We start from the raw sequence: 55,490 nt of genomic DNA on the forward strand, positions 1-55,490 counted from the left end.
AGCTGATCAAGTTGTGTTTTTGTCAACCACATGGGGACAATTCCAGTTATCTTTGTGGGAGAAAGTTCCAATGTAACCCCACACTCGTTTCTTATTACACTATTATTTTAGCAAACTGCTTTGGGCTAAGGCCAACCTTTACCTCGTGGTATTATTTTATAACAGCTTCATTATGAGTTCGTGAGACAGCCACGGGTTTTCAACAGGCGTGTCAGTTGCTGTCGTCCGATCACTAGACCCCTTAAACAATAACATATACTTGTCGGAAAGTATCAAAAAATTGCGTTTGTGCCGGTCAGCGAGGAAATCATTTACACGTGCATGAGGGTATGTCGTCCACGGACTGCGTGTACGGGTTAAAGTGTTCCAATAAAAAGCAATACATTTGGTACAACGTAGAAAAGTCTTTATGAGAAATCTGCTGACCTGTGTCAACGTTTTGATCTCGGTCAGGTACAAATATTTTATGATATGGACGCGCGACTTGTTCCTATTAAAGTGAAGTAAATTTTCCTATGATGGTTCCTCATGACCGTGTAACCGCATAGAAACTTTAGACGCTCCCATACGCGGTCAAATATTTTCTTACTGTGGGTCTGTTCGCCGTTCACCCATGCACTATCTTGAAACGCGACAAACACGCCTCGTCTTGTACATATTTTCCACGAAACTGCAGAACTCTGGTTTTCTGTCGAGTCTGTCATAAACGCGAGAAATGACATGCTATCAGTGGTGATAATGAAATTTCGCGGACAAGCTTGCGTCTTTGTCACAGAGTGATGAACCTGCCATCAAGTTATTTTCAACGATCTATAATGCTTCCGCTATTGACGACATTGACTCAGACATGAGTAATCTTGTCATGTACGACCGCAAGTCAACCCTGCGAGAGTTTTGAAAGTCGCTAAAAGAACGCATGAGTCGCCTACGTAACACATCGAAAAGTGATCGGGAACAACAGTAATTTGTCATATATCCTGGCGTTGACACGCACGGGCTTGCAAAAACCTATTGTAAATAGTTCACTGTCGACCATTCCTAGGATGAGTTCCGGTATGTTTGCGTGAGTCACGTGGGACGGATATATTTTCCTTAGAATCTACTTCATTGGATCTTGCAGTTCTAGGGGAAGATGTATCGGGCGTGTCTCGACGCGAGAACGTCTTGCACGAACGTATCTCATATAAATCTCATTCATTGGGTCTTGCAAAAAGTAACAAATCAATAACGTACAGCGCGCTTCTTGCCGTGGATAATCGAATGAACTGCAGACCTTTATTCCAAACAAATATATTGACCGTGACATAAGGATTAAGCCAATCAAATTTATTGATGCAGTTAATTTGGAGAGGAAAGTTTACATTACGAAACTTAGGTCAGCCCAGATATTGTTTGTAGTTTTCAGGTTGATCTTTATCATCATTCGCGAAATGAAGCGCATACTAAAGCGCTCTTTCAAAGTATGATTGTCTTAATTTTTCACTCTGACTACTGTTTTCTGCGCAATACACGCCTGTGATTTAATATAATTTGATTCGCGGAAAGATTTTCACGAGGGGATATGCGGTAGAGATTTTACGCATCTTCATATAGTCAATTCGAATCCCGCTTTGGTGAATTTGGCTAAAATATCAATAATCCTTGCAAAAGCTTTGTCAATTTCATCATTAAAGGACTCTGTCTTTGCGGTTGAAAATCACACCAATGTTAATACAAGGGCTTCTAAGTTTTAAACACATCACGACTGTCACGGTTAAGCGGCATAATAAAATGAATATGAAGAATAATCTCCATTTTAGCCGCAGGGATGCCCGTGAGATGTAATGTTATTAAACTCCGGAACGCATGTAAGAAGGAAGTTGACTTCGTCTTTAACTGGATTTTGATACTTATCTGATAATCTTGTAAATCAACAAGACGTTAATGTAGCTTGAACTCGGGAACATGCAGTCGTCGTGTTTTTGCTCCAGTATTAGTGACGATAACGGCTAAGATACAGCGTCGACGCTCTCATTCATCGTCGACTGGTGTGCAATGGTTGTGTGTATAATACAGTTTCAATATTAATGTTTTGCTTGTTCACCAAGCGAGGGTTGATAGAAATCATGATCGTGTACGTGTATGTTGGAGTGAACATTGAGGAGGACGTGTACTTGTATGTATTTGTCATGTACTTATCTCCTCGGCAGAGTTTGTTAAAATCTCAAAAACGTGTGAATTAGTATGATAATTGCAGTTTGTTTGGTTACTGATCCAGGTTAAAATCTTTCACTCCACAGAACTATCCTCTGGCAAAGATACAGTGTGATTTGAAAACAAAGCCATCGGCAGTCCAAGGCTCTGATCAGTAAAAAAGAATCCGAAATTTTGTTCTAATGCTTTTACTCCTTCACTAGAGACCCGTAGATAACCAAATATGGCACAATTAGATGCAAAACATGTTTTTACATACTAGAAGCAAACTCGATAAAATTTCAAAATCGCAAAGAATTTGAATGTCATTGCCTGTCCCAAGCCCGGATGTAAAAGGAGGAGGGTTGGGCGTGGGGTTAGCAACCCGACCCTGTAAAACCTAACTAGCTACTAAAACGCCAATAGAAGAAAAACCAGAAACTGAAAGCCTGAGGAAGGAAGGATCTTCTTCTGTAAGACTAATGACGCTGTGTGGTGAAAACCGATATCACCAGACCATGTGACAGAAATTCAGATTGACCACGTCTGCATAGCCAAGACCTTCAGAAGATCACTGTCAGATGTGAGGGAGAAGAGGGTACAGATGTGGCATCTGACCACCACTTAGTTGTCGCAAGGTTAAAACTTAAGCTGAAGAAGAACTGGGTGGGTACAAAAGAGAAGAAAACAAAGTTATAACATCAGCGTGTTGAAAGATGCAAAACCTTAAGGAGAATACAGACTGACGCTTAACAACAAGTGCCAAGTGCTACAAGAGCTTCTTGAAGATGAGCAAATCAATGGGAACAACAGATGGCAGAAATGTTAAGGAGGTAGTAAAATCAGCATGCCAAGAAGTACTAGGTCCCATGAAGCACCAGCAGAAAGAATGGATTTCAGCCGAAACATTGTGCACAATCCAGAAGCGGAAACAGAAGAAAGCAGCAGTAAATAGCAGTAGGAGAAGAATTACAAAGTAAAGGTACAAAAAGAATACATCGACTCCCACAGAAATGTGAAAAGGAGCATCAAGATAGACAAGAGAAACTACTTTGAAAGACTGGCAGCAGAGGCAGAAGAAGCCATCGGAAGTGGAAACATGAATAAGCTGTACGACGTCACCAAGAAGCTGTCCGGCAAGTACAGCAAAACAGAGAGACCCGTAAATGACAAGCAGGGAAAGACCATAGCAAGTACAGAACACCAAATGACTAGATGGGCAGAACATTTTGAAGAACTGTTGAACAGGCCAGCACCACTAAAGTCCCCAGAAATCCACCCAGCCAACGCACATCTCCTCTGAAGCTGTGACAATCCCACCAGAGACGAAATCAGGAAAGCCATCACCCATCTAAAAACGGAAAGGCAGCTGGACCTAATGACATCCCAGCCGAAGACCTCAGAGCAGACGTAGAGGCTTCAGTAGAAATGCGATACCCATTCTTTCAGAAGATCTGTGAGGAAGAACAAATACCGACTGACTGGAAGGAGGGATACCCCCAACAAGACCCTAAAGATAGGCAATCTCAGCAATTACTCCAAGTATAGAGGAATCACACTCCTGTACGTACCAGGGAAAGTCTTCAACGGGGTCCTCTTAGAGAGGATGAAGGAGGCCATCAACCCACAGGCTGCTGGCAAAACAGATCGTGTACGGACCAAATAGCTACTCTTCGCATCATAGTCGAGCAATCGTTGGAGTGGAATTCTTCGCTCTACATCAGCCTTATCGATTATGAGAAAGCATTCGACAGCGTAGACTGAGAGATACTACGGAAACATTTTCGCCACTACGGCATCCCAAACAAGCTGTAGGTCCTGATTACGAACGCTTATAACGGAATGCTCTTCAGACTCATTCATGCAAGACAGCACACAGACAGCTTCCTAGTGCGGACTGGTGTGAGGCAAGGCTACTTGCTCTCGCCGTTTCTTTTCCTTCTCGCCATCGACTGGATTATGAAGACGTCCACCAATGGGTGGAGAAATGGGATTCAGTGGGCATTGTGGAGTCAGCTTGAGGACCTGGACTTTGCCGATGACCTATCGCTCTTGTCCCACAGTCATCAGCAAATGCAGGACAAGACCGACGTACTGTTAACCACATCAGCTCAGGTTGGCCTCAACATCCACAAAGACAAGACGAAGATCCTCAAAATCAAATATGCCAGCAACAACTCAGTCACACAAGATAGAAGTCACCTGGAAGAGGTGGATTCCTTCACGTACCTGGGCAGCATTATCAACAACAGGATGGACTAGATGAAGACGTCAAGGCAAGGATCGGAAAGGCGAGAGCAGCTTTCACACAGCTCAAGAACATCTGATTGTTGTAGGGTTTAATACCATTTTCAGCACACGATAGACTATACATTGCGGCCAGTATTAATGGTGGAGGAAGAACCCGGGAAAACACCGGAAAGAACCACCGACCCACGAGAAGCTACTGACAAGCTTTCTCACATACCAACATTAGCCGAATCCGAGACTTGAACATATGGAGCTCCAAGAAATTTCCTTGACTACCAAGATCATATTGTTCAACTTCAGCGTGAAGTCAATCGTACTGTATGGAGAAGAGACCTAGAGAACCACCAAGTCGACTGTAAAGAGAGTTCAGACCTACATCAACCGCTTCCATAGAAATATTCCCCAGATCTGCTGCCCAGACACCATCAGCAACACCAGCCTAAGGCAGAGAACCTCCCAGCTTCCGGTACAGGACAAGATCAAAAAGAGAAGGTGGGATTGGATAGGACACCCCTACGTAAGCTGCCAACCAACATAACCAGGCAGGCATTGATGTGGAACCCTCAAGGCAAGCGGAGAATGGGCCGACCATGAAACACCTGGCAACGTGACCTTCACATGGACATCACTAAGCATGGTCACACCTGGTGTCAGCTCATGGGGATGACACAGGAATGAAAATGAAATGTATACATTTATACATTTTATGGCGTAGCTAGGTTATTTGGGCTCCTACGCTAGCTCCTATGCAAAGCTTAGGCCTACCGATGGGCCACTGTCAGATCTAATGAGAAAAATCAGAATTCTGGGCCCCTATGCTTTGCATACTCTTGCTATACGGTAGCTACTCCCCTTTAGACATTGATATTTGTGAAATGTGAAGCCGTTTACATCGATCAGACAAAAAAGGGAACTAAGAAAGATTATGACAGTACACGGACAGTAAAAGGAGAGATCTTCCAAGAAATTCCTTTAGTCCCTTTTAGTGTGGACAGTTCTGTTTCCTCCAAATTCATTCGAGTTATCAATATACTACATTTATGGATCTAGGCCACTCGCAAATGACATCAAAACTTTAGAGCGGTATTTACTAACATGTCCATTATTAATGATATAAGATTCTGGTATATTATATATTCTTATGTTACGTGTTTAGGCTCTAATAAACAGAAACAAAAGAAACAGTGAAAACAACAGCAATAATAATAATAATGAGGACTTTGTATAGCGTCTAATCTTTAGAAGCTCTAAGCGCTTTACAACATTAGACAACACCTATAAGATAAAAAAAATATAATAATATTATTACAAAAACAAACACCATGAAATTAGAAAACATTAGAAAAACAAACACATGCTGAGAATATTTCAGGTAGGAAACATTATTAGGTCTTTAAGTTTGTTCTTGCAGTCGAAATAAGTGAGTTTTGAGAGCCCTCTTGAATGTGATCACTGTGTCTTTGTGTCTAAGTTCGGTGGGCAATTCATTCCACGTTGCTGGGCCTTGGTATGCAAAAGAACGCTGTCCATATGACTTTGTTTTCATAGTGGGAATAATGAGTATACGATTGTCAGAAGAGGAGCGTAAGTATCTTGATGGTGTGTACACATGGGTGAGATCGGATAGTTATGTTGGACTAGAGTCCGACAGTGAAACGTAGCAGAGAGAACAAAATTTGTGTTTGATTCTGGATGGAATGGATAGCCTGTGTAGGGTAAAGAGCAGCGGGGAGGTGTGCTCTGATCGTGGTACTCTAAGTATGATCCGAGCAGCCGTGTTTTGAACGTTTTGAAGTTTCTTGAGTAGATATAGAGATGAACCAGACATAACTGAGTTACAATAGTCCAGTCTTCAAAGTACAAATGAACACGCAAGTGTTTTAGTGGCATCAACTGACAGATATTTGCGAATTGAGCTGATGCTTCTCAGCTCAAGATATGCAGCCTTGCATATGTTCATGACATGTTGGTGCAATGTGAGAGTACTGTCCAGAGTAACACCTAGGTTTCGTACTGATTGTGTGAATTTAATGTTGGCGTTGCTGATAAAGCTTTGCAAAATTTAACAAATAAGATATTTCACTGAAAAATTGTGCAAAAATGAAAAAAAAAAAAAAAAAAATTACGGTTTTAAGAATCAAATCTAAAAATAATCCAAGAATAATCCACGAATTAAATTTTAGCAGTCCTAATAATGAAATGTTCTAATTAATTCAAGTTCGAGTCCCGACGAAAAGTTCAAGATGAAAGACGATGACGTATACTGTATCCTTTGTAGTGTTGTAAAGTCTACAGTTCAGTGTTATTCACAAACAATAATCCGGTGTTTGAATTTTCCAATCAAATGTAATGAAACGTCTTTGTCCAAGAATTGTGTATGAGCAATCATATATTTCCAGGAAAATAAATGAATCCTTTAGAGTCCAAATAATTAAAAAAAAACATTAACATGAAATTCCCAGATCGACACAACAAAATGAACACTTTTAAGTACCTGTGTTTAGAAGCCCAACTGAGAGATATCTATATAAACAAAGATTATACAGTAACTTGAAATGCATAACAGATTCCTGGAAGAAAGTCAACTTTCCAGAATCTACGAGAAGTATTTACGTCTAAAAGCACGTAGCCCCAGTATGACCTTGACAAAAACTAATCATTTTACTCCGAGAATAAGATAAAAATAAAATGTTGGTTACTTGTCTCAGTGATTTCTGAAATCAAGTTCGGGAATTAGGTCAGCTTTATGTGTTTACAACTGAAGAGTCAAGGTGAAACTATTTTCTGAAAAATTATCGAGTTCCTCGTAAACAAAACTGCATTATTTTGACATGTAATGATTTTAAAACTAAAAAGATTTTAAAACTTACAAACAATTCTTTTAAATCAAATATAAATTAAATCAAATATACTTAACAATATGCATGCAGGTTGATAATTTCCATATCCCACATTAACGCATAAATGGATTAATTTATCTCAAAGTATCGCTCATGCTCTCTGTCTCTACATATTTATGAAGTCAGCAAGCAATAGTTTTTCAGGGCCGGATCAGGACAAGTGTTGGAGGGTCCAAAATTTCAAAAGGGCACTGATTTTCCTCGAAAGTCACCAAAGGAAAAGTCTATGTGTCTATTTACTAAAAGTGTTTATACTACCCAATAAACGTGAGCAAGAATAAAACGAAGGTCAAATTTCAAGTGACAAGTGTCGCCGGGAGGAGGATCAGGAAACCCAGACACGACCACGCCCCACCCGATCCGGCTCTGGATATTTGATAAATCTTGTAATCATGAAATTGTGATTTTGCAATATATGAATTTATAACCTCCCAACACCTTGACAAAACATGTTCACTGAGAAAATAACACCACCACCAACAATCACGACAATAACGGCAAGTGTAAGTCAGAAACAAATTATCTAATCGATTGAAATGTACCTTCATAGAAAATTAAACACTCATTTTAACTGAGCTGGTACAGCGTAGGCCTCGCAATTTAAGGGGCTCAGATTCGATACCCAGCCAGGACAACTGAGGTCGGTCCTTATCTAATCATTGGGTCACACTTTCGGTGCTTGTAAGATCGTATATCGCGATCAACCTCAATTTTTAATGGAAGAATGGCATCTCCGTACGTTTTTTTTTTTCCTCTAAGATACACTGCGCTGATACCAGGCTACCAAGCAATTACTGCAGTTCAATGAGAGCTTGCCATCGTGGAGAAAAAATACGCGGATTCCATTATATTGATAAAGATTTAGGCTGAAGGTTATCTTCAAGCTTACAAGCACTGGAAATTTGACGCATTTTTCTTATATATATATATATATATATATATATATATATATATATATATATATATATATATATATATATATATATATATATATATATCTGAAAAATGTATTGTAATCAAATCTGAGAGGAAAGAAAGATTTATGTTGATATGCGAATAGTTGAAGTCATTATGTAACTGTAACTAAGAAAACAAATACTTCAGCTCGCGAAGTCAGCTGACTGTGTGGGCGAGTTGTCAGATTATATCACTTCTGCTTTTGTTTTTGACTAAATGTGTGTTTCTGATCTTTTATAACTTTGGCTGATGTTCTCCCCTTGTAAAATCATGACTGTGCCATGATTAACAAAATAAGAAGCATTTGAATATTTTGATTTGAATTGTATCTTTAGTATATAACTTTCATTATGTAATCGGTTTGGGAAGCTAAAAATATCATAAAAAAATGATATATCGTTTAACGTTTTAAAGGATAGGTCAAATAAAGGTGCCGGTATAGTTACTTTTGCGGAACTTCTAAGGGAAACATTTAGTAATATTCTGAGAACCATATTTAATTTGCGTCAACACCATCTATTTTCTGTCAACATTGACAAGTTTTATATATATTTAAAATAGCCAGGATTATACATGTTTAAAAAAATTAAGCAGGCCACAAATATTTGTCCTGGTTTATTATTGCCCATGGGACCTACAACAGCTTGTAATATTCATCAATTTCTTTCAATGATACATTTTCAATTCTGCTCGTTACGCTTCATTATCTGGTTATTTCTTTGTTGTTTTGTGTCTCTTTTTAAAAAAGCATTTATCAAGATTTTGCTAATTTTCATATTACCATTTCACAAGTACATTTTATTTAATCGCTCTCATGCATCATAATCCTTAAGAAATAAATGTACCGGGATAAAATTAAACTACGTCGAAGTAAGTTGATTCACTGGTACCGTCGAAATAAACTGCCCTAACCGTACTGCCCTTGACTGCGTGGAGAGTTGAAATTGTGTACTTGTGCTTTTGTATTTGAGTAAGTATTCTCACCTTAATTATCTCCTCAGTATTATTGAACTGATTTTTTATAATACATATAAATCATATACTTTTGGAATATAGATAAAATTCCTCAGAAAAATTATTCGGCTTCAAATCCGGGAAAGCCGCGCACGTGTATTGTACTCGTTGGGCCTAATTATGCTCGTTTCTTGAATTTGAAATACCAAATATTCGTTAGCGCGTTTACTTAGAGTCCCCACGAACCTTTTGGATTTGCTGAGGGAAGTGTTTAGAGGAGACAGGTTCTTCTACAAAAATGTAAAAAGAGTGTCTTAATCAGGAGAAGAAATAACCGGTTATGGGTGGGTGGGTGTACACACAGGTTGTCGTAATTATTTAATTTATTCTGCATTATACCACTCAAGACATAGATTATACGATTAAAATGGAAGTAAAACACTATCCATGATGCAAATATGAGTGCACAGAAACTTCATTTTCCATTAATGAGGCATATTCATTTAGGATGTTTGTCATTTCGTAGTCTGATTGTTTTGTAACCAGGTCGTTTCGTAACAGGGTTGTTTCGTAGTAACCGGGTTGTTTCGTAACCTGCATGTGCTTCTAGTTAAGGCCTGAACTTGATATACACAAGTTGTTAGAAAAGTAATTTTGCACAATCCAATAATTAATAAACATTGCATCTGAAAACAATAAATAATATAAAATTAAAAGAGATTCTAATTTCAAAACGTTTTTCTTTAATTTTAAAACATTAAATGGATGTAAACAATTTTTATTTTGTCTAAATATATTGTGCTTGTTGGAGTATGCTATTACATTGATAGTTTGTGACTGGTCTGATTCCAAGTCAGTAAAGCCTGTAACTGGTTAGGTTCTTGTTCTGTTTGGCGGGATTGCAGGGCTTTCCTTATAAGCAGGGAGCTGGGTAATTTACCTGACTACTTTTCTTTATACCTGGCTACTTCAAAAAAAAAAGTATCACCATTTTGAGAGGTCCCTTAAACCCACCGCCTGCTTGGCTATTCACCCTCACCTTTAACGGAAGGCCCTGGGATTGGACTCAGCCAGAGATGGGATCCAGGTCTGATAGGTGATACACACCTAAGCATTTGGTACGATGCCAGATGATATTTACACTTGTCTTTACTGCTTGTCTGTATATTTGCCTTGTAGTACTACTGTTGCATCTGTGATGTTGCCAGTATGTACAAACATCACATTGGGTTGTTGTCGTATGGTTTAACACCATTTTATAGCACAAGATAGACTATACATGGCGGCCAGTATTAATGGTGGAGGAAGAACCCGGGAAAACCACGGAAACAACCACCGACCCACAAGAAGCTACTGGCAAGCTTTCCCACATACCAACATAGGTCAAACCCGTGAGTCAAACCTACACAGACAGATGTGAGATGGCAGTGATCCGTAACAGTGAGCACTTTAGACCACTCTGATTTTTGTAGTTACAGGTTTGCATTCAGTGCAGAAATCTGTCATGGGTATGATGCCAGACATTATCATCAAATAATGGTGTAGTGATTTGATGTATTTTAATGTTATGAAGTGTTAATGTTTAGACTCTCATAAACAGTAACAAGAAAAGAGGGAAGACAACAAGCTTGTAAAATTTAGCAAATAATTTATTTCCCTAGGAAAACAAGGTAAAAATGAGGAAAAGAACTTAGGGCTTAAGAATCAAATCCAAAAATAATCCAAGAATGAATAATTAGAAGTCCCAGTAATAAAATGTTCTAATGAATTTGAGTTTTAGAACCTACAAAAATCCCAAATGGAAGGCAATGACGTATAATGGAGCCAGTATAGTATTGACTTGTCAACGGTTCTTTGTAGAAACACAGAAAATAATATTCTGGTGTTTTAATTGTGAATAAAATTTTAATAAATGTCTTTTACCATGAATTCTGTATGAGCACTCAAAATTCCCAGGGAAAAGAATGAATAATTCCATAAAATAGAACTTCAAATCAAAACTGGTCATGACAAAACACCTTCCAGTGTCAAAGGTAAAAAGCCCAACTAACTTCTATAGGAAAAGGTTATACACTAACTTACGGCACAAAACAGATTCCTGTATGAGGGTCACATGATCATTTTCTAGAACAAGATCGAAGCTTCAAATGCTGAAAATCGTGTACTCCCAGTCAGCCTAAAATTCACTCTATCAATCCCACAGCAAAACTAAGTACAAAAAGGTTGTTTGGTCCAATTCTTACTAAATCTGAACCTAGGCCAGCATTAGGATACAAAGTTCTAATATTAGGTGTTTGCGAAAATCATTCAGGTCAAACCAATTTCAGGAAAATGTCAAATTCAGTAAATAAAATTACAATAGCAGGTAATGGAATAATAAAAAAGATTAAAACTAACAAACAATTAAATTAAATAAAATTTACATAACAGAAGAAATGATCAACATATTATAAGTATCAGTTTGTTTTGTTATTTTGTTTTTTAAGTTGTATGTGTATATATAGCCTAAATGCTACTCAAAAGTAATTAAAGTGAAGCCACAATATTTATTAAATAAACCACATTCGTTAATCTCATTCACATGTTCTGAAGCCAAAGCCTTATTAGTTTGCATTTTCATTAAACTAATTTCAATAATCTCACACATGAAGGCCGGAATTTTTTAAGAGAATATCAGAATACCTTTTTATAATTTAATTTCACTTGTTCTTTAGTAATGTTATAAGTAGAACACATACTACTATAATCTTCACTCAATTATTATTATAATTACTTCTTTATAAGTTTAATTAAAAGTTAATTTCATTTATTCTTTTTCTCTAATTATCATATTTTGTTATTTAAATCTGGCAGATTGCTTTGTAAATACATTTCTTGCTGCCTAATATAATCTTTATAGACCTTCTAGTTGAACATTATTTAGCCTTTGCTGTATCAGATCACCAAAACGACGTTTCAGATGCATGATTTCCAAGTTTACAGTTGCAGAACATGATATTTTGTTACCCCCTACTGAAATGTGGCTTAACTTTTAGAAAAATAATACCTTTAAAGCAGTCTTTGTAGGGTGGGCAGTTCTGCTTATGTAAAAAGTGTTGTACATTGACAAATAAGTGACACTACTTAACCAGTTAAACACAAGGCATGAAATGTTATACACAGAAAGTCAATTTTAAAACTTCATTTTGCAATCCAGTTTTCTATTTCATTAGATATAGTTGAGCACCCTAGTTCAGCAGTCACCAGGTTACAATGGCCATACTAATTTGCCCCTGGCAAATTTCCCATATAAATGTCATGTAATTAGCAGTCACCTGTGTTCGTGGTTAGTAGCCATGTGTTTCTTAACCAAGCAGTATGTGAGAAAGCTTGCCAGTATCTTCTCGTGGGTCAGTGGTTCTTTCCGGGGTTTTCCCAGATTTTTCCTCCACCATTAATGCTGTCCGCCATGTATAGCCTATCATGTGCTGAAAAATGGCGTTAACCCAACAACAACAACCTAGCAGTATTTTAACCATGCCTACCACTTTCACTGCAGCGGATTCGGCAGTGATGGCTCCAAGTATGCAAATTAAACTTCTTTTGTTTGATGAGCAAGGCATGGAATATATATAAAGGGATATTACTTGAATCCATTGCTTCTTTGTCCTAATCTTGAATGTTTTCCCATAAAAAGCCAATGGTCTTTTGATCTCGGTGGGTTTGAGCAACTGCTCAATCTGTTGGTTTTTGAAATGTAAACACCTGTTTTCATGCCTAATTACGTTAGCAGGCCTAAAATAAATTCTGGCCTGTTTCCCAGTCGTAGGTAAAATTTGGATGTGCCTGAAAGGAACAGCTAAAAATCAATCAAAACTTTGACGCATAATAATAGGAGAATCAGTGATGTTATGTAAAGGAGGGATCAGACTGAGGATACAGTAATCTTGTGTAGAATGTTTATTTTATTATATTATTTTGCTTTTTATTCACTAAATGTATCTTAAGAACATGCTGCTATTGCTAATAACAATACAGGCAAAATAATAATAATGATATAACAAATGCTAATAACAATACAGGCAAAATAATAATAATGATATAACAAATGCTAATAACAATATAGGCAAAATAATAATAATGATATAACAAATGCTAATAACAATACAGGCAAAATAATAATAATGATATAACTAATGCTAAGAACAATACAGGCAAAATAATAATAATGATATAACAAATGCTAATAACAATACAGGCAAAATAATAATAATGATATAACAAATGCTAATAACAATACAGGCAAAATAATAATAATGATATAACAAATGCTAATAACAATACAGGCAAAATAATAATAATGATATAACAAATGCTAATAACAATACAGGCAAAATAATAATAATGATATAACAAATGCTAATAACAATACAGGCAAAATAATAATAATGATACAACTAATGCTAATAACAATACAGGCAAAATAATAATAATGATATAACAAATGCTAATAACAATACAGGCAAAATAATAATAATGATATAACAAATGCTAATAACAATACAGGCAAAATAATAATAATGATATAACAAATGCTAAGAACAATACAGGCAAAATAATAATAATGATATAACAAATGCTAATAACAATACAGGCAAAATAATAATAATGATATAACAAATGCTAATAACAATACAGGCAAAATAATAATAATGATATAACAAATGCTAATAACAATACAGGCAAAATAATAATAATGATATAACAAATGCTAATAACAATACAGGCAAAATAATAATAATGATATAACTAATGCTAATAACAATACAGGCAAAATAATAATAATGATATAACAAATGCTAATAACAATACAGGCAAAATAATAATAATGATATAACAAATGCTAATAACAATACAGGCAAAATAATAATAATGATATAACAAATGCTAATAACAATACAGGCAAAATAATAATAATGATATAACAAATGCTAATAACAATACAGGCAAAATAATAATAATGATATAACAAATGCTAATAACAATACAGGCAAAATAATAATAATGATATAACAAATGCTAATAACAATATAGGCAAAATAATAATAATGATATAACAAATGCTAATAACAATACAGGCAAAATAATAATAATGATATAACTAATGCTAAGAACAATACAGGCAAAATAATAATAATGATATAACAAATGCTAATAACAATACAGGCAAAATAATAATAATGATATAACAAATGCTAATAACAATACAGGCAAAATAATAATAATGATATAACAAATGCTAATAACAATACAGGCAAAATAATAATAATGATATAACTAATGCTAATAGTGCTAATGTTGTTCAGTGCATAGTACATCCATTTGTGATGAACCATGTTTGATAACTCAACCTGCCTTCAGAGGTCAACTTCCTAAAAAGGCCACTTTTCCCTTTTCCATTGGTGACCTCTGTGGACAGGTTTGAATGCAGTACATTTGATTCACAAGTCCATTCTTAGAGACGTAATGTATCAGCCTTTGTTTCCTTAGAATAACTATATTTAGAATATTGAAAAACTATTTTAAAATGCCATTTTTGTGTCATCCCCAAATTTGGAAAAATAGTTATTTCACTAATCAATGTGCATATACATGTATTGAATTTGATGATTGCTGTGATGACTTTTTTTAACATGGTTAAAAAAGGGATCACCCTTAGAATATACATGTATATATATTTAAACACTATTACAGATTTCAGATGCTTAAATTGATGATCAGTTCATTGTAATTATGTTTTTACCTTCACAAACACTTGCCATTAGATGTTCTAGTCTTGTTGGGGTTTCGACATCGGTGAAATATTGCAGTCTAATAATCTCTTTTTGAGATCTGCATCACAGAACCTAACATATTTGCCAGGAAGCATTCTGGCATGAAACCCTTTCAGTTTTTTAATGCCATTCCACCAATAAATAGATCTACATTTGTTAAAAATAAAAGACCTATCTGCCGCAAGTTGAACAGTTAGTATTTTCAACTTCTTAAAACCCAATTTCAACCAAACTTGAGGCAGAGTATCAAGTCATAAAAGCCTCTCAATGTTTGTACAAATTTTGCCTCTTGGCCATCAGATATGGCCACAGTTGCTAATAATAGAAATACCATTAAACAACGTTTGTTTATAACCATTGAGAGTGTTGCCAGGCGAGACAGAAAAGGAGCATTAGACAACAAAATTTGTCTAAATTTCTCAGAAAGCATCGGGGGGGGGGTGTCTTTCAGATCAGTGCAAAGGATGCTGACCTACCAGCTACAAATAATTACAAAAATGGAAAATCAATGACTTCATTAAGAACAGCTCATCATAATTTGATGCTTATCTGCTATCATATATTGAAATATCGAAAAACCTTGAGTGACTTGTATGCGCCACTGGTTAAAATGTATCAACTGGTAGATATGCATTTGTTTCAAAACTGAGCCAAGTCATGATTAGCTAATTCTGATAGCCTCCAACATAAAGTTTTTCACCCTAAAGAAACATGTAATCAATTGTATTTCAGTAATTTTGTTCAGAGCCTTGGTAACCATGGATTACGTCGATATACACTGCTTTCTGTAAGTCTGATCAGAGTACTATGACATGAACTATTTTGAAGCTGTTGTTTTTTCACCAATTAATATATTTATCTTTTTTTTTAAATGTCACTATAACTTAAATATTTTCAACATTGATCCCCCAAAAGATGTGGAAATCTTTGCAGCATTTAAGAAAGCAAACTGCTTCAAGGTCACCAGATACTCTTACCTACAGATTGTGATGGTGTACACAGAATGTACATTGACCTGAAGGCAAAGCTGAAAACATGCTGTCTTGGATTGAAAGCAGTGTATGCCACAGTTATTCACAATTACACACCAGAATATGCAGAAACTGAAATTAGTGAAAATCATGGTAAATGAAACGCCTCTGCAGAAGAATATCAGTATGGGATCAATATTATTTGTACAAGGGGATGACCATTCATTGTTGCCCGGTGTGTGTGTGAGTGTGTGTGTGTTACATAATAGTTACAAAAATGTCTGTCAGGCAAATAGATTTTCAGTCATTTGCAAGTGATATTTATGAAGTCACTTGCCTGGGCCTGTATCTGAAGATAATGTTGAATGATGCGGTTTGAATGCCTCTCAGAATTATACTTACGACTTTCTTTTGCTGTCAAATATGGCTGCTGTTTCAGACAAGTACATCACATAATATCTCAGACAATTGCAGAATAAAATATTGACAGTGTTTAACATGACATCCTGGTATAATGAAGGCATTTTTGTAATGGACATGTTACTGTGATGTGAAAGTGCAGTCAAATGCGGGTGAGACATACATATATCATCAGAGGCATTGGGAAAAAAAGACAGCATCTTACTGACCCTGCTTTCTTGGCCAACTTCGTGCTTTGAGCTATTTGTCAAATCTCAGCCAATTGAGCAAGTTTTTTTGTGACTTCTCATGTGCTTAGTATTTTCTTGCACATAAAGGCAGATTGTTTTGTTTTTCAGAAAATGGCCTTAGAATCGATACATTTAGGATGACATGGCTTAATGTCATCACCATTTAGGATGACACATAGCATAATGTCATTACCATTTCGGATGACACATAGCATAATGTCATCAACATTTAGGATGACACATGGCATAATGTCATCACCATTTAGGATGACACATAGCATAATGTCATCAACATTTAGGATGACACATGGCATAATATTATCAACATTTAGGACCTCTACACATTAAATATATAGGCTATTCTCATCTCCTTGCATAAGGAATTGGTTGATACTTTTTTTTATTGCCTAACTGCATGCACAGGTTTATCATACTTTATGGATGATTTGTATCAAGTGATTGCTAGGTTTCTATAATGTTTGTGCACAGCTGTTACATTTTCTGCTCAGGTTTCAGCTATTTAAGAAAGGCCTACATCATGTGAGCATAACTTTTCTGTGTGTTTGCCTTCTAATTACTTCTTGGTTGTTGAACATTCATAAGATATTGGGTTCAGTCTGTGCACAAGCAGTACTAGCCAATTCAGTATAATAATTTTATTGTGGGGCTTAATCCATGTATAAGCTGTATGATTGAATTCAATTTAATACCCAATAATACATGTTGATATATTCATCACGACTGCCTTTTCTTTTCAGGGGGACCCATTTAACTCTGCACATTATAAGCTATTTAATTTCTCTTCTGCATGTAGAATGTGACTACACATTTTCTAAGAGGTCCCAGTTATTGTATTACAAGTTCTATTGTGAACTTTTTGTAATGGTTCATCGAGCATTATTTACTAGAGCTAATTTGCTAACCATGACAATTAATTAACATTACTGTTCTGTAATAAGTTTTTGAATCTTTAATTAAGTGATATTCAAGGAAAAACATTCTGTAGATGTCTGTGGAAATTGTCATTTACATTGCTTTTGGGGTTTTACATTTGAATTGCTTTTGGGGTTTTACATTTGACAATGGAAAGTGAGTTTGACCTCTGAGTTGGAAAAAAAAAAAACTCAGTTCATTTGTTGAGTCTTACACTTTTAAATGATGTATGTTGCTCATTTTCCCTATGAACTTTCCAGGGAGTGCAAGTGACCCTTGATTGAAACTTTGACTTGCAGTTTCTGCAAACTAAAGTGCCCCCTCAGTATATAGCACTTCATTATAGATAGTGTGTAATAGGAATGAGTCTCAACACTAAAATGTCACGAGTACCTGATGGAATACTAAAAGTGGTCAAAATCGTTGAATCATTTAAAATACATGGATACATATATAATAAAAGACAATGTCTCTTGAGAAATTACAGTTCACAATATTGCCTTCAATTCCGGAATGATATTTGTGTTTACAGTGACACTTTTTTTTGTCAGTAATGTAGTTGTAATTTAATCTGGAAAAAGTTTCCTTTTCAACCTTTTTATCCCATTGGGACGAGATGACAAATGGTTTTCTTGAGCCCTGATATTGTACCAGGTGTTTGTATGTCTATATACATGTTGCAAGGGACACTTGTCCATCATCGACAAAAGTGTCATTCTCAGTAGGGTATTCTTTATAGTTTTTTTTTTCAATGTACATATATAAAATAGTCTTGGAATGGGAAAATCAGATGTGTTAACATTCAGCAAAACTGTGTATGTACTATATAGGTCACTACGTTTGTCAAGGAAAAATACAACTTTTGTAGCTTCCACAGAACAAGAATCAGAAGAAAACTAGTTCATATCTTCCCATTAAAATGTAATAATGTATGCATATGTTTTAGCTTACTTGTGCATTGTGTATCCATCAGTAATTGCTTATGAACATTCTAGTGGCTTCTCTTCTGATCTGATTTTGATCAGATTTTCTATGGAAGCTGATGATATCAAGAACTCTGAGGAGTTCGCTAATGAGCGACACCCACACGTACTGATGAGGTCATCTTGCATCAGATTGTTTGAGCTTGTATGCACTCTGCAAGCAGATATTTCTGATCAGATTTGGTGTGCAAGATTGTATCGTGGAGATCTTGGATAGCTTTAATTATGAGGTTTGCTGAGCTTGTAAACACACTGGATGATCAGATTTGTCATGTAAGTTTCTATCATCAAGATCCTAGACATGTTTAGCTTTGAGTAACATATCAATGAAGTTTTCTTGAATCTGACTGACTGAACTTGTGAAAAATCTATAGGATATATTTCTGATCAGATTTTAGGAGATTTGGTATATTTGCTTATATGATCACGACCTTGTGTCAGTTCCGTTCGAGTGACATTCATCGATATATTAATGAGACAATCTTACATCTTGTAAACATTATAGAGAACATATTTATAAGCAGATTTGACTACATTTGGTATGTAAGCTTGTTTTAGGCTAAAACGACAAGTAGATGTGTTTCAGATTGCATTGCTTTTAAAATTAGGGTAGGTATGTCGTTTTTTCCAAACATTATTTATATTTCATTTGATTTATTCCCTTAGGAAAAATTGCTAGTGTTGGCGTTGAGAAACAGACGGTCAGCCGACCAGAAACACACATTTTGTTTCGCCCTTTCGACAGCCTTCTAGTCATGAACCCAATTACATAACCACTGAGTCACAGGGTGGGAATTTAAATGGTTTCCACGTTATGGCGAGTGCCTGGCTCATGTGATAAGGACAGACACAGTAATTCATGATAACTGTTGTTGTGGGTGTAATGCCGTTTTTCAGCACATGATGGCTATACATGGCGGCCAGTATAACTGGTGGATGAAGAATCCTGAAAACCCCCAGGAAAAATCACTGTTTCATGAGAAGCTACTAGCAGGCTTTCTCACATACCCACATTGACCGAGCCCAACATTCAAACCCATGTGGACAGCGGTGAGATGGCAGTGAACGGTAAAGGCGATTGCTTAAGACCGCTCTGCCACCCATGCTAACCGCACATATTAACTGTATAATGCCAGATGTAGGTCTCAAGGATAAGGCTTTAAACAGTTTCCAAGTTATTAATCAGTGCCAAGCCCCATGGGGCAGTGAGAGGTCAAGGGGAGATTGCTGGTTGTAAAATTGACCTGTCCTATTAATGCGAAAATATCCTTTGTATTTATGGTTCAGTAAAGAGGATAAATAACATGATCAGACAATATAGCAACAATGTGCTCCAAGCTTTTCTTTCTCTACGGTTTGAATACGGGAGTAAATTTTCATTCACAGGCTGATATATGTAAACTACAGGGTGAGCAATATCAGCCATGTGGGCCTCTTGTTTTCTTCTCTTTTATCCAGAATATATTCTAGCATTCATTTTTTTCTTTTTTGACAACTCCTTGTGAGCAATATCAGGCCACATTTGTCTATTGTTTTCTTTTATTTTACCTAGGATAAATTCTAGCAAGAATCCTTTTGTCTTTGACAACTTGTAAGCAAAAAGAGGCATCTATTATGAATAGATCAATACTATGAATCATACATTGAATGTATGCTTATAGATGCCATGAAAACCACCTCTACTATCTATGAAACAGATTGACCGAATGAGTTACAAATGCATGAAAACAAAGTCGTATGGACAGCGTTCTTTTGCATCCAAAGCCCAGCAATATGGAATGACGTGCCCACTGAACTTAGACACAAAGACACGGTGATCACATTCAAGAGGGCTCTCAAAACTCGCTTATTTCGACTGCAATAGCAAACTTAAAGACTTAATAATGTTTCCTACCTGAAATATTCTCAGCATGGTTTTTATTTTTTAATGTTTTTCTAATTTCATGATGTTTGTTTTTTTAATAATATTATTATATGTTTTTTATCTTATAGGTGTTGTCTAATGTTGTAAAGCGCTTTGAGCTTCTAAAGATTAGGCGCTATACAAAGTCCTCATTATTATTATTATTATTATATAGTGTATTTAATAGGAAGCTAAATGAAAATAACCTTGCAGTGACTTGAACCATTTCTCATTTATTCATTTAGACTGCTCCGGTGGCCTAGTGTTTTAGAGTGCCTGCCTCAGATGTGGGAGGTCGTGGGTTTGAACCCCTGCCGAGTCATACCAAAGACTTATAAAAATGGTACTAACAGCTGCCTCGCTAGGCGCTTGGCATTAAGAGGTTAGTGTTAGGACTGGTCGGCCTGGTGTCATGATAATGTGACTGGGTGGGACATGTGCTACATGTCTGCTGCATAATGCGCAAGTGTTAGACATCACTATAAACTGCCACACTGCAGATATCGTAGCGATGTGACTGAAAAATTGTTAAAACTACGTTAAAAATTCAAATCACACACACACACACATTTATTTATTTATTCTTTATAAGCAATTTATTTGTGAAAAACAAAAACTTAACCACTATCCAAACTTTGCATATATGGTTAAAAAAAACATTGACCAATTGTTCATTGACGTGAATATAAATACACGAATAATGATTGGATATCCTTAAAGATTTCAAGATGTTATCAAACTAGAATTTGTACCCAAGCATCAGTGTTTTATTAACTGGGTCATCTTCGCTAGCCATGGTTCCGATATGTTAACCCTACTGATAGGTAGGGTTAACAGATCGAAACCTTGGTTAGCAAAGATGACCGCATTGTTTGCTAGCAAGTAAATTTCTTCTATTTCATGCTAGTCCAAATGAGTAGTATTTGTCTAATATTTTGTGTTTTGTTGTCTAAACTGCTTGCGTTTGAATCATGATGCAATACAACTTTTGATCTAATTTATATTTACCATTTTCATAAGCCATTTATTTGCAGCCCCCGTCCTAATACATAAAGCTATTTGAAACTTTAAAGCTTTATTCTCATATTGTCTAAAATCATTTTTGTTGTATTTTTTTTTAAGGGGGGATACCTTGTCAGTCCCTTTAACTGGTAAGGGCCCCAGATGCCCAACTGGTCAAAGGCACTCTTTTCATAGATCACTCACATATTGTGCCTGTGTCCACAGGAGTTAAACTTATCTGGTACCTGACCACGCAAGTTCAACGTGGTTATGTGAGAAAGTTTGCCAGTAGTGTCTCGTGAGTTGGTGGTTCTTCCAGGACTCCTCTTCCATAAAAAATAATGGTCGCCATGTATAGCCTATCATGTGCTACAAAATGGCGTTAAATGCCACAAAATCAGGCAAACACCTTTATTTATATAATAGGGTTTTTTTTTTTTAAAATCAAAAAAATTATGAACATGGAAAAAAATAATATTTGCTCTTGTTTTCCTTCGTTTTTTTATTTCTTGCTTGTTTTATTTCATTTTTTGAGACTCCTATCCCCCATTCCTTATAAATAATGTTGGGTATGTTCCTTTGCCTCACTTACCCATTTATAAGCTTTCAAAGCACAGGTAACCTTAGCCCTGGGTTGATGAATTAGGTATACTAGGTTCGTATCAGGACAAGCGTTGGGAGTAAGGAGATGGTGTTCAGAAATTTAAAAAGGGCCCTGACTTTCATTGAAAAGGCACCAGAGCAAAAGTCTGTGTTAGTTTACTCATACTATGCATAATACCCAATAATGATAATAAGAATAAAACAATGGTCATGTTTCAAGTGACCAGTGATTGTTCGTTTATGTGTGTCTGAGTCTTGTTTACTATACAAAGAATTTTCAGAATTAGTTATTTTAAAAAGCTCTTTGAAGCCCCTTAAGGGTTAAGACCTGAGCCATATACCCTCCCTCTGATTGGGCCTGGTTACAGGCTGGAGACACCCCTGTGCCCCCACCCTCTCTCCACTGACCGAAACTTTTAATTTCCATTTTAATGAGCCCATGTGAAATTGACGTATTGCAGGATGTTGTGAATCAGATCATTCTTGGCTCTTTTGTGCTGGTATGTGTCATAAAAATGGAATCAAAATATCAAGCATTATTACAGGAAGATGTATAAAAAAAATGTAAGCTGTCAGTTTGTTTGTGCATTTTTTGTTCAGTATTTTAAATATACTTATTTTTGACTGGTTTTGTCTAAATTTTTCATATCCATCTCTCAATCCATCCAGTTTGCCAAGTACAACTCAAAGTTGTTGACAAGTCACAAGTTACAGACAGATGTCTTGCAAAATAAACTCGACATATGAGAGGGTTGAAGAGAAGTTAGCTTCCGAAACCCTGCTATGGGGTTGGGGGGGAGCAGATGAGCATCAATAGTATGATTGATTGTTTCCAAAACTTAACATTCGCGCACCCTAGTTTGTGACTTGATTTTAACGTCATATCCATTCTCACAGCGCCGTAGTGTGTGTGTGTGCGCATGCGAATTTTATTGATTTTTATTTTCCACCCCATAACCTCTGAAGCTCTTTAGCCTACCATTGGTGGTACGAGTACTACATTTTGGGGAAATAACTGTATGATTGATAAAGGACCTCCCTCCCTCCCTTTTTTCCCCCCAGAATCTAGTGATAGAGTGACATACAGTATCTTGGATAGAGTAACTGAAAATTCATACTACTGAAAACTCGCATAACTTTTGTACATCTAAAGCTTGCCATTTTAGGTCTGTTAACCATTTTGCCTACAACACTGACTTCAGAGTGTTAATTTTGTATCTTTCATGGTCGCCAAAGTGAGAGCATCAGCACTTAACAAGTTTCCATGGTAACAAATGAGATAGATACATTCTAGACTGAATCGGTTGTAACATATAACTGAATACTCCGGTTTGCCTTTCTATAGGGATGTACCGGGCCTATTTGAGAAGTCTTCAGGAAGCTTTACTTGGTAAGAAATGGGTTGATATACAAAGAGTGGCCAATGGACCTTTGAAATTGATGCCTGCAGCTGGCCACATATTAGTTAAGGATCAGAGAAAAGTTCATACAAAGAGTGCGTCAGCATCAGTGAATCAACTCACACAAACTTTACAGGTGAGGTTCTGTAGGGGGAAACTTCGTGCCTTAATCTCTCGACTATATACTTTGTAAGTACTGAATTAATTTATTTGTGTGAGTATACTTTTTTTTTGCGTGGTCTTGTGAAAAATATATTTTCTGTGGTTCTTAATTCATAGCTTTGTGCAAATTCCGATAGTTTCCATGGAAGGATAATTGTAGCAACCACAAAATCTATTGATATTGGTTCAAGATAAACAAGAGTGAATATAAAGTGGGTGACCAGCATGTATAGAGAGCAAAATGGTAGACAAAAGTTTTACCATAGTCGATGCCCTTTAACTTCTAACCGAGTCCTTGATTTTATTATGGTTTGATGGACTGTGTTTCAGTTTATTTGCAGTATTACTGCTAGATTCATACTAATTCAGCAGTATATACCATATAGCAAAACCGCTGTGACCTTGCATTTTCACTTTGCATCGGAATTGTTTATGAACACTGCATAGCATGCTTTCAACTAGTTGCAATTTGAACACTGCATAGGATGTATACATATTGCAATTTGAACAATGCAGGGATGCAGACCATGGCATGCATTCAGTTTTACAATGCAGGGTATGCATACACATTGCAATTTGGACAGCATTTTGGACACTACGTGACATACATGCATATTGCATTTGGGACACATGGCATGCATGCAGCTTGCATTTCGATACTACATGGCATGCATGCATATTGCAGTTTGGACACTGCACGACATACATTCATATTGCAGTTTGGACACTGCACGACATGCATTCATATTGCAGTTTGGACACTGCACGACATGCATTCATATTGCAGTTTGGACACTGCAACATACATGCATATTGCATTGGGACACATGGCATGCTTGCATATTGCATTTGGACACTGCATGACATGCATGATGAGATAATGATTCACATATTTGTAATGTCACTTAAAATTCAACAGAGTTTGTGTGTTGATTATAGGGGATATTGTAAAATGAGTCAAAAAGGATGGATTCTTGGTTGTTTTCTTGCCTGTGAAGCATAGTTGACTCATGGGGATCTTGGTCTTTGTTGGCATACAAGTCAGCAGTAAGGTTTTGCAATTTGTTAAGTTGCTTGGACACTGTCCTTTGTTAAGTCATGAAATTTGATGGATTTAGTCATCTTGGAGGGTACAGCTTACCTTTGGCAAAAGCAAGTTGTGGAGAGGAGACATTCTTTCATAAATCAGTAATCTTGCATATATTTTCATCTATCAGACACTTGTATGAACAGTCGTAGCACTCGTACTTATTTTAGAGGGTATTACCGAAAATAAAAGTTAGTTGCATTGGCCTACATTTTACACCCTGGTGTTCATTTCAGAGGTTGTGCATTTAGCTCTGTCCGAATCTTCAAAATTTGATACTGTAGATTACAGTACTGCCAATCTGTACTTGTCGTGAGTAAAAACAGGCCATAGTGTTGGAACTTAGCTTAGGTTTTCGGACACTGCTGTGCATAGTAATTAAAGTTGATTGATACATGTATGGTCATCAAGGACAGGACTTCTGACCACTAGCAAAAGTAGTTTTGTCTCAGCGAGACATAGCATGTGTAGCATGATGTCTGCTTCAGCATTAATTCGGAGTGAATTTATTTTCAAACCAATGACTGATAAGATTCCTGAAATGAGGCAGAATGCTTCTTACTATATTTAACAATATACTCATGTGCTTAGAAATTTATAATGTGGGTAATTATCACAGTTAATCCTGGTAATAAGTGTATGATGACAATGGCATGAACAGTATCCATAATGTGCTTGTGTACTACAAGTATTTGCATTGTCATTGTTGGGAACTCTTTTGTCTTTGGAGGTTCATTCTCATCCTCAGTATGATCACTTCTGTTTAAACAAAAAATTCGTGTTTGAGAGTCGTAACCAAGGTAACAGTATCGACTCAACAGGCATGCATGGTGCTAGTTTCAGAGAAAATCATATTATGATGAGATTTTGACACTTTCTCCCATTAAGCAGTTCTGGGATCGAAAAGTGCACTTAAAAGTGGGGTTTTATGCAAATCTTTGACAAAAAGAGTAGTGTGTGCTTAGTATGGGTATTACATTGAATATGGTATATTTGGTGGAGTTTCTTCTCTAAAAACATGTCTACTTCCACAAGAAAAATATTTGTCCTTAAAGAAAAGAAAAAGAATAAAAAAATGTACAAAAATAAACAAGAATCGAATATATCCTTGGAAATTAAATATGAGATTTGGAGTAACAAATTTAAGATTTCACTTTCGCAGAGGAAAGTTTTAGCTTGCCCTTGCCACTTGAAATTTTTTGTTGTTTTTTACAGTACTAATTGTTTAATCAATTATTGCAGCCTTTGAAATAATTCCGAAACCTATAATTATGTGTACAGGGTTATCCCCAGGTATTAATACTACATCTAGTATTTGCTGATCATAGTAAGTGCTAATTGGTTTAATTCTTGTAGTGTTGACTCCGGGAAATCTGTCTCTGAGTTCAGTGTAAACATGAAACAAGATTAAAAGGATATGCTGTTGGCTATATCTCACATAATGACATTATAGGGTATATAGATTTTTGTTGGTTTCATGCAACATACCATATTTTACACTGGCAATGGCGATAAACCTTTACGTTTGTCGCTAGATGGTTACTAGCAAATCAATAGGATTGTTGAGTTTTGTGTTATAAGAGCAGATTGAGCAGTCATCACTGAATGTTAGTGACAGATCTCATACTTGTTGGATTATTATTGGTCAGAAATGTGTAGTCCTGTTGTTGCTGCAGACTTGAGAAAGGTAAGAATAAAGTCCGAACATTCATTAAGGACCTACAATATCTGCATTTCTTGATTCTGCATTTTGAAATTTTCTTGATTTTTCACTTTGAAATGGAGTTCATGCATTCATTAATATCGTTTGATGCTGGATTTCTTGTGTTGATCTTGTTTTGTAAATTTGAATCAAAATTGGACTTTAAATGTTAACTGGTACATACACGTGTATATCCTTCCACATGACCTTTTTCTTGGTACATGTCTTCATTTGCCATTTTTAACCTTTCAAAATCCAAAGGACCAATTTCAACAGAGCATGGCAAGGAGCATCCTGGACTGATTTGCTTCAGAATGGTAAAAAGGATATTGGTCCATCATCAAATACGGCAGCTGTTATATTGCATAGAAAAATCAGTAAATAATTTCTCAAAACCACTCAACTAAATATGACAGCATCTTTGCATAAAGGTCTTTTAATTTTGCATGGACGCTGCCAGTTGCCTTTCCCGATCACTGAATTTCACATTTGTCGACGTGGTTCGTGTCATGAATCGTATGCAGGGTCCTCAAATTGAAATAATGCCTTCTTGTTGCAAGCCATGTGTGACAACTGACAACACTGCTTTATCACCTGTGGCTGCCTGCACCAAGATTTCATCCTTTCGCACAAGTATGCACAACACAATGTAGAAATCAACACAGTCGGCAAAAATGTCCATTCTGTTGATCAATAGGTGACAGTATTGGTAAAAGAAACTTTGTTTGCTCATTCCAATAACCTGAAAGATGTTGGGTCATAGTGGTGAGAAATTTTACTTGTGCTTGCATGTTTATGCATGAAAAACAAGGAAATCTTGGCACAGGCAGCCACAGGTGATAAGGAGCATAACAGATAAATCGCTGATTGCTTGTGGCGATCATAATACCTATCTACCTGTGGCGTGACGGGTTGTTATGCCATCACTGTGGTAGGTGCGTTATGGTTGGGGTGCTCCCAATATTCTGTTTAAATTATTATAGAACTATTTAAACTATTATAGAAGTCCCACCTAGGCTCAATTTTGGTTGGAAGTTAAATTAGAGAAAGATAGATGTAAAGCTCTGAGCCCCCAGTCAGCAATGCCAACGGTTAAATGGTTGAATGTACAAAAAGTGAAATTCAATGAATAACAATTTAATGACAATTCAATAGTCAAATGATTAAAATTTCCCAAGTACTGTCCTTCCACTTGAACCTTTGATAGCCTATTACATCACTTGATTAGTAGTTAGCTTTCCACCTGTCCTTGTAATCTACTCATCTGTGTATTCTTCCCTCCTATTCCTCTGATAACTTGTCTTCCTCCGACTTTCTCCAAATTCATATTCCTTAACTTCTCTTTACTCCTCCTCCTTCTTCACTTTCTCTTCCTTGACTTGTTTTCCTCCTCGACTCTCTCCACCGACTAGACTTTGTCGACTCCGACTGCTCTGCTAGTCTCACTTCCGTCTCCCCTCTTAAAGACTCGGGACTCAACTGAACCAGAAGTTCTGTTCCCCAAAAAGCTTCCTATGAAAAAACAAGGACTGGACAATGTTTTCTTTAGCCCTCTCATCACACACTACACCCAGCCTATCATCAGATGATGGCTATTAAATTTCTTCAGTCACACATTCATCCACATCAAATTACTCACACGTTCTTGTATGGTAAAACGTCATCGTAATAAAAGCACGGTATCAGTTACTGCTTGTACTTCTCATACATACATACATCAATAAATTGCATCACATAAGTACATATTCCTAATCACATTATACTAAACAATATCACATCAATCAGACACATTTCTTTACAGCCTAGTGGTTAGAGCGTCCGCCTCGGAGGCGGGAGGTCGTGGGTTTGAATCCTGGCCGAGTCATACCAAAGACTAACAAAAATGGTACTAACAGCTGCCTCGCTAGGCACTCGGCATGAAGAGGCTAGTGTTAGGACTGGTCGGCCTGGTGTTGGGATAATGTGACTGGGTGGGACATCATGCAACATGTCTGCAGAATGATGCCCCAGTGCTAGACATCACTTTAAACTGCCACACTGCAGACATTGTAGCGATATGACTGAAATTTTTTTAAAGCTATGTTAAAAATCCTAATCATGCACACACACATTTCTTTACATTACAACTCATACAAAGTACACAAATATTCAAATATCCATGCTCTGATATATCCATACATCAATATTAACTAATCTTACTCACTTCAACCATTTTCAAAATTCACAATTCAAGCATGTGTAAAATCTAACATCACATCAATAAATACACTAGTTTACTATGAAGTGACCTAATAGCAAATTACAAAATTAATTCTGACCACAAGCTAACAATCTACGTAAGTCTCTTCATACTCAAGCTCATTTCTCAAATATGCATGTAAATTAAACGCTACAGAGGTAATTCAGTGTACTAAACAATCCTATTAAGTAAGCATACTACACATAATTTACGATTTCAATGCTGTAATATTCTGCAAAGTCGAGCAAATAATATACTGACCTTTTTGAAGCTTTGTCTTTCTTTAGAATCTCCTCTCTAAGGTTTACCGCCAAATTACGAGTGGCTTCCTCGGAGTAACCCTATGTCGCTCAGCAATCTTCCCTGGCAAGGCTAAATTTTCGCTTGCTGTTAGAAGTTATAATTTGGATTGAAATTGTTGTCACACCCTCTGTCTCAATTCCTATTGGGTGTCACTTTGAACCGATCCAGTCAAACTTAGTGGACAATGTCCTTCTCACTGTCTGTCCATGTGGGGATATATTTAGAATATGCCCCGGTTCCTTGCGGGTTCCTCTGATCTTAGGACTAAGCTGTAACACATAGGTGGGAAGTTGTGTGATCTAACGTCTGTGCTGATTGAAGATGCCGGATCTTCTCCCTGGTCACAGTAACCTTGTGTAAGAGATTAACTCTAGCCTGTAACTATGTTTAGACATCATACCATGGCTTGTAATAATACCTTAGTTTATACACGACTTACAAAATGGGGCTGAGCAAACGTGACACTACCATACAAAATGGCCACTGTTAATTAAAAATAGAAAAAATTCCTTTAAGTGACTTTATATAATCATATAAAAATTTTGTAAAATTTACCAAATTTAATAGCATTTTGGCAAGAAGGACTTTTAATTTTGTTCAGACTTTTCCATTTTGCCAACAGCTATGGTTGCCATTGCCAAAGAATTGAAAATTGTTAAAATCACTTCGTAATCATCACTTTAGCATTTGACCAAATTTGTCATGGCATGAAGGGTTTAAAAGTTTGTACAAATGAGACTAAGCCAAAATCCAATATGGCAGCTGTTTCAAAGAGTAGAGAAACTTGTAACAACTTATGTAAAAAAAAACCATGCTAAACAGAAAAACGTAAGCAACTTGATCTTTTTAAAAAAAATACTAGAATTGACTAAGTTCGACAGGAGGCATCCTGACATAAATTGCTTTTAGTATTGAAGAAATGTTGTTGATGTGCCATTCTCTGGATCTTCATACATTAGTATGCATTTTCTAACATCTGCAGTCTGCAACATTCATATAAATTTTTACCGAAAACATCCTACCAACCCATATTTCTTGGCTGACTACTATTGTATATAGCAGTGAAACACACACCAAAAGCAATATTTAGCCAACTTGGAACCATGTTTTAATCAATGGCAATCAGCAAGTTAAGGGCTTATTTACAAGTGGTTTGATTTTGCCAATTTCTGCCATCAGAGACCTTTAAAGATCCATATATAGCTTTGGATCATTTACCAACACATTTTTGACTTCAATGTCAGTTGTTTAGGTCTTATGAATAGAACAATAGTTTGGAAATGCAGGTCACTATATAGTTTTATTCATGTTTGTATCTGTTTTTTTATATTTCTTAACATTTTTTATTTATGCATTGTGTATAATTTTGAGATCTTTATCTCATTTTTTTGTTGTACTTCATGTTTATGTTTATTTGGAAAGCGTCTAGTTTTTGGTAGTTTGTTTTAATTTTAAGTATTTATCTTTTATCTTGTAGTACCTGTTTATATTTATTTGTAAGGGTTTACCTTAATACATTTTTTTTGTGTAGTTCTTAATTATATTTTCAGAACTTCACCATTAATCACCATATAGTCTTGATTTTGCAGATGTTCCTTTAAACCCATGCAAGCATGCGTGCACATGCACAGAGTTCCCAAAATGCCAACTTTTGATATTAGCCATTTATTTGAGTGAAATTAATGAACTATAAACCTGTATTTTTTAAAGCAGTTATTCAGCATTTGATATTTTTCATTCCACTAAAAATAATGCTATGAACTTCCTCATGTTTGATGCACCATAAAGCTCAAAACAAGCTTGTACATGGCATTAAGCATGCCCCGGAGTAATTGTATACATGTAGTCAGTAATCATCTTGCAATAATTATACTATTTGGAGAGCTTCATAAACTTGCAGTCAGCATTAGAATGACAGATTTCAGCAGTCTGAATTAAGGACAATACTAGCTTGTATCTATTTCATCTGATCAGCCTTTGAGGTGGTAATTAGGTCTTGTCAGGTAAAGTTGTTTTTACATGGTTATCACTGTTAACATTATTAGATTCTCATAAAATCAAGTTCATAGGCAGTGAGAGGAATGTGCAGAAAAGATAGACAAAAGCATGGGCCAAAAGTCAAATATTCAGGTTGTTGGGGAAGAGAAGCATTACATCACTGATTATGAGAAAGGTTAATGTGAAATTTTTTGTTTGTTTTGAAATGTTTAACTCGTAATTCCAAGCAATAAACAATTTTCATTTTTATTGTTTCCTTTTTATGATATGACCCCATAAAGTTGGCTTATGGATGTGTGTTAATTTTCTTCCAGAAACCATCCATAATGTCTCAACTGAAACTGACTAAACCAGCTCCAGAGTGGAGTGGAACTGCTGTCGTCAATGGAGAATTTAAAGACATTTCATTGGCAGACTACAGGGGCAAATACCTTGTCCTCTTTTTCTACCCATTGGATTTGTAAGTACTCTCAAAGATTACTGATCTTACTACGTACAACAGTAATGCTGTGTTGCCGTTGCAGTTATTGCCAGTATTGATAATCTAGAAAAATACGTAGGCAAAATATTGCCTAGGAAGATAATATCAATTCTGTGTTACAAAATATATATATATATATATATATATATATATATATATATACTCGAATAAGTCAGATGCAACTGCAAACAGTATAGACCCTGATTGAGTTTAAAATAATGTGCCTGCAGAGCAGGGTGTATGTTGGTCTAATGATTAGGCTTAATAAATGCCATAGAACCAGATCTGTCAAATTATGCAGAAGCAAATATAGGTTTTATGTCTGTAGTTTTATCTGTAATGTATGCAAGTATATACAGTATTTTCTTTTTAATTAGAAACTTGGTTGATATTATAAACAATAAGATGCGTAAGTTGGAATGACTACAAAATAATCGTTTTATTGGTTTTGAAAGGATAGGGTTTAGACTTGTTTGTATTGTACCACTGACAGATGTCCAGTTGTGTTGAGTTACACGTTAGGGTTTTATATGAATGTTATGTACAGTAAGATGTCATTTATACAGACCCCATTTATCAGGGCTTTCCAAAATATTTGAACCAATTTATTTTCCCCATGATGCACTATTTCATCAACTGTCTGGACAATAAATTTTCCAGATGTGATCCATGTATTCTGATGTATACAGGTAAAACGCTGTTATTCAATGGTGACCCTCTTGTAAGGCCATTACTTGTGCATTGAAAAGCAGACAGTGATACCAGTGTGCAAGCAGATGCCTATTGAAGTCTTAAAGAAGTCGCTTCTCCTACATTAAGATAAGGAAACTGTAGCCAGGGTCAAGGGATGTGAAAGGAGTAACCCATCTTGAGGGTGGAGAGAGGTATAAAAATATACCACTGATAATGGGGAAGATGACCTCTCCAGGGTGAGGTCTTTCAATGAGAGAAGAACAGTGTCCTTTTGAATAATCAGATGTCAGCAAATGAATGGATATGGTAATTTTTCTTAAATCCACGAACTAAAAAAGGGAAAAATAGGGCATTTGATCAGAGCATAGAAGTTGGTAGTTGTGATAATGCAAGTTTACATGTAAGCTGTATTAATTACATACTTGATTTTGCCATTTCTTTTGCAGCACTTTTGTTTGCCCAACAGAGATTATAGCCTTTAGTGACAGGGTAGAAGAATTCCGAGCCATCAACTGTGAAGTTGTAGCCTGCTCCACAGATAGCCATTTCTCTCACTTGGCATGGTAATATTTCTATCTTGAAATTGTGTCTTTCTTTATTTAACATTACAATTTTAGATCACATCTCATTGTGTTGCAATTAAAACAGACCTGCAACCCTTGCGATTCTGTCGTAAGTCTTAAAAAAATTACCTTTAAAATATAGACTTAGAGAATAAAAGGAAAAACTGTGGAAATACTATTGTTACAGTAAAATCCACATTATTGGCTTGTCCGTGTTTGCTTTGGATCCTGGTTTCATATTAGATTTAGTGGAGTTAGGGAACCAGACTAACTTTACAGTAGTACTTTTGTTGCTTCAAACTACACATATTGTTTCATGCGAAGCATCTGCATGATCAAACTGTTGATTCTAGAACTTTTTACAACTGGCATTCAGCAAGCGATACATGTTGAAGACAACAGAGGTAAATAAGCATCTTAAAATGTGTTAGTAATCGGTACAGATAAATAAAAAGCAATATTCAGATTCTTGTGAATAAAAACAAGAATGGACACAATTACGTTTCTTGGACATCACATGTCAATTTGAGTGTGTCTTGTGGTGGGAGAGGCACATGATGTCCAATAAATGTAATTATGTCCCTTCTTTTATTCCTGAAAATCTCATTATTCCTTTTTTATATTTCTGTACTGATTATTAACACTTTTGCCAAGATTTACGCCAAGTAGAGAGATAGCAAGAAGACATTGAGCTGCATAGGGTTTGTAACAAGTTTGTGCAACTGTACTAGAGGTAAATAAGGGCTGCATGTATTTTGCAAACTTTTGAGTGGAATGTAATGTCTACCATCACTTCAGCCATCTCGGGTCCCAAACTTTTCATAGCATAGCATGGGTACCTTTTTTATTTCAATGTATTGTGTGTTTGTGTGCATTTTGGATTTTTTATTGTAGCTTTAACAACTTCTCAGTCATATTGCTAAATGGTCTAAAGTGTTCACCTTTACCGGTCCCTGCTATCTCACCCATGTCCGTATGTGTTAAGAGTCTCAAGCTTGGCCAATGTGGGTATGTGAGAAAGCTTGCCAATGTGGGTATGTGAGAAAGCTTGCCAGTAGGATACTTTGGTTCTTACCTGGGTTCTTCCTCCACTAGCTATACTGGCTGCCATGTTTAGCCTATCATGCACTGAAAAATGGTGTTAAACCCCAAAACACCAACAACAGAAAAGTTCTCTAGATTTGCCCTTAAATGTTGGAAATAATACTGGTTATCAGAGATATGACAGTTTTTTAATGCACGGAATTATATACACTGTGTTGACTTTTGCAATCTATCAATGGTCATTCATATCATGAACAATGTGATTTCAGTGAAAAAAGTTACTTTCTGTCATACCAGAGCTCCGGGTTGCTGAGTGGTCTAAAGTGCTCACCTTCACTGCCTTCTCACCTCTGTCTGAGTGGGTTAAAGCCTCTGTCTTGGCCAGTATAGGTACGTGAGAAAGCTTGCTAGGAGCTTCCTGTGAGTCATTGGTTCTTCCTCCACCAATTATACTGGCTATCACTTTTTTCACGAATCTGCATGTATCAGGAGACAATGGTAGAGAGTGGCATTCATGCTTTGAAGTTAGGCACTACACCTGTAGCTTCTTGCCTCAAGTAAACAAAGGTCAGTGGGTCATGGTTCTTCCCAAGGTTTTCATGGGTTCTTCCTCTACCAGTTATGCTGGCTGCCATGTATCATGGCATTAAACCCTACAACAACATTGTCACTTTTTTTTACGAATCTACATACATCAGGAGACAATGGCAGAGAGTGGCATTCATGCTTTGAAGTAAGGCCCTACACCTGTAGCTTCCCGTCTCAAGTCAACAATAGTCAGTCAGTCAGTACAGTTTCTATGTTCAGTGTTGCACTTCACTGTTTCAAAAGCACATTAATTGTCAAATGAAAATATGGTCAAAAAAACAAACATTAAAACTAAAATATTAATTTGTGAGAAACAAATTTGGACCGAGAAATGCATCATTGATAAATTATGATATTAGTGTATTTGTTTCAAGCTATATCGCATCCTCTCTCTCTCTCACAGCCTCCCCTCCAGCTCAGTGGTGAATAAGTGGACAGAATAGAAGTCTTGAGTGACTGAAATTAGGGCAGTTTCAAACGGCTACAGGTCAATGTTGTGTATCGGTGTTTAAAAAGAAACACTGTTGACTGAAAATGTCTTTTGTTGTCACAAAACCAAATGCTATGAAACTAAGAAGATATTAATTTGTCAAAAACAAAGTTGGCCACTATGCTTTGTTAACAATTAGCAGTTGGGAAGATGTTGAGCTTTGATGTTAATTCTTAGCAACAGTTTTTTAAAAGAAACCGTTAACTTCTGAATGAAAAGTTTGTTTGTAATATGACTGAGAAACATAAACAAGTTGAGTTGTGTTATTTTAGTGTAAAATCAGATAAAAATTGTGCAGTACAACCTTGCTGTAATACTGTAGATGGGGTCCATAGAACCAGACCATGTTATAGACTGAACCATGTTATAACCAATCAAGTCAGTTAGCTGAAGAAAATGACGCCTTTACCTAAAATATGGCAGGTGAGTGGGAGGGTGGGTAATACAAGTGGAAGCAAAAATACATGCTTTTGATTAAATGAAGATAAACTATTCAGAAGAACTTTTGTATATTGACAACTTACATTTGTGTAGTACAATCCATAATCCATTAAGTATCGTACTTGTATATAATAAATTCATGAATTAAGTATAGATCACATTTTATAAACTTCATGTTTTACTCGCATCCCATTTGAAAACACAAATAATGTGTATTTATAATGAAATGGTAGTCCTCGTTTTGATCTATATCCGATTCACTACAACTGTCACAAGTAGCACATGGCTATAGCTGTTTACATGCTACATATACATGTACTTAAATTGGCCTGGATTTTGGTCAGTTGGAGAGAGTATCATCTTGCCAAAGCTACCCAGGGGATGATGCTATTGATTTGGAAATGAAACTGGAACATATTAAAAAAGTTTAACAAACATCTTTTCAAGATACCATGGCTTCAGTCAACATGATGGCCATATATTTATGGTTTGAAAAGATTGGAAGATTATTTGCATTTTATAATGCTGTTGGTAGCAACAGCAAGCATACTTTTTCCCTGCAGAAATGAAACTTTCATGTCACAATAAACATGTTCCATTCAGTTTGGAAAATGCAACAATCTGTCAGATTCCATTACTTTTATTTAAGTTTGGTGCTGACTTCCTTCGATGAAAGGTTATTTGTTTTTGTTGAAGACTAGTCGGCTTCCTGAAGTTACCACTAAGGAACGCCTTTGGAGGACCAAACATATCTGATGATGAATATGCAGGTATTCTGTTCTGTTCTGAGAAGGATTACTACAGAAGATATGAGGGTTCTGAAAGATTTAATTCAATGAGTGCAAAAAAGAGGAATTCTACTTACCATCCACATACAGAGGCCAGTCAAAATATATTAATTACTAGTGAGCGGCTGATAATCCAACACTTTCGTGCAAAAGAGGTATTATGAGATAGTCCTCCTTCCGGTTGATTTCCACTATCAGAAATATTGTTTTTAAAAAATAAATAAAAGTTTTGAAAAATGCAGAGATCTCATGACATAGCATACTCAGGCCAGATGTCAAAATAACTGGATTATGATATAACAATGCACTGTTAACATTGTCAATATCAACAGAGACTTTGTTTATCTTACAATAGATAAATTCCAGTGCAATTTATATCAAGTTTGATACCTCTGAATTTCTTCACTCCAAACCTTAGGCTGTATATACAGTTTAAACAGTAAATAATTTCGGTAAAATAAAATTGCCAGATGGTATAATTTGTTGCCAGTAAGGAATATAAATTGCAATTTGCGATGTTGGCAAAGCCCAGCATGATCCCTGAATAAGCTTTTTACACATTATTTTTCATACTCTTAAGAAGAAAAACACCCAATTTTTTTTAAAGTATCAGAAAAATACATGCATATGAAATTGCAGGAGCCATGCCACGATTTTCTTATATTAGAATTCATACACGATTTCTTCCCCAAAAATGATAATGAACTTTTTACACATTACTTTTCGTTCTTTGTAAGAAAAAACAATTGTATCAGAAAAGTACATGTATATGAAATTTTGGGAGCCATGCCACAACCAAGTGCCTTGTGATCAAATATCAGAATTGGTATGTTTGGACATCAAATTATAATCAACTGGTCAGAACTGGAGTATATGGTGACTCACGAAGCTGGTTGACAAGGTGTGGACTAACTGGAATAAATTTATAGGCAGTTAATTTACCTCATTTGGCGGAATGTTTAAAACTCCTGAATCATTTATGACTTCACTGGATTCATTTCTAATAAAATATTGTTGCTTGGTTGTGCTCTAAATTATAATCATTTAAACAAAATGGGAGTTCATGGCTTTCCCTAAAGCCAGTTTTCAGCGTTGGCTTATTTAATTGGCCATTAATTTGCTTCAGTCGGCAAAACTTAAAACCTTGAGCATTTTAATTAACGGATCATTCAGAAAAAATTGGAACAGACATAATACTCGGTGCATTCATATGAACTTCAAAATCACATTTGTGCAAAGACGTATGGGGGCCCCGAGTGGCCGAGTGGTCTAAAGCGCTCTCCGTTACGGATCACTGTCATCTCACCTCTGTCTGCGTGAGTTCGAGTCTCGGATTTGGCCAATGTGGATATGTGAGAAAGCTTGCCAGTAGCTTCTCGAGGGTCGGTGGTTCTTTCCGGGGATTTTCCGGTTTCTTCCTCCACCATTAATACTGGCCGCCATGTATAGCCTATCGCGTGCTGAAAAATGGCGTTAAACCCTACAACAACAACAACAAAAAGCAAAGACATATATTTTCTTTTCTGTCTCAATCTCGAAAACCATATGCTACTGATGAATTTTCTGACCCTCAGACTGCAAAGAAAGAAAGAAAGTGTCAGCTCTGAGAAGGAGGAGAGTTAATCTCTGAAATTTGTTAGAAAGTTTAAGAACAAGTGGATAAGTGAACTGGCAATTCTGTGATGTACATCCTTGATATCTGAACAATATATAACCTTCATAGTTGTATGGTTATATGCTTTCATATAAAATGATTTGAGCAGATCATAATAGAATATGTTGAGAAATTGAAAATATAATAAAGTATAAAATAATCCTGTCTGTTTCATATACAGAATATTCACACTGTAACACAGAGTGAAACACTTTCACAGAAATCAGATTGTATGCTTCTTACAAAGTACTGTACAAGTATTTTTCATTATTCAGCATGAGACAAGAAATCTTAAATATCATTTGTTTCCACTAATAACGAGGAATCACAGCTATGGGTTCATGACTGTTGAAAAGAATTGACTCAAGAGATTTCAGTTTTGACTGCTAAGATTTTAGAGTCAAGGGTCAACTGACTCTTTAGTTTTTAAATCTATTGAGAACCCTGAGAATTACTTCTAAAATTTCTCAACAATTAAATCTTATTATTTCAGTGTAACTTGAGCTTGTTGTAAACAGAAACAGTACTGTTCTGACCTTCAAATCTCATTTAACTGATACAATGATAAGATAACATAAATCCATAATACATGCCATCTGTATGGTCAAGTTGAGGAAAGGGTGTTATATGCATAGAAATTTAGAAACTATATCAATCTCAAAACAAGAATACGTATTTTGCTGCAGTGAAAATTTTACCAGGAATATGAGATCAGACTTTCAGTTATGACATTGCTGTTGTCCGACATCATTAACTTGTCTGTTTGAATGGAATCCATTTTCACAACTGTGAACAACATAACATTGTTTTTTTAAGAGACATTCAAGATAGAAACAAAATGCTACTGGTATCTTCAATGACTTTTGACAGTTCTTAGATTTAATCATTGTGCAGATGTTTACTGTTATACAGTGTCAAACATTGAGAGAAGGCTTGCAGGTTTACTGCAACTTTATGCCCCACATCCCCAAATATTGACCCTTTGTGCCTGGGCACACTTGGCTAGGAGAAAAAAGTAAAAAATACACCTACAACTTTTCATTAGTGGGCTGTTCATCAGTATCTTTGTTGACACTAGCAATGATCAAAGTTGACACTAGCAATGATCAAAGTTGAGAACAGTGATAAAAACTTTAAGATGGCAACGAACGTTTATTTGAAAACTTTAAGATTTTGAAAATCATGCATCTGGCAATAAAAAGCATTGTTGAGATTGAAATAATAACAAATCATGTGGAAACACAGTTTATGATTTAATTAATAAAATTTTTGTTTGGAAAGAATATTAATTAATGAAACCCAGGCTGAAATCATATTACAGTAGTATAAATAATTGTATTTTGTTTTTGTTGTTGATATATATTTCTGCCAAGCTGATCATTTTAAAACCCACACGATATGTAATGTCATCATGATTTGCTGAGCCTGTAAGTTGTAGTATAATGGGAAAAAAATAAAGTACCTTAATTTTGGGAAGAAATGAAAAGAGATTGTCCATGTTGTTTAAGATTAATTTCTTTTCCATGCAAGTTTTCAAAGTCATGGTCATCGTGGCCCTAAGAGTGTAAAAATATACTGGAATACAAAAGTGCCAGATGCACTATATCATGTTACAAGTATACTGGTAAACGTTTTTTTTTCTTTCTTTTTTTTTACTTCACCTACATTAGACTGTCTGGAACTAACTTGGAGCACACCACTGTTAGCTTGCTCATCATTACCAACATGGCAGCTTCTTATTATGAGCTATGAAAAACCTAAGAGCAAAAAGTTGTTTGGATTATTTTTTAACAAAAAAGGGAGAACTTGCTGTGTAATATGTGCAAAGCCTGAAATAAAGTGCACTTTTGTGTAAGAGACCTCATTTATGGCATCACCATCCATCAGTACTGTTTTTCAGAACTGTGCAACCGAGAGATTGCAGGTATGTTAGCTACACACACTAAATACAAATCTTTGTCACCAAAGACCACATCTGTCATTCTTGTCATCATTCATAACTTGTGTATGGACAGTGTTGTGTCAAAGAGCAGATTCTTAAAAATGGATTCGGTGCTTGATCCACATTGTTATAGAAAAGTCTTTTATGAGAAAATTTAGTGGCAAATTATTATTAATAAAAATGTAAGCACCTTGTCGGAAACTGCCATTAGCATTGCTGAAAAAGTATGGGCACGTTTGAGATCGCTGCAGACAATCACAAGAAGAATAAACACCCATGATATGTATCATTCTTTCACTGCAGAATGGATGACAATGACACTTATGGCACTATCTGCTGGTAATGCAACATTGGTGAAAGACGTTAAAACAATGATTGTGAGTGATCTTTCAACCAGGTTTTCAGGAAACAAGGATTTACTCCTGACAGCAACTGTTCTTGACAAGAGTGTTCAGTAAATTGTCTTTTCTGACTGACAATAATCAATTGGAAGCCTTCAGCCATTTGGCTTTGGCTGCATCCACTTCTTACAAGCCAAACTGGCCAGTGAAAGGTTAACAGGAATGCAAACAGGATTCACCTGCTGATGTTCCACATCTTACTGCATCACCTGCATTGTTAGCAGAGGATATCAGCACACCTGCATCTGACCAAAAAAAGAAATAGGACAGATGGGGGGGATGACTCTGACTGATTGCCTCTTTTCCTGTCTCGTCCACATTGGCTGTTGTCTGCATTGCTCTAAGAAAAGCATGTTCTAATTCACCAAAGACACCAATGCTGGTCTTGCTTCCATAGATTGTAAAAGTGGAAAAAGGTACTAAATCTGTTCCAACAAATGTAACTGAAGAAATTGAAAGCTACAAGGATAATGAGTCCATTCGTCTTGCTCAAAACCCATTAATGTGGTGGCAACATCAACATCAGTTCCTGTATTGTCCAGTTATGCGAGAGTTACTATGGATACCACCACTGTCTGACCCTTCTGAAAGGGTCTTTAGTACTGCAGGAGCTGTTGTTTCAAGCCAAAGAGCAGCAATTGGTGCAGATAATTTTGATGTGCTACTATTTCTCAAGACATGCATAGCCATATCATTCTCTTCTTTATGCAAACTATGAACTCCGGACTTTGACAGAGGATTCAATCAAGGGGGTTAGAACATAAGTTATTCTTGAAAAATATTCATTTGCAGATCTTTTATTTGAAACACAGCTAGATAAACTGACATGCTAAAGACCAGCTCTAATTTGTTTTCAGTTATAAAGGATTTTGTTTTATCTAGTCATATTGATATTTTTCTTTTCTCTCTTTTCCTGGAGACACTGTTACAAAGTTGTACAAAGAGAGACAAGGTTTTCATCAATGATCAAGTTGTATACAAGTTTCATTTTGCTATTTACAACAAATACTGTTTCTAGTTAACCAGAGTTGGTTCTTCTGTGGTTTTTTTTGAGCTGCATGTTCAAGCAATAATTATCTCTGGTGGATACCAACAAAGGTTTGGAGATGCTACTAATTTACTGTATTATTCATTTTTCTAATCAATGGAGGACATTTGTCAGTGTGTTAACTTTTGATTATATCTATTTTTGTTTATTTTTGTCGCATGTCATGGTTGTACTGTAAGACATGAATTTTCAATCCATTTTAGTTTGTAAACCAAAAGACCTTTCTAATGAGGCAAAATAATTTAAAACTTTTTTCTCAATATTTTTGATTCCCGCTGGTAAGTTTTCACTCGTGTTCATGTGTTAATCATTTTCTATATCAGTAATGTAATTACTTGTATGTTTTGATTAAATAACAGTGAGATTATATTTTCATAATGAGATTATTACATGCAAGAAAATTACTCATTGTTTCATTACTATATATTTACTATTTCTGTTTGGGGGCCCCCGAGTGGTCTAAAGCGCTCACCATTACGGATCACTGCCATCTCACCTCTGTCTGCTTGGGTTCGAGTCTTGGATTCAGCCAATGTGGGTATCTGAAAAAGCTTGCCAGTAGCTTCTCTTTGGTCGGTGGTACTTTCTGGGGTTTTCCCGGGTTCTTCCTCCACCATTAATACTGGCCGCCATGTGTAGCCGATCGTGTGCTGAAAAATGTGTTAAGCTTTACAACAACAACAACTACTATTTCTATTTGAACCATAAATGCTGTCCATGACCAATACATATTGATTTGTATGACCATACAAACATGCCATATAGCAATATATGGCAATGTAATTTCTCTGCCTTTACCAATAATAGGCATCTTACCTCTGTCAGTGTGGGTTTGACTCTCTGAGTCGGCCACTGTCGGTATTTGAGAAAACTTGCCAGTAGACTCCCATGGATGGGTGGTTCGTACCTGGGTTTTCCTGGTTCTTCCACCAGTTATATTGGCCACCTTGCATGGCCTATCTTGCACTTAAAACTGGCGTTCAACAAAATTTAATGCTGTTTTATTTTCCTGGCAATACTTACCCTACTTTTGCCAGACAAGACCCAGTCATGTATATCAACAAATGTATACAACCGTTTTTGAGTTTCTTATGTAGAGTTTACTGTATTTCCCCACATTTTCTTTTCTAGGATCAATACACCAAGAAAGCAGGGTGGTTTGGGCAGCATGAATATACCTCTCCTGGCTGACAAAACCTGTGAGATCTCCAGCGCTTACGGAGTTCTTAAGGAAGATGAAGGAGTGGCATTCAGGTAAGTTGTCCAGCTTGTTGATTCATATTTAATGAAGCATATATGATGGTGTTACTTGGCAGATTTATATCTTGTGTGTTAAGAATCCATGCCAGGGAGCACTGATATTTGAACAGAAAAGTTTTTTTTTTTTTAAATGGGTTCTTTTGAAATTATAATTTACTGCTGGTGAATATAATAGGCTGGATGAAAAATTTGAAGTGCTGTTGATTCTTTTGTATGTATACATAATTAGGTCACCATAAAGATGCAAACTTGCTACAAAATTTTAAAAAATGCAAACTTTCTAGAAAATTAATAGAAAAGAATGTGTCTAAAATTATTTCATCAGTATAAACTGTCAAGACTTCCTTTGTGGTTGCCATGATGACAAGAATAAAAGACTTCCTAAGTGGATGCCATGATGACCAGAATAAAAGACTTCCGATTAGTTGTCATGATGGCCAGAAATAAGCATACTTTTGGAAAAGTGACATGTACTTGGTTCATATTTATGGTATTTTATTAAAGAATTAACACTGTATAAACATTGATGAAGATGGTAACTATGCTTACCAACATGATTTTGAACAAGTTGCACATGTAAAGTACCTGCCAGGCCTGGCAGTCAAAAGAATTAGGTACATGACAGATCCATCACATGCATGTTCAGAGCTTTGTTCACATCCCAAGATCACTTGTTCCCCTTTTTTTTTATCCCATCTCTGTCTTTAAATATTGTTTACTAACTACTTTATGGTTACAGAGGTTTGTTCACATCCCAAGATCACTTGTTCCCCCTTTTATATACCATCCTTGTCTTTAAATATTGTTTACTACTTTGTTTACAGAGGTTTGTTCACATCCCAAGATCACTTGTTCCTCCTTTTATATCCCATCCTTGTCTTTAAATATTGCTTACTAACTACTTTATGTTTACAGAGGATTGTTTATAATTGATGGAAAGGGGAACCTACGACAGATCACAGTGAATGATATGCCTGTGGGTCGATCAGTTGATGAAACCTTGAGACTAGTTCAGGCTTTCCAGTTCACAGACAAGCATGGAGAAGGTATCAATTTTGAGCAGAAATAAGCTATGTTATTTTTGATGCACCATGCATGTGTAAACTAATCATTCAAGTTAACACAACTTAAAATGAAGTTTAATTGATGATCTTATCATTTTGAGGTAGAAGAAACCTGGAAGTCTCTGATGAATCCATCAGACCTATATATGGACACATTTTTTTCTTTTTACTCTCCCACATGCCATACACGGAAAATTTAATCCAAGATTTCAGAGGTTGAGAGATGTGATGTTATTACTACTTACCAGGCCTTTGTATGTGTGTGTGTGTGTCTGTTGGCGATGTAATTGGTATAGTTTTTATTCCCACTGGAATATACAAATTAACACTCTTCTCACAAGGCAGATTGGAGTGGCAACTCATTGCATAATGCTGGAGGCTATTTGATATGAAAATAGTAGATTATGAACTGAGTGGATTTAGAACTATAGTGAAATGTCTCAATGTCGCAGCTCACAACAAAGAAAGTAAATGTCATGGACACCTTGTGCAGTATAAAAAAAAACCTCATAAACTGTCAGATACGTACCTTGGGTGGCAGGGGTCAATATTTTTTAATATGACCACTGGACTTTATATTTTATATCTTTGAGTCTCCTGGAAAATGATGCTGCATAAAGCTTTTGATGTTATTTGTAGTGACTGATGCCAACATTGTCTCTTCCTTCACAGGATCTGCATTGATTGATATTCAAATAGAATTCCTTCACTAGATCTGTATTGATTGATATCCAAATAGAATTCCATCACAAGATCTGCATTGACTGATATCCAAATAGAATTCCTTCACTACATATGCATTGATTGATATCCAAATAAAATTCCTTCTCTAGATCTGTATTGATTGATATCCAAATAGAATTCCTTCACATGATCTGTATTGATTGATATCCAAATAGAATTCCTTCACTAGATCTGCATTGATTGATATCTAAATAGAATTCCTTCACAAGATCTGTATTGATTGATATCCAAATATAATCCCTTCACTAGATCTGTATTGATTGATATCCAAATAGAATTCCTTCACTAGGTCTGTAGTGAACGATGTCCAAAATAGTCAGCCTCTTCCTTCACTAGATTTTGGTAAAATTGTAATTTTTTGCAGCGATCTTCCATGTCAGATTTTGAGAATAGGCCTCAGTTTCAACTATGTCAAGATCAGGTGACTGTAATAGTCATTCAGGGTTGTCAATATTCCTTTAACAGGTGACTGTAACAGTCATTAAAGGTTGTCAGTATTGCTTTCCAGTTTCTAGGCACAAGATCATGCAGAATTGTGGTATTATGTATTGACATCATGAAATAGAAATTGTGCAAAATGAAATTTTGTTTTCAGTAATAAAAAGTCAGTAGTATACTATTTTATGCTTATATTTCCAACTTCCATAGGCTTTGACCAAAGTACCCACTCAAAGATATATATTGCAGCCCTAGGGCACCAATCCTGATGTTATTTCAGTGTATTCCAAGGCACCCAGGTCAATACATTTTTCAGTAGTTCTTCGCACATAGACGTTTTTTTGCCTTGTGATGATAACGAGGCTTTACAGCTGAAAATATTTTATTTCAGTATATTTTAGGCCTCTTCTTTGCTCAATTTTTTTTTTATTGGCAGATGCTGTCATCTTTTCAGTTTCATGAAACCAGTGGTTCTTAACCTTGGGGTTGCAACTAAAACTGGTGGTCATGCTGTTTCAAGTTGGTCACTGATAATAATCTTAAATTTGCTGCCCAAGAGTGTTTTTTTAGCTTTTGATGGGTGGAGGTGATGGGTCATGAGGCAAATATGACAAACCTAATCTGGGTCACTATATAAAAGTTTAATAACTGCTGTATTAAACCATAATCATGAATTTTACACTGAACTGACCTCGTGGCTATTTTTTTATTTTTGAGGTACATATTGGTTGCAAGTATCAGTTATCTCTCTGAAGCTTAGTTTATCTTCACCACATTCGAAAGTTGACAATTTCCTGATTCATTTTTGACATTTCTTTGTTGATCATACTTGCTCACCATCTATGCATTTTCTACAACTTTCTAGTGAAATTCTGTAGCCAACTGTCGTTGCTTGTTTGATATTTTGTGTCGTATGTCGCCCATTATTTCAGCATCACATTGAAGAATAGCCCACTCACTTTTTATCGGAACATTGGTAAAAGAATATATCAAACATTTGTCCAGACACAAAATCTCGGTTTCACGTCAAACAAGCAATTTCTTGATCAATTTATGAATTACATTTGTGACATTGACAAATCACTTGACCACAGTACAATGTTCCTGTAGACCAAGTTCATTGCTCAGGGCTCAGACTAGCCTTTCTAATTTTGGTAGTCACTTTTGTCACCAATCCTATATAGAGTCCCCATACATTTTTTGTCTCCACATTTTTGGAGCCATGTTTGTCCTGGAATAGTCTCATTGCATTTGGAATTTGGGAAGATTGTTGGTTTTCTCCATTCTTTGAGGAAATGGTTGATTCAGCACCATATTGCGTGTGTCAGCAGCATCTACATAATTACGCAACTTGAAAAATCCAAGCACCAAGAGTTTTTTATCTTTACACTTTGAGTGCTCAGTGGCAAGCTAAGTTCTCTCTTTCAAACACTGATAGTAGCTTAAACAAAGTCAAGAATATAAGTGAAGTCTTAATATATTGTACCTGGGTCAGCCACACTCACATGTGAACTCTGAATGTTGGAGAAAGTGATTTCTCATTGCTGTCTAAAATGGGCAGTATGTCGAGAAAATTGGGAAAGTGAGTTGGGTGTTGGTATACACTGTTCAGATATATAAACTGCCATTGACCAATTTTGGTGATTTGATATGTGCCTCCTGAATTCAGTTTATTTGGGTTGTGTTGAACCCTGACCTACCAGTACATTATCTGATAGAATATATGGATTTATAGAATATATGGATTTATGGATGAGTACAGTGCTGAACTTGAAATTTCACCTTTCCACTGAACTTGAGGATGTCCATTCAGCTTGATATAAGGGGAATATTATGGATGTTGTCAATACAGTATCCGTATTTTGGCGTATTGCAGCAAACTCGTGGAGAGTTTGTACTGTGGATGATATGATTGTGATTAATGATCAATAAAAATCTAAATTCATTTTTTCATAATTGCAATAGTAGTTCTGGTAATTGAAATAGTAGTACTGAGTGGCCGAGTGGTCTAAAGCGTTGTCCGTTACGGATCACTGCCATCTCACCTCTGTCTGCGCCGGTTCGAGTCTCAGATTCAGCCAATGTAGGTATGTGAGAAAGCATGCCAGTAGCTTCTCGTGGGTCGGTGGTTCTTTCTGGGGTTTTCCCGGGTTCTTCCTCCACCATTAGTACTGGCCGCCATATATAGCCTATCGTGTGCTGAAAAATGGCGTTAAACCCCACAAAAAAAAAAAAAAAAAAAAAAAAAGTACTGATAAAGTGGTCAGTCCATAAAAGGTGTTTAATTCTTTTTGGAAAATTCATGAGCGATTTGCTGCTTGATAGAAACCAGCCTCAAAGGCTTTCTGTTGCAGAATTACAGTGTTAACTCTAAAGTTCTATTGTAGAGAACAAATTCACCCACTTTAGTACATAGAAAACCTATATTACTTGGCATCATTGTAAAGGTCAGTTTTGACAAATATTAAACTTGTGCAAATTTTTGTGTTCCTCATTTTGGTTTATATCTAACATAAGGATGTCAGAGATCTTTATCAGTTCTTTGTGGTCACATCTTAAAATCTCCCATTTTCTGGTGTGTCACATCTTAAAATCTCCTATTTTCTGGTGTGTCACATCTTAAAATCTCCCATTTTCTGGTGTGTCACATCTTAAAATCTCCCATTTTCTGGTGTAATTTAGTTTGATGTATAGAAAACGTACATGGCATCACAGTAAAGATTAAGTTATACTATACTTTATGTATGAGTCTAGTTTGAACTGGAATGACATCACAGCCTTTTTAAAGTGGTACAGTGGAACCTGTCTTGAAAGACCACCACTTCTGCCAAAACATAATGGTCTCTCATGACAGGTGGTCTCTCATAATAGGTCATAACACTATATAATCAAGACATCTGTACATGGAGAACCTGGTCTGTCAAGGCAGGTGGTCTTTCATAGCAGTGGTCTCTCAAGACAGGTTTTACTGTACTACCAAACCTCGACTAAATTCGGGGTTAGACCTGTCAGAATGACTTGATATGATTTTGAAGTATGATTTTGAGGAGGAAGAAAATTTAGTTCAAAACAGAATAGATGCCATCACTCTTTGAATGCAATAGAAGGAAAATTTTATGCAACGCAACAGCTAGATTTCATAATTTTTCTTTTTTTCTGCTTTCAGTCTGTCCTGCTAATTGGAAGCCTGGTTCTGACACCATGAAGCCCAGCCCTAAAGAAAGCCAGAGCTATTTCAAGGCCCATCACTAATTAATTATGATCAAGCGTTGTTTACATGATAAGCTTACGTCCCGTGTGCATTCCTCACTGCCATGTGCCACTAGATCTTATTTTCTCTGGGTATTCAAATGGTTTTCACAAATTTTGTCATTTTACATGCTTTATTTCAGATACTTCAGTTAGAGATTTGAGAACATGTTATAACTTACATGATACACATGTGCATTATTGCACAATATTTTTCTTTTCAGCAAGATATTTCACTCATTTTCCACTGTAATTGTGCAAGCTACCTGCACAACATTGCAGAGGGAATAATCTTGTTAAGATAATTTCCATCATGTACATTAATTAGCTTTCAGGTCTGTTACAGTTTTCATCTGTTGCAATAATTTGGAGATCTTTTTACATACTCTTCACTTTTAGTGAATTCTTTATCTTATATTTTGCCTTACTTTGTTTATGATATTTCACTTTTGTTAGATTTTGCATTAACAAGTAGGTAGATGCTACCCAGTTGGCCTTTATATTTTTGTGAGTACTGAAAAATCAGGCTGTGATGTTTGTCTTGTGTTTGATATTGTGCCACAGAAATGAGAAAAATTGAGTAAAAAGAAAACCTTGTGTAATTTAGAATTATGTACTACCAACAAATTTAGTGATGTTAGTGGAAAATAGTTGTGACCTTCTGACAACATAGATTTGGGGGTTTTTTGCCTTTTATAAGAGGAAGTGTTGACTGAAATCCTTCACACTTCTGTAGTTTACTCTGCAGTACAGTTTACTTCACATTAATACAAATCACAGGAAGTACAGGGTTGATTTATTTTGTTGTATTATTGTGAAAAATATTTGCATAAAAATGTAATGAACCTGACTTGAAATTCATGAATTAGATTATAATGATATACTTGCATAATTTCCTTTGTTTTGAATCTGTGAAAAAGTCATGAAAATTTACAAAACTCTGATGAATCAAGCATGCAAATATTTGTTTTTGATCGTGTCATTGTTAGATTATGCTGTGGAAAAGAAATACCTGTAAATGCAAGCATTTTCATTTTTAGTCTGTATGATGTACCAAACATAATAATTTACAGATTAGAGGCACTGTGTCTTTGAACAATAAATGATTTGAATTCAATGCTTGTTATGTTGTATTTAACCAGATTTCCAATCTTTAGATAAACTTGAATTTGAAGCAGTTCCAGATTGCAGATGAGTCTCCTCTTGATATGTTAGTTGTTCAACTATTGCTTGAATAATATGTTCTGAATGGTGACTGTTTGTTAACTTCAGGATAAATACTTGGGTGTATGACATGTTGTGGGCTTCAGTGTTATGAATGGAGATGGTTTGAGGATAAATAGTTGGGTGTATGACATATTTTGGGTTTCAGTATTATGAATGCTGACAGTTTGAGGATAAATATTTGGGTGTATAACATTTTGGGTTTCAGTATTCTGAATGCTGACAGTTTGAGGATAAATACTTGGGTGTATGACATAGTTTTAGTTTCAGTATTCTGAATGCTGACAGTTTGAGGATAAATGCTTGGGTGTATGACATTTTTGGTTTCAGTATTCTGAATGCTGACAGTTTGAGGATAAATACTTGGGTGTATGACATTTTTGGTTTCAGTATTCAGAATGCTGACAGTTTGAGGATAAACACTTGGGTGTATGACATTTTTGGTTTCAGTATTCTGAATGCTGACAGTTTGAGGATAAATACTTGGGTGTATGATATATTTTTGGTTTCAGTATTCTGAATGCTGACAGTTTGAGGATAAATATTTAGGAGTATGACATTTTTGGTTTCAGTATTCTGAATGCTGACAGTTGAGGATAAATACTTGGGTGTATGACATTTTTGGTTTCAGTATTCTGAATGCTGACAGTTTGAGGATAAATACTTGGGGTGTATGACATATTTTTGGTTTCAGTATTCTGAATGCTGACAGTTTGAGGATAAATATTTAGTTGTATGACATATTTTTGGTTTCAGTATTCTGAATGCTGACAGATTGAGGATAAATATTTAGGTGTATGACATTTTTGGTTTCAGTATTCTGAATGCTGACAGTTTGAGGATAAATGCTTGGGTGTATGACATTTTTGGTTTCAGTATTCTGAATGCTGACAGTTTGAGGATAATTACTTGGGTGTATGACATATTTTTGGTTTCAGTATTCTGAATGCTGACAGTTCAAGGATAAATATTTAGGAGTATGACATTTTTATTTCAGTATTCTGAATGCTGACAGTTTGAGGATAAATACTTGGGTGTATGACATTTTTGGTTTCAGTATTCTGAATTCTGACAGTTTGAGGATAAATACTTGGGTGTATGACATTTTCAGTTTCAGTATTCTGAATGCTGACAGTTTGAGGATAAATACTTGGGTGTATGACATATTTTTGGTTTCAGTATTATGAATGCTGACAGTATGAGGATAAATACTTGGGTGTATGACATTGTGGGTTTCAGTATTCTGAATGCTGACAGTTTGAGGATAAATACTTGGGTGTATGACATATTTGGGTTCAGTATTATGAATGCTGACAGTATGAGGATAAATACTTGGGTGTATGACATTGTGGGTTTCAGTATTCAGAATGCTGACAGTTTGAGGATAAATACTTGGGTGTATGACATTTTTGGTTTCAGTATTATGAATGCTGACAGTATGAGGATAAATACTTGGGTGTATGACATTTTTGGTTTCAGTATTCTGAATGCTGACAGTTTGAGGATAAATACTTGGGTGTATGACATTGTGGGTTTCAGTATTCTGAATGCTGACAGTTTGAGGATAAATACTTGGGTGTTGGACATTGTGGGGTTCAGTATTCTGAATGCTGACAGTTTGAGGATAAATAATTGGGTGTATGACATTGTGGGTTTCAGTATTCTGAATGCTGACAGTTTGAGGATAAATACTTGGGTGTATGACATTGTGGGTTTCAGTAATCAAGATAATCATTTGTGAAATAAAGGTGTTAATCATACAGTGATGATTAATATTAAAAAATGTAAAAACATTTTAAAAATTGGCCTTTCAGTTTTGTTGCAATAGCCATTTTGTACAGCTTTGTGGATGCTATCTGTTAATATCTACCCATGTCATAGCTCAATTTTTTACTGATTTCAGTCCCTCCATGCCTATGGTTTGGTCTGTATTTTGTGCTTTTTACCAAATATAGGTATAGAGATATAAAGAGTAATAAATGGTGAAAGGATTATTTAGAGTAGTATGTTTGTAATAGTGATGTTTAACATTATCTTTAGAGTTGTATTCTTCCTTGAGAGCTTTCATCATGTTCACCTCTCCAGGCCATCAGTATTTTCAGTACTTTGTTCCTTTCCCCATGATATGGTGCGGGTATATCATTTTATCCTTGTCTATCCAATTAGGGGCCATCCATTTAGTACGTACGCAAATATCTGGCAAAGCTTGACCCCTCCCTGTACACATGCATACCTTTTTACACACACACCCCTGCGTGCATACATTTGACACGCACACACACACAATTCTATAGAACGGCCTATATTTAATTAACACAAACGATCAAGGATTAATAATATTAATGTGTATAATAAAACTGTCCACCGACATTGAATGTTTGGCTGCATCAAAGAAATAAGCTGTGTAACTTTAAAAAAGTTTGCTGTCTGCTAAAATTCAAACGCCAACTGAACCCAGTCGAACAGGTTACAAATTTGACAAATTATCCAGGTCTCCCCACCCACCCCCGTTTCCTATGCGTACATACATTATCAGTAGACCACCCCTTATATGCAAGCGTATGCATTTGGATTAACCCACTTCCATGTGTACGTACTAATTGGACTGCCCCTTGCACATTGCGTTTACCATTTTCATGTATTTTTTTTCATATCCTTTAATTTTTCATACACAGTCCAGCTATATAAAAGTAATTGTTTAAATTATCAATATTTTTCGTAGATATCACTTTGTATTCATCGAAAAACCCTTTAAATTATTATATATAAAAGTGCCACTAAGAAAATATACGTTTGCAAAAAAGATCAAAGATGCCATATTTCCATTTTGTGTTCACAAAACTTAGTGAGAATATAATCCTGATCATACAGAATTACGGTGGGGCTTTTTGTTGTTTTATTTAAAATTGGGAAGGTTACCATTTTAAACTTCTTCGAAAATTTTCAGAGGTTCAATTAAGATATATCCAATGAAGAGAGTATTGTTTTGCCATGTGTATGGTATAAATAATGAATAACTTTGGGTAAGTTCTTAAGTGAGGCATTGTATAATGAAACGAGTGTTTAAGAAATAAAAGAACCACCATTTATGATTTTGCAGAAAGGTTCCTTTTCAGTTATTAATTTTTAAGTTTTTATTTATGTCTTAATTGTTAATTAGTTCCCTTTTATAAATCTGTCACTGTAAGGAAACACCACGTTTTAAAATGAGCTCAGAAGCCCTTTGATTTTTTTCTTATCCAGCAAAAATTATATCTCGGTATTTGCTAAAGTGAAGACCGCAGACCATTGGTCAACTAGTCTTATTGTTTCATTATAGTCATACAAATATAAAATATAAAAACCTTGCCAGTTTCTATCGTAAATTTGAAAGTCACTGACACTGGTAAATTGATTCATATATGTACTGTTTTTGACTCGTGGGGGGGGGGTGGTTTGGTGGTGGGGATAATTTTATTGCACATCTTTATTGGCGAGCATAAATAACAAGTGATGTGATGTATGATTGCTTGTCGTTACATTTGTATGGACAATGGCCTCACATTGACAGATTTTCATTTCTCTAAAGATAGCCTCATTTCCTTATTGGTAGCCTCAATGATTTGACATCTTTTGTCGAATCTTGCCTTGTATTCGGTTTCATCTGGAATAGCCTGACCAAAGCTCTATGCATATTTGATTGACATGTAAATAACACTACATAGCCATGTGGTTGTTGTGATAATGTACATCATTATTAAAACAAGAATGAATCATTGATTTAGAGGTTTTAATTGATAATGGAATATAGTAGGGTCCTAGTATGCGAGGAATTTCACAATCATCAGGTAACTGAAAATACAGATTACAATTGACCTGTAACCTATCTTTTCTCACTTAACAAAACCTTTAATAAATACGGTCATGCACACTAACACAATGTTGTTCACATCTCTCTCATGCACATACAAACACATTAGTGGAAAATGGCTTTTTTAAAAGTTCATTTATTGTTTAGTGCAATTTGATAACGAGGTCGCTTGCTGTAAGATTACAAGTTGCACTTAATGTCTGAAAATGGGCTCATATCATTGCATGCAAATTTACCGATAACTGATACACATAACTAATACCCATAACTAATACCAATAATACCCATAACCAATACCCATATTTTTTACCCATAACTAATACCCATAATACCCATAACTAATACCCATATTACACAACTAATACTCATAACTAATACCCATATTGCACAACTAATACCCATAACTAATACCCATATTACACATAACTAATACCATAACCAATACCCATATTACACATAACTAATACCCATAAATAGTACCCATATTACACAGAACTAATACCCATAATACCCATAACTAATACCCATATTACACATAACTAATACCCATAATACACATAACTAATACCCATAATACCCATAACTAATGCCCATATTACACTTAACTAATACCCATAAATAGTACCCATATTACACATAACTAATACCCATAACTAATACTCATAATACCCATATTACACATAACTAATGCCATAACTAATACCCATATTACACATAACTAATACCCATAACTAATACTCATAATACCCATATTACACATAACTAATACCCATAACTAATACTCATAATACCCATATTACACATAACTAATACCCATAACTAATACTCATAATACCCATATTACACATAACTAATACTCATAATGCCCATATTACATGTAACTAATACCCATAACTAATACTCATAATACCTATATTACACATAACTAATGCCATAACTAATACCCATATTACACATAACTAATACCCATAATACTCATAATACCCATATTACACATAACTAATAACTTGTACCCATATTACACATAACTAATACCCATATTGCACGTAACTAATACCCATAACTAATACCCATATTACTCATAACTAATACCTAACCAATACCCATATTACACATAACTAATACCCATAATACCCGTAACTAATACCCATATTACACAACTAATACCCATAATACACATAACTAATACCCATATTTTTTACACATAACTAATACCCATAACTAATACCCATATTACACAACTAATACCCATAATACCCATAACTAATACCCATATTACACAACTAATACCCATATTACACATAACTAATACCATAACCAATACGCATATTTCACATAACTAATACCCATAACTAATACTCATATTACACATAACTAATACCCATAACTAGTACCCATATTACACATAACTAATACCCATAACTAATACTCATATTACACATAACTAATACCCATAACTAGTACCCATATTACACATAACTAATACCCATAACTAGTACCCATATTACACATTAATACCTAACCAATACCCATATTACACATAACTAATACCCATAACTAATACTCATATTACACATAACTAATACCCATAAGTAGTACCCATATTACACATAACTAATACCCATAACTAATACCCATATTACACATAACTAATACACATAACTAATACTCATATTACACATAATACCCATAACTAATACCCATATTACACATAACTAATACCCATAACTAATACTCATAATACCCATATTACACATAACTAATACCTAACCAATACCCATATTACACATAACTAATACCCATAACTAATACCCATATTACACGTAACTAATACCCATAATACCCATAACTAATACCCATATTACACAACTAATACCCATAACTAATACCCATATTACACATAACTAATACCATAACCAATACCCATATTACACAACTAATACCCATAACTAATACCCATAATGCCCATAACTAATACCCATATTACACAACTAATACCCATAACTAATACCCATATTACACATAACTAATAACATAACCAATGCCCATATTACACATAACTAATACCCATATTATCCATAATTAATACTCATATTACACAACTAATACCCATAACTAATACCCATATTACACATATGCAAGCCTTTTAATAAATATAAGGAGAGACCGAAGATTTCTACAGTTTTAATCTTTTGTATTGTTTAATTGTTTTTGCTTCCTTTAAGATGTATTTAGAACAATATTTAGGGGCGGTTGATAAACTTTAGTTCTGTTTAGGACAAATGCTGAAACGTAAACTTTCTCAAAAAGCTTAAAATACGCTGGTTAAGAAATATGCATCTCGAGAATATATCTCGTGTCCACCTTTGTCCACGGGATGACCGAAGCTTGGATGAGTGGGGAGCAGTCAGCAATACAAAAAAATGATTCAAGTGCAAATCTGGACCCCCCAAAAAATTGAGAGCCTGTTAAGTGTGAAACTTAATCACAGTTAACGTCGTAAGTGGTCACCAGTTTGTGATCTTGTGAAAGAACCAAAATTTGTT

General features: G+C 35.6%; 1 protein-coding gene across 2 annotated transcripts; it reads left to right on the forward strand.

The window, feature by feature from the left end:
• Positions 1 to 9,140: 9,140 nt before the first annotated feature.
• LOC149806731 (peroxiredoxin 2-like) lies at positions 9,141 to 48,987 on the forward strand. Of its 2 annotated transcripts, XM_089956955.1 has the most exons (7): positions 9,144 to 9,249; positions 23,437 to 23,627; positions 31,297 to 31,442; positions 32,603 to 32,719; positions 42,247 to 42,369; positions 43,291 to 43,421; positions 47,788 to 48,987. In XM_089956955.1, exons 2-7 carry the CDS (start codon positions 23,439 to 23,441, stop codon positions 47,871 to 47,873), a joined length of 792 nt encoding a protein of 263 aa, XP_089813081.1. In that variant the 5' UTR covers positions 9,144 to 9,249; positions 23,437 to 23,438; the 3' UTR covers positions 47,874 to 48,987. The 2 variants fall into 2 exon arrangements, with proteins under 2 accessions (XP_089813087.1, XP_089813081.1); XM_089956961.1 differs by lacking the exon at positions 23,437 to 23,627 and having other exon boundaries at positions 9,141 to 9,249.
• Positions 48,988 to 55,490: the final 6,503 nt, after the last annotated feature.

Source organism: Sinohyriopsis cumingii, chromosome 1 (genome assembly GCF_028554795.1).
Source record: "Sinohyriopsis cumingii isolate HCF-2022 chromosome 1, ASM2855479v2, whole genome shotgun sequence".
Taxonomy (NCBI): Eukaryota; Metazoa; Mollusca; class Bivalvia; order Unionida; family Unionidae; genus Sinohyriopsis; species Sinohyriopsis cumingii.

Coding starts and splice junctions, on each gene's coding strand:
- LOC149806731 (XM_089956955.1), top strand. CDS start 23,439: ATGTACCGGGCCTATTTGAGAAGTCTTCAGGAAGCTTTACTTGGTAAG. Junction 31,443..32,602: donor TTTTTCTACCCATTGGATTT/GTAAGTACTCTC, acceptor TTTCTTTTGCAG/CACTTTTGTTTGCCCAACAG. Junction 42,370..43,290: donor GATGAAGGAGTGGCATTCAG/GTAAGTTGTCCA, acceptor TTATGTTTACAG/AGGATTGTTTATAATTGATG.